This window comes from Schistocerca nitens, chromosome 7 (genome assembly GCF_023898315.1).
Source record: "Schistocerca nitens isolate TAMUIC-IGC-003100 chromosome 7, iqSchNite1.1, whole genome shotgun sequence".
In the NCBI taxonomy this organism is placed as follows: domain Eukaryota; kingdom Metazoa; phylum Arthropoda; class Insecta; order Orthoptera; family Acrididae; genus Schistocerca; species Schistocerca nitens.
The window spans coordinates 423,161,178-423,233,266 of record NC_064620.1 but is presented as its reverse complement, the minus strand read 5'-3'; the positions used below and the strand labels follow the sequence as shown (position 1 = coordinate 423,233,266).

Sequence of the window (72,089 nt, the reverse complement as noted above, 5' to 3'; positions counted from 1 at the left end):
GCACTGATGTGTGTGATGTCCTTAGGTTAGTTAGGTTCAAGTAGTTCTAAGTTCTAGGGGACTGATGACCTCAGATGTTAAGTCTCATTGTTCTCAGAGCCATTTGAACCATTTGAACACTTCCCCACGTAGTATACCGCTCTAAAAGTAGATAACTGGAAGTTAGTACAGAAGAGTAGGGAAAACAAGGCTGACAGTCACGTCGATTAAATATCTAGGCGAAAAGTTGCAAAGCGCTGTGAAACGGAACGAGAACCTTAGGCGGTAGCAGAAAAGGACAAATACCATCTCCATATAGTTAAGTCTAACCGGTCATTGACCTTATTCTTCTGTGCGGATGCACACGCATTATGCGAACTCTTACGGGACAAAGTAAGATTTCTACGCGAATAATGAGTGTAGTGGGCAGGGGCACGACGAATGTAGTGTGTGGACATTAAGTTGGGAATGTAGGTCTCACAGGGAGCGTGCACGCGATAAATCCCTGCAGTCGCGCTATCTTCTATGCTCTCGGTGGCTCAGATGGATAGTGCGTCTGCCATGTAAGCAGGAGATCCCGGGTCCGAGTCCCGGTCGGGACATACATTCTCAACTGTCCCAGTTTATGTATATCAATGGCTGTCGACAGCTTAAGGTATTTATTTAATTATCATTTCAATGATTGTTCCGGTTTATTGGGAAAAATTGGGGAAATGTGGTTCATCTGTGAAGGCGACTGCGTATAGAACACTAGTGCAACCCATTCTTGAGTACTGCGCCAATGTTTGTGATCCCCACTAGGTCGGATTAAAGGAAGATATTGAACAATTCCGAGGCAGGTTGCTGGATTTGTTGGCGGGAGATTCGAACAACAAATGGGTATTACGAAGCTGCTTTGTGAACTCAAACGGCAGTCCCTGGAGGATAGGTGATGTCCTCTTCACGAAACACTGTTCAGGTAATTTAGACAACAGGCATTTGAAGTTGGCTGTAGAACGTTCCCACTGCCGCCAACGTACCTTTCTTGGAAGGCCCAGGAAGATAAGAGATATCAGTGATCGTACGAAAGCGTTTAGAGAGTCGATTCTTTCTCACACTGCGAGTCGAACAGGAAAGGAAATGACTAGTAGTCGTACGGGACTTCCGGAGTATGGATGTAGACGTAATAGAAAATACACACTCCGATTCTGCAGTGATTAACATTTTGAAGTGTGTGCTGTAGAAGTAGAATTGATAGGAAGTTAGTAGTAATAGCCACGGTACACTGGGCTCCATCCGACGATTTTGAGTTATTTATGAAACTAGTATACGCATTATTAAAGTTTTAACTTCTAAACACCATGAAGCACCATAAAATTAAGCGAGCATTTTCATTCAGATCTTCAGGGCAAATATATTACACAGCTGTATTCGAGTCTGTTGTCACTTCACGTAATTTATATCTCTCATACAATTTACAGCAATCCTGCTATTGACAATATTTCTATAGTCCCGGCAAGATTGAAGAAAAAGAAAATAATGTACAACCCACCTGGCGCCAGTAAAACACGTAATGTGTTCTATAAATTTGTTATTTTGTTCTCGGCTGTAATTTTTAGGAGCTGTAGGATATATTTCAGAACAAAATTCAGTCGTCAGCTGCAAATATAACTTTATTTTGCTTTAGCCTGTCATCTTAAGAAGGCTACAAAATTAGAGATATTACAAATCTTTAGATCTTAACTGTACATTTACGTAATGTATAGGAAGTATGTTGCAGAAAATTACGTAGTATTGCATTAACAGACGTTAATATCTCCTTAATTGAAGCATAATGCTATTATATGTACAAAAATGTACACGTTTGTGATTACTGTAAACTCACATTGATTATGTATGGTAACTGAATCACATCTATGTACACGTCAAGCTGACGTGCTAGCAGCAACGAAATACATAAAAGGTTGTAAAAAGTATGTAAAGGTATATAATCAAGTCGTATATAATACATTTGAAAAAAAATTCCGTATGGTTCTAATATGTAAAAGAAATCGACGAATTTTTACATTTTATAAGACGTGCTATGCATTCAAAATAGTGACTATTTTTAAACGCAAACTGCTCATTCAACAGATATTTTGAGTTTGGGTGAATGTTTGTATATTCATAAATGTATAGCCGATATCTAAAGTTTTATAATATGCCTATTTCTGTAGCCTTCTGAAGATGACAAACTAATCTGTTGAAATCGGTGAAGGAAATAAAATTAAATTTGCAACTATCGACAGAATTTTTTTTCTCAAATATTCCGTAAAGTGATCTTCACTTCCGAAGAAATGCGTTTCAAAACAAGTTTAATAAATCGGAATTCCTGTTTTTTAGTTTATTTTTGCAAGCCCCTGCTGCTAAACGTAGCAGCTCTTTTCCTGTGGTAGAACTTTTCGACTCAGTGGCGTTGGTAATGCTGGTTGAGATTACTTGACAAATCGGCAGTGTGTGGCGGGATTGAGGTGAGCGAACGACTGCAGCGATATTTCAAGCGACAGTGATCACTGCCCTAGGTTACTCGTGTTTGGGACCCTTTAAAGGCCGAATTGCAACAAACAATTCGCAACTGACAGGCAGAACCACTTTCGAAGCCATTGTTGTTTGCTTTCGCTCACAGTCAAACAACTATGGAATACAAATAATGCCTTTGGGGTTTCATAAACTTTTTTTTTCATTTATTTATTTTGGCTTTAGGAAATACTGAGCATACATCCAGCAATAGATTCACCTTAAAAGAAAACATAAAACATCCATATCACGTAAACTGACAGAATAAACTCAGCTTTGTAGATTGTATATTATACCATGGTTTCATGTGGAGCATCTTATTTAACATAGTTTGAAACTACATGAAACAATACAATTTTTAATTTAAGAAGTACGCAGAGGTCCTTTGTAAAAAATCAACAGACCGCACTTTATCCATGCATTCTGACCTGGAAAGCCGGCCACTTCTTTTGGAACTGACCGCTACGGTCGCAGGTTCGAATCCTGCCTCGTGCATGGATGTGTGTGATGTCCTTAGGTTAGTTAGATTTAAGTAGTTCTAAGTTCTATGGGGCTGATGACCTTAAAAGTTAAGTCCCATAGTGCTCAGAGCCATTTGAACCATTTTTTTGAACTGAACCTGTTTGTTCACGTATGATTGTGAACCTGGCTCCTGCCCTAAAATGTCCCCCCATATATTGTTATTGATCCACTAACAAGACAATCTGACTATATGGTGAAGTTCCGGAGATTGCAAAAGTTTCGCAAAACGCAACGATAACGGGTGGGGGGGTTACTCGGAAACAACACACATGAAATTTGTATTAGAATATCGTACTGTACTACTTCTAGTGTAACTAGCTTAGCCTAATAGGTTTAGCTTGAGCAGGACAAATATATTTTTTTTTCATTTGTCACCTATAGTGTTTAACAACTTGAAAATTTATGAGGTAATGTGGTGGAAGTAATAAGTTGTGATGGCGCCATCTCCGCCGTCTTGAAGAGCTACATTTGCGTAGTCGTACTTGTGGTGCTGTGAAATTCATACGGAAAATAAATGCAAGTGCTGCGTAGCTTTGTAGATAGTACATTATACCATGGTTTCATGTGGAGCATCTTATTGAAGATAATTTGAAACTACGTATTCCAATACAATTCTTAATTTAAAAAAGAAGCAGAGGTCCTTTGTAAACAAACAACAGCTTGTGTCTTACCCATTTGCCTAGAATTAATGCGCATAAAAGTGAATGGGGCACGTTCTTACGAGGTAGATGTTAAACACTCACTTACAGGGATTCTGGACACACGGTAGAGCTCGAGACAGAAGGAAGGTGTGCAAGATAATAAATTCGCGAAGAGCAAATATATGAAAAATGGAATATGAGGTTGGAAACAGACAACATATGTAAAGTTGTCAGTCATGGATAAATACAATGAATGGGATGAAACCGCTTAAGATCCGCACCGGACATTATAACGCAAAAAATTCAAAATAATACTACAAGCTTCTGAAACATGATTTTACGAGTGAGAGAAGCTGTTTGGAAGTCACTTGAAATTATTGATGGTTAAATTAGAAACGGATACAAATCGCCACATGTTGTGATGAGACAGAAAGAGAGAACAAAGGCACAACCTTCGCCAGGGCAGGTTAAAACGAAAAAAATGCGAAAAACGAATACGACTCTGCATGACCTGAAAACATGCGTAAAATTCCAAGCACGCAAATGCAACCAGAATACTCGTACCTGCTGTGATCTTCCCGTATTGCTGGAAACTGTCGGTTGGATGCACCCATCTCGAAAACACAGTACAAATGTCTGAATCACGTCCATTCGATGTGCTGCAAGGAAGCAGAGTATTTTGTGCTTTGTCGTAATAATGGTTCATTCTGCACTCTCTGCTAAGCCCATCGGCTTCCAGCTTCCAGCGCCCCCTGCCCCCCAACCCCCACCTACCCCTACGTGGCGTCCTATACGAAACATACGCATCCAGTGCTCTGATTGGCCCCAGGACCGGTCAAAATTTCCATTTGGAGATACTGCAAAGACGCACTGCTCCAGCAGACGAAGTAGGGCTAGGGTCGGGCCGACTCTGACTACAATCGCTTTTATTATTCCACTTTCAAAGACGTATTTTGCCTTTAAACCTTTACTCTATTCTCTTCTACACACTACTCCTCTGGATGGTTTTCAGTCCATTGCCAACAATGCAAAGCCACTCATCGGGCTCACTGAATATAATCTGTTTAACATCTCCATATTGAAAAGTTCTGCAGTTATTTCTGTCCTGTTACAGATAGCTTCTTTTTACACTACTGGCCATTAAAATTGCTACACCAAGAGGAAAAAGTATTTATTGGACAAATATATGATACTAGATCTGACATGTGATTACATTTTCACGCAATTTTGGTGCATAGATCCTGAGAAATCAGTACCCAGAACAACCAGCTATGGCCGTAATAACGGCCTTGATACGCCTGGGCATTGAGTCAGAGCTTGGATGGCGTGTACAGATATAGCTGCCCATGCAGATTCAACAAGATACCACAGTTCATCAAGAGTAGTGACTGGAGTATTGTGACGATCCAGTTGCTCAAGAACCATTGACCAGACGTTTTCAGTTGGTGAGAGATCTGGAGAATGTGCTGGCCAGGGCAGCAGTCGAACATTTTTTGTATCCAGCAAGGCCCGTACAGGACCTGCAACATGAGGTCCTGCATTATCCTGCTGAAATGTAGGATTTCGCAGGGATCGTGACACATGTGAAATGTAACGTCCACTGTTCGAAGTGCCGTCAATGCGAGCAAGAGGTGACCGAGACGTGTAACCAATGGCACCCCATACCATCACGCCGGGTGATACGCCAGTATTGCGATGACGAATAGCGCTTCCAATGTGCGTTCACCGCCATGTCGCCAAACACGGATGCGACCATCATGACGCTGTAAACAGAACCTGGATTCATCCGAAAAAATGACGTCTTGTGATTCGTTCACCCAGGTTCTTTGTTGAGTACACCATCGCAGGCTCTCCTGTCTGTGATGCAGCGTCAAGGGTAACCACAGCCATGGTCTCCGAGCTGATAGCCCATGCTGCTGCAAACGTCGTCGAACTGTCCGTGCAGTTGGTTGTTGTCTTGCAAATGTCGCCATCTGTTGACTCAGGGATCGAGACGTGGCTGCACGATCCGTTACAGCCATGCGGATAAGATGCCTGTCATCTCGACTGCTGGTGATACGAGGCAGTTGAGATCCAGCACGGCGTTCCGTATTATCGTCTTGAACCCACCGATTCCATATTCTGCTAACAGTCATTGGATCTCGAACAACGCGAGCAGGAATGTCGCGATACGATAAATCGCAATCGCGATAGGCTACAATCCGACCTTTATCAAAGTCGGAAACGTGATGTTACGCATTTCTCCTCCTTACACGAGGCATCACAACAACGTTTCACCAGGCAACGCCGGTCAACTGCTGTTAGTGTATGAGAAATCGGCTGGAAACTTTCCTCATGTCGGCACGTTGTAGGTGTCGCCACCGGCTCCAACCTTGTGTGAATGCTCTGAAAAGGTTATCATTTGATTATCACAGCATCTTCTTCCTGTCGGTTGAATTTCGCGTCTGTAACACGTCTTCTTCGTGGTGTAGCAATTTTAATGGCCAGTAGTGTAGCTGGGGTGTCTGCCCAATAACTGCTATGTTCAACGTTAAAAACGGATGAGTGTTGTGTAAGAAAAATGTGGTACGGCATTATTGGACAGATCGAAATCAGAAAGCAAACAAAAAAATGTAACTAGACCCAGAATCCAGCTCCTGAACTCTAGTACTCTAGGGCCCATTACGAGTACCCATGGCGCTAACTGTGCAACGCAACCGGACAGTATTGAATCAAGACGCTTGTCATACATATGATTACTGTATTGGCAAATCACCTTTAACTATCGTGCATTTGCTGCCGAAAATATGCAAAGGATGAAGTTTTTGTTTATCCCGTGAAGAGGCGGGGAGGGGAGGAGAGGGACTGGAAGCTGAAAACAGAAGGGCTTAGCATAGTTTGCAGAGTCAATGTTTATTACGACTTCCTAGAAACAAATTACGTGGTGTTGTTAAGTCGAAGTCCAACGTACTTTCATAATTAGTTTCTTAAATTAATTTTATTTAGTTGCTAAACTCGAATCTAGATATGCTACTGCAAGGTTATAAATCGAAGCCGTGACTTCGCCGAATGGAGAGACATGATGTTTTTGACTGGTAGCAACATAGGCGTGGTGAGACTCGCTTCAGATGCTCGACGTCATATTTTCAGAGTGCATTTTCAGCAGATTTCTGCATCGACTCTGCACGTTCTGCTATACACCACTGTTGCCTCGCCTTTACAGCACTGAAGATGAACAATTAAGTCTTCAGATTTCCCAAACGAATACCCTCCTCTTCTCATAAAGCGTACTGTGAATGTAAAGTTAGGTTATCTCCCGCTCACTGTTAATTGAAACATTTCACTTCAATTCTATCGTGACGAATAGTTTATTTTATTTCTGTAGATGGTATACAGTTTGATGCAAACCTTCGCAGTAAAAAATTATGCAGCTAATGAAGGACCCTAAACTAGTAATTTTGAGAAAGGGAATCAACAACAGGAAACTAATATTTAGTTTTTATTTACATAAACAATTTGTTACAGCTTTCACGATAAGCACTGTTGCATTCCGCCATAGATCTTCATTTACACCTTATTTAATTTTATTATCAGGGAGACTTTCGTTGGATACCCTGCAGTATTCCATGATCTGCTGAGAATCGGAGTCGATTTATGTTTCTAAAAACGTAAACGTGATAGACTTTTATCAACGTCCCTTCAATGTGCTGCTTAAGCTGTAACAGAGTTGCGCAATGCTGGGAAAATTTCTGGGCTAAATAAAGGTTTGTTAAGAATGTGTGTTGGCGGTGTTTGAGGAGAGATTGCCAACGGGCTTCACGTCGTTAATCCCCGATGCGCCTTGACCCGCTGGCCTCGACGCCGATGGGAGGCGTCGGGACGCCTCAATGTGACGGCAGCGCACGTGCCGACGCTTGCAAGGCATCAGGCATATATAAGGGGCAGTCGACTCAAATCCAAACACCCGCCACAGCGGGACCATTGAATGTTTCCATTCAAAGGTAACCACCACACTCGTTGCGAAATTCATGCCAATGGAAGACTAGACGATCGATTCCGGTTTCGTTGAACGCGGTCGGCAGATGATGGATCCATAACCGCATCCTCTCTTACACTTCCTCGTCCGACCGAAACCGACGTCCCAACATGTCTTACATCAGGCCGCCAAAGATGGGAAAATCACAGGGCGAAAGGCCCTGGCTATATGTAGGATTCAGCAGTGATTCCCAACCACATCGCTGAAGTGTAGCCTTCTTCCGATTGTCTGTGTGGGCGCGGGCGTTACAGTGCAATAGGATGATTCCGATCGACATCATTACTGGCCGTTTTGACTTTATGGCCGTCGCAGTTTATGAAAAATGTGTTCTTCGGAACGATGCGCATTTGTTGTGTTACCACGCTCGAGGAGCTAGACGAATAGGGGACCCCTGCAGCCGATGAAGGATTTTCACATATTTCGCTGCCTGAAGAAAGACGTCCATGTACATCGGTCTCAGTTGGACGAGCAAGTGATAGAATGGGTGCGGTTGTGGATCCGTCAGCGGCTGATCGCGTTCTACGAAACAGAAATTTATCTCATCGTCTCCAAGTGGGATAAATGTGATGATTACTTTTGAAAGGAGCCGTTCCATGATCACCGTGTGGCGGGTGTTCGGTTTTCATTTGACGTCCCCCCATACTTTACACCTGTTACACAGGGCAGAAGATCAATGCTCCAAAATACCCCACATTATATCCTACAGATAACGTCTCTGGACAACGATATCAACCCTGTAACTAAATGGTTCAAATGGCTCTGAGCACTATGGGACTCAACTGCTGTGGTCATCAATCCCCTAGAACTTAGAACTACTTAAACCTAACTAAGCTAAGGACATCACACACAGCCATGCCCGAGGCAGGATTCGAACCTGCGACCGTAGCAGTCGCACAATCCTGTAACTTTTCTTCATATTTAGTATTTTTTCGAGAACATTGTGAAGCTAGATCAGTAACAGTCATGCTATTACTTTTATGAAATACACTCCTGGACATTGAAATTACTTCACCAGCAAGCGTAGTAAATTAAATTTTACTTAGTATGTGCAGCACCCTAAGTCCTCAGCTTATATTTTGTCACTCAAGTTCGTGTTGGTGGTCAATGAGTTCTTTTGGGGCAAAGCCTAAATCTAAAATGCTAATGTAAAAATTATTGTGCTTCAAAAAAATATTAGGGCATGCAGCATGTATGCTTCATCCGGACAGAAATAGTTTCTTACTAGCAACTTGTACTGAAGTATCGTTTTGATGGATTTTATGTACGAACTACCAACTGAAATATCGTTGGTAGGCGTGTTTCTACATGCGAAAGATAATGACTATTCAAATTTCGCACCAGTCGCATAAGAATGCCACTAATAGCACCACCATGGGGATGCTAATCACGTTTGCTTTAAATACATGTTATAACGGTCGTGAGCGATAGTTTCCTTTGAAATTGGACTTGGTAAGTCGGTGTTAGTCAAGAATGATTTTAAGATGACAAAGACGTCATTATCAACACCTCACTGAGTTCGAACGAGGTCGTGTAATAGGGTACCGAGACTATGGATGTTGCTTCTGCCGTACTGCAGGAAGACTTGGCTGGAGTGTAGCACTGCACATGATTGCGGGCATCTGTGGCTACAAGAATGTATGGTCATTTCAAGACCGGTCTCCGGACGCCCACGTGGCACTACCGGGAGGGAAGACCATCGTTTTCGAGCATGGTTCTGGCGCACTGTACTGCATCCGTTGCAGCAACCTGAGCAGCAGTTGGCATCACATCGAAACAAGTAACTGTTACAAACAGGTTACTTCAAGGAAAGCTCCGTCCTCCGCTTTGGCCAAGCGTTTCTAGGCGCTTCAGTCCTGAACCGCGCTGCTGCTATGGTCGCAGGTTCTATTCCTTCCTCGGGCATGGATGTGTGCGATGTGCTTAGGTTAGTTAAGTTTAAGTAGTTCGAAGTCTAGAGGACTGATGACCTGAGATGTTAAGTCCCATAGTGCTGAGAGCCATTTGAATTTTATAAAGCATGCACACCCACCCACACACATTCTCTCTCTCTCTCTCTCTCTCTCTCTCTCTCTCTCTCTCTCTCTCTCTATATATATATATATATATATATATATATATATATATATATATATATATATAGTTTGCTATAAGGAAAGCTTTGTACTGTGCAGCGCTGTAACAATACACAGGGTGTTGACTATTATACACTATATTGAAGGACAGCTCCGAGCCAGACGCACTGTAGCGTACATTCCACTGACCCCTAACCACTGCCATTTTCGAGTTCAGTGGTGTCAACCGAGAGCTCATTGCAGGACAGGGTGGAGGTCTGTTTTCTGATGAAAGCTGGTTCTGCTCCGTACCAGTGATGAAGAGATCACTTAAAGGCCTGCAAATAACCAAAAAATGGATCAAATGGCTCCGAGCACTATGGGACTTAACTTCTGAGGTCATCAGTCCCCTAGAACTTAGAACTACTTAAAACATAACTAACCTAATGACATCACACACATCCATGCCCGAGGCAGGATTAGAACCTGCGACCGTAGCGGTCTCGAGGTTCCAGACTGTAGCGCCTAGAACCGCACGGCCACTCCGGCCGGCGCAAATAACTCGTCTGTGTGCTAGATACACTGGACCTACACCTCGGGTTATGGTCTGGGAGCACTCTCGTGGTTATCCCACGCATCCTGACTGCAAATCTGTACGTCAATCTGGTGATTCGAACTTTCGTGCTGCCTTTCATGAACAGCATTCCAGTCCGCAGCTCGTGGTCGTGCGGTAGCGTTCTCGCTTCTCACGCCCGGGGTTCCGGGTTCGATTCCCGGACGGGTCAGGGATTTTCTCTGCCTCGTGATGACTGGGTGTTGTATGCTGTCCTTAGGTTAGGTTTAAGTAGTTCTAAGTTCTAGGGGACTGATGACCATAGATGTTAAGTCCCATAGTGCTCAGAGCCGTTTGAATCATTTGAACAGCATTCCAGGTGGTGTTTTCCAACAGGATAACGTCCGACCAGATACTTCGGTCCCAACATGCTCTACAGAGTATCGACACGTTGCCTTGACCTGCTCGACCACCAGATCTGTCTCCAATCATGATCATATGTGACATCATCGGACGACTACTCCAGCGTCATCGACAACTAGCATTAACCGCCCGTGTGTTGTTTGACCAAGGGCAACAGACACGGAATTCCATCCAACAAAATGACATCCGCTACCTGTTCAACACAATGCATGCACGTTTGCATGTTTTAATTCAGCATTATGGCGGTGAAACCGGATATTAATGCACCAGTATTTCACGTTTGCAATGGTCTTTCTCGTGCTTCCATTAACATTTGACCTCGCAATATTAATCACTTACATATTTTACCTAGACAAATGTATTCCCGAAAATTCATTGCTCTACATTACTCATTTTGTTGTTGTTACGTATTCTTTTTGTCAGTGTATATCTATGTAAGTATCTCAACATGTTATTTTCTTTTGACATGTGAAAATACATCTGAAAATACCGAGTCTCGCTCCGACACACAGTTTTAATCTGCCAGGAAGCTTCAGTTCCTTTTGCTATTTTTTCATCTTGTGCAGTGCACCAATGCGAAAATCTTAGATTGAGGAAACTCGCATCTGGAGCAACTTTTTTGGATTTCATTCACCATCTCAGGTAGGTCAATGGTATATGACATCTTTGCTGGTGGTAATGGCACATGCTTTGCTAGTGTAAGGCGATCCTTCGTTGGAAAAGCATGATCTTTCTCATGACTCTTTCTTCTTTACTCCCTTTTTCCTTTTGCATTCTCTTTTTTGAATGTGAAAATATAGGTCGTCACTGAATTTACACTCAGTACTACGTCGAATATGGCCGTATCTTTTGAAGGAAGTAAACAGTTGATTTATCAGTAGGGTACTGCACCGTATTCTATACAGATTCTAGTTCAAAATTTCTAAAAACAAGCAGAAATTACGTGAATATTGAGATTCAAGCGAGGAATGAAAGTTTTTATCAATGCTGGGATTTGAACTCGGATATCTTGCTTACTAGGCAGATGCGCTAACCTCGACGCCACACTTGCGCACTGGCATTACATAACTGCATCGACTACCTTAGCACGCCTCTCTCCTCAATCTAAATCCCCAAATCACCCAACATCTCGCTTAGTATTCCCCCTAACTCAGACAGCACTACAGAGGCTGTCCAACTGTACTGGAACAGCATCTCAGCGTCGAACGAAACGGCTCCTGATTGAAACCCAGGCATAGGTGCTTAATCAAATGGAACCACACGGCTCGAGACACTTTTTCAAGTCTCAGACACATGTGATGTATACACCCAGATGAATGAAATTTGTGCCAAGACAGGTATTCGAATCCGGCTCTCCTGCTCACTAGACGGATGCGCTAAACTAAGCAACCCTGGCGCAGCAGGTTTGCGCAACTGCACGGAGTACCCTGGTCGTGATAGTCCGTGCAGTTCTACACTCAGTAGCAACTGGCGTACATGCGCCTCAATTTATTGGGTTGTTGTGCATTGTCAACTTCTCGCGGGGTAATGAATAGTCCATTAAATTTCGGGCATGCAGCCGCACAAATAAAATTTCCTCCACTGATATTTCGGCCGCATATCATCCGGCCGGACGATACGCGGCCGAAATATCAGTGGAGGAAATTTTATTTGCGCGGTTGCATGCCCGAAATTTAATGGGCTATTGGGTTGTTTTCCGATGACACATCATATGACGTAACGCAAGAAACCACGTGACGCGATACACCGACCTCTGTCAACGTTTATTGCCTTCCATTGTTCAGATTCTGTCATCCAAACGGCGCATTTCCTGACTGGACCTTATTGGTTCAAATGGCTCTGAGCACTATGGGACTTAACTGCTGTGGTCATCAGTCCCCTAGACCTTAGAACTACTTAAACCTAACTAACCTAAGGACATCACACACATCCATGCCCGAGGCAGGATTCGAACCTGCGACCGTAGCGGTCACGCGGTTCCAGACTGTAGCGCCTAGAACCGCACGGCCACTCCGTACGGCTCGAGCTTATTACCGAGTATTACTGTCCTGAGTTTCCCTCTACAACACTTATAAGTGTGTAATAGGGTTTCTGAGTTACCCAGTATACAGAATGTAGATGGCATTATTCAAACCTACATCGTGTGGTTGAGCTGAAACGTCAATCATTAGAGTATCCAAACAAGTAGTACAGTTATTAATGCCAAATCAAAGTTCGTTGCACGTCGCAGCCGGCCGCTGTGACCGAGCGGTTCTAGGCTCCTCAGTCCGGAACCGCGCTGGTGCTCGGGCGTGTGATGTCATTAGGTTAGTTAGGTTTAAATAGTTCTAAGTCTAGGGGACTCATGACCTAAGACGTTAAGTCCCATAGTGCTTAGAGCCGTTTGAATGATTTTTTTGCATGTCGCAATAATGGTTTTGCACATTTAATGGCCAGCAACGAAAGTCCTAAATTCTCTGTAGTACGCAAACAAGTATAACTTAGAAGACAGAAGCAGTTGGCTTCTGAATCACTGCACTGTTTTTCCCACCTAGCCACATTGAGAATTATTGCTACTGAGAACTCAAATGTTATTAGAAGCAGGTGCCGTGAAATATGTCATGAATGAAATCTGATGTACAGCTAGCACGTACCGATGCTGTCGATGCGGCATCGCGACGCTACAGCCGGCAAAATGAGTGTCAGTGGGGTAGTCCCTTCTCCAAAGAACCTGTAGCTCACAGTGATGGCACAAATATTCCGCGGTAATAGTTCACTTACAGAAAACTACACTGCCTGACGAAAGAAGTGAAACACCCGAAGACAGGATCGGATGTCAACGTATCTTCGTCAATGTAACTTCGTAGGTGTCTTGCAACTTTGACCCGTGGTCTACGCAGCCGCCACGGTAGCTCAGCGTGTTCGGTCAGAGGGTTAGCTGCTCTCTGCAATAAAAAAAAAACTGAGTTAATCGATCAACAACGAACTTAAACGGAAATCTTACGACGTCCGCCCCGAGCAGATGCAACGAACGAAACCGAACAAAATGAGATTAAAAAAAATAAAAATAAAGTAAAATTAAAAAAAAAAGAAAAAAAGGTAGCGTCTTTGATTCATAATCAAAACGTCTTCGGTCCCGGATTCGATCCCCGCCACTGCCTAAATTTTGATAAATAATCAGCATTGGTGGCCGAAAACTTCCGGCATAAGAAGTCAGCCTCATTCTGCCAACGGCCTTGTCAAAGAGGGTGGAGGAGCGGATAGAGGTTCAGGGCACTCTCTTGTCCTAGGGGTGGGAAATTGCCCCTAAAGGCGGAAGAATCAGCAATGATCAACGACATGAGGATGCAGAAGGCAGTGGAAACCACTGCATTAAAGACACGTAACGTGTATCCACAGGACATGTGGCCTGTAATTGAAGAAGTGTCATGATGATCTCTCCATTGGCAAAAGATTCCGGAATAGTCCCCCATTCGGATCTCCGGCAGGGGACTGCCAAGGGGGAGGTTACCGTGAGAAAAAGATTGAATAATCAACGAAAGGATAACGTTCTACGAGTCGGGACGTGGAATGTCAGAAGCTTGAACGTGGTAGGGAGACTAGAAAATCTGAAAAGGGAAATGCAAAGGCTCAATCTAGATATAGTAGGGGTCAGTGAAGTGAAGTGGAAGGAAGACAAGGATTTCTGGTCAGATGAGTACCGGGTAATATCAACAGCATCAGAAAATGGTATAACAGATGTAGGATTCGTTATGAATAGGAAGGTAGGGCAGAGGGTGTGTTACTGTGAACAGTTCAGTGACTGGGTTGTTCTAATCAGAATCGACAGCAGACCGACACCGACAACGATAGTTCAGGTATACATGCCGCCGTCGCAAGCTGAAAATGAACAGATAGAGAAAGTGTACGAGGATATTGAAAGGGTAATGCAGTATGTAAAGGGGGACGAAAATCATAGTCACGCGCGACTGGAATGCAGTTGTAGGGGAAGGAGTAGAAGAAAAAGTTACAGGAGAATATGGGCTTGGGACAAGGAATGAAAGAGGAGAAACATTAATTGAGTTCTGTAACAAGTTTCAGCTAGTAATAGCGAATACCCTGTTCAAGAATCACAAGAGGAGGAGGTATACTTGGAAAAGGCCGGGAAATACGGGAAGATTTCAATTAGATTACATCATGGTCAGAGAGAGATTCCGAAATCAGATACTGGATTGTAAGGCGTACCCAGGAGCAGATATAGACTCAGATCACAATATAGTAGTGATGAAGAGTAGGCTGAAGTTCAAGACATTTGTCAGGAAGAATCAATACGCAAAGAAGTGGGATACGGAGGTACTAAGGAATGACGAGATACGTTTGAAGTTCTCTAACGCTTTAGATACAGCAATAAGGAATAGCGCAGTAGGCAGTACAGTTGAAGAGGAATGGACATCTCTAAAAAGGGCCATCACAGAAGTTGCGAAGGAAAACATAGGTACAAAGAAGGTAGCTGCGAAGAAACCATGGGTAACAGAAGAAATACTTCAGTTGATTGATGAAAGGAGGAAGTACAAACATGTTCCGGGAAAATGAGGAATACAGAAATACAAGTCGCTGAGGAATGAAATAAATAGGAAGTGCAGGGAAGCTAAAACGAAATGGCTGCAGGAAAAATGTGAAGACATCGAAAAAGATATGATTGTCGGAAGGACAGACTCAGCATACAGGAAAGTCAAACCAACCTTTGGTGACATTAAAAGCAACGGTGGTAACATTAAGAGTGCAACGGGAATTCCACTGTTAAATGCAGAGGAGAGAGCAGATAGGTGGAAAGAATACATTGAAAGCCTCTATGAGGGTGAAGATTTGTCTGATGTGATAGAAGAAGAAACAAGAGTCGATGTAGAAGAGATAGGAGATCCAGTATTAGAATCGGAATTTAAAAGAGCTTTGGAGGACTTACGGTCAAATAAGGCAGTAGGGATCGATAACATTCCATCAGAATTTCTAAAATCATTGGGGGAAGTGGCAACAAAACGACTTTTCACGTTGGTGTGTAGAATATATGAGTCTGGCGACATACCATCTGACTTTCGGAATAGCATCATCCACACAATTCCGAAGACGGCAAGAGCTGACAAGTGCGAGAATTATCGCACAATCAGCTTAACAGCTCATGCATCGAAGCTGCTTACAAGAATAATATACAGAAGAATGGAAAAGAAAGTTGAGAATGCGCTAGGTGACGATCAGTTTGACTTTAGGAAAAGTAAAGGGACGAGAGAGGCAATTCTGACGTTACGGCTAATAATGGAAGCAAGGCTAAAGAAAAATCAAGACACTTTCATAGGATTTGTCGACCTGGAAAAATCGTTCGACAATATAAAATGCTGCAAGCTGTTCGAGATTCTGAAAAAAGTAGGGGTAAGCTATAGGGAGAGACGGGTCATATACAATATGTACAACAACCAAGAGGGAATAATAAGACTGGACGATCAAGAACGAAGTGTTCGTATTAAGAAGGGTGTAAGACAAGGCTGTAGCCTTTCGCCCCTACTCTTCAATCTGTACATCGAGGAAGCAATGATAGAAATAAAAGAAAGGTTCAGGAGTGGAATTAAAATACAAGGTGAAAGGATATCAATGATACGATTCGCTGATGACATTGCTATCCTGAGTGAAAGTGAAGGAGAATTAAATGATCTGCTGAACGGAATGAACAGTCTAATGAGTACACAGTATGGTTTGAGAGTAAATCGGAGAAAGACGAAGGTAATGAGAAGTAGTAGAAATGAGATCAGCGAGAAACTTAACATCAGGATTGATGGTCACGAAGTCAATGAAGTTAAGGAATTCTGCTACCTAGGCAGTAAAATAACCAATGACGGACGGAGCAAGGAGGACATCAAAAGCAGACTCGCTATGGCAAAAAAGGCATTTCTGGCCAAGAGAAGTCTACTAATATCAAATACCGGCCTTAATTTGAGGAAGAAATTTCTGAGGATGTACGTCTGGAGTACAGCATTGTACGGTAGTGAAACATTGACTGTGGGAAAACCGGAACAGAAGAGAATCGAAGCATTTGAGATGTGGTGCTATAGACGAATGTTGAAAATTAGGTGGACTGATAAGGTAAGGAATGAGGAGGTTATACGCAGAATCGGAGAGGAAAGGAATATGTGGAAAACACTGATAAGGAGAAGGGACAGGATGACAGGACATCTGCTAAGACATGAGGGAATGACTTCCATGGTACTAGAGGGAGCTGTAGAGGGCAAAAACTGTAGAGGAAGACAGAGATTGGAATACTTCAAGCAAATAATTGAGGACGTAGGTTGCAAGTGCTACTCTGAGATGAAGAGGTTAGCACAGGAAAGGAATCGTGGCGGGCCGCATCAAACCAGTCAGTAGACTGACGACAAAAAAAAAAAAAAAAAAAAAAAGTGTCTTGTCAGGTTAGTATAAGATTGGAGTTCCTTGAAGGAAGCGGATGCCACGAGCGCGTGTGAGAGAGCGTTATCATCATCTGACAGACACTGAAAGGGCATTGTTTGTCCGGTTTGTCGAATCGCACAGTATCCAGATTTGTGGAAAATACAGATGTGACGGTGTCCCAGGTTGGACGGCGTGGGAATGTGAGAACGGGAATACTCTGAGTCATGGATCTATTCGATCATGTCTGACAAGGGAAGACCGCCGCGTTGTGCACCAGGCATATCGTAAGCCCTTCACATCTGAGCCTACCATCCGAGAGCGAGTAATTGACTCCCTGCAATATCTTCTGTCATCTTGTGAAAGAAATCAATGTCCTTAATAGGCTGTGTAGTTCCTACGTACTGTATATAGCATCTGAAACGACGAATATTCAATTCTTTGTTAATTTTAAATTTACTATGATTGTCCAAGTTGCACCGATCGGATAAATTAAATATAAACAGTGGAGAGGCGTATCTGTGCATGCTATACAAATCCACGTCAGCACATTCATGAAATAATGATATGTATAAACGTTTTATGCATCCAGCATGTAGACAAGTGTAGAATATGTATCATGTATACATAGGAAAGATCTTGGAAGCTTATACACGTTACGTAAATGTATAATCTGCATGCCTTCACGAATTGTTTCCAAATCGTTGGATTGTATGCAGAGGACCTGCAGCTTGGCCAGCCTGTTCCCCGTATTCGATGTTTGTAAACTTTTTTCTGTGGAGAAAGTTGGAAGATGCTAGCACATGTGCAGCAGTCCTTCCATACCAGACTGGAAGCGCGTATTCCCGCTGCCAGTGGTCATTTTGAACACAATTGTGATGGTCAGTTGTCTTGTTGTTAAAATCCACATAACGATAGTATGCATTTGAGTTGTTTTTTGTTGTGGTACCACTGGTATTGTTCAAGTGTCAGTGTGGAAACTTTACAAAATATGATATCTTGTAAACGACTCGCACTAGAATCCTTCAAAAAACACCACTGGCATTCTAATTTACCCTAATTTTCGTTTGTTAATGCCAATACGCCCTGCTGCCTTTAAAAAAGTGAACGTCTGCACAGGAATTACACTTTCTAAGTGTTACAACAATCTGTTGAATACGTTCCGCAAAAACCACACATCAGCAGCATTTCCTATTTCCACAGTATTGAGGTGCAAGTTTTAGGGGATTTAGGGGATTTAGTATAATGAAAAAAGACACTAATGTATTGCTCCATGTGTTCTGAGGTTACAGTGTTGTTGTGCTGACACTGTGCTACTGCATAGTTGACCAATGGTTGTAGCTGTGGGATAAACAACATCTGTGCGTCCTTCTCTGCAATAATGACAGAGCCGTAAGTATAAAGATAAACACACGCACGCACACAATAATAATAATAAGCCTCTGGAATTACGGAACTGTTAAAATAACTGTTTCGTATAGCGCTTGAAACCAGCTTGAATCATATTCGGGCCTATAGGTCGCATTGTCTACATCGATATCCTTTCACTACATTTAGCCTCGGCAGATTTTATAGTCACATGCCCAACACTATGGTTTAGTACAATGAAAAAAGACACTAATGTATTGCTCCATGTGTTCTGAGGTTACAGTGTTGTTGTGCTGACACCGAACAATTTCATAGTACACTGCCATTACATATGGATGACAGTGGCACAATCTACCAGTGCAGTTGATAATGCACAATACAGGTCTTTCAGTTTAGCTATAAGTGAATGTTTTAGATATGTATTTGAATTGTTACAGTTAATTCTAGCATTTCCTCAACAAGCACATATACCATAAACACTTTATGAGTAAACATGTGAATGTCAGTAGGAATATGACATGGGTCATACTTCTCACTCACCTTCCTCTCTGTATTTTCCATCATACTGCACAGATAGTCCCATACATGCCACGCATACCACTATTTAGCACCAACACATTGTGAATTTTCTACTTCTATAGCTACTTCAGAGTCATTGTCAGACATCAGACCTACATCCACATTTTAAAGCCACAGCCGGCCGGAGTGGCCGAGCGGTTCTAGGCGCTACAGTCTGGAACCGCGCGACCCCTACGGTCGCAAGTTCGAATCCTGCCTCGGGCATGGATGTGTGTGATGTCCTTAGGTTAGCTAGGTTAAAGTAGTTCTAAGTTCTAGGGGACTGATGACCTGAGAACTTAAGTCCCCATTTAAAGCCACTGGCAGTCGCATTGTACGTATTGGTAACAGTAAGCTTCTGGGACTTAGCCGTTGTTTTTGTTGTGCTACTGCTTAATCGAACTACACCAGATCCAAAATATTGGGAAGACATACTGACTTCTCAGATGATCGTTGATGCCACTATTGCCGGTAGCACTTCATGCTGGGCAGCAAATAATGACGCACATACAATCAAATTATTATAAAAAACGATGTACAGAGCGTGATGAGCTCAATTTTTACGCCACTGGCTGAGCAGGAATGTGGGAGGCGGGGGCAGTGACAGGGGATGGAGGGGGGGACGTCTTGGGGACACAGGGGATGGTCATGCGATTGTGTAGACGTGGGTGTGGCGGACGAGGGTGTCAGGAGTTGCCTTGTTGATAAAGAAACTGCACATTCTTATGTCAGGATACCCATGACAGCCCTGGTGTATGTGGCGGGATGCAATGATGACAGAAATCTGGGAATGGACTTGATAATAAGAAAGTCCTGATGTTTATATCTGCGCATTTTCTGCCAGAACAGGCAGTGATCCACTACTGATAATATCAAGCATGAGCATGCAAAAAGAGTGCTCATAAGAGAGTACAGCCACAGGGTCATAACATTTTTGAAAAACAAACTGTGTTGGCAACAGGATGAAGGTCATAAATATCTGTGACACATTGCAGTGTAAATGCCTTTCTGGGGATATAATAATCAAATGAAAGTAAATTAAAGTAAAAGCCTTTATGAATGTTAATGTTGAAGCTGAACAGTTGCAACGCAGACTGTTCAAAAAAGTAAATCATACTTAACCCTTTCGTGAGCCGTGGGAAACATGTTTCCCACTACAATGAACTCGCTCCTAGTCCCGTGGGATTCACAGTTCCCACCTCTGTACAGTGTTACCACCTAGTGAACAGTATAGGGTACTACTTCCAATCGGAAGTTTCCCCCGTTTTTGCTGTACCTTCGCGCAGAGGCATTGTATAGCTGAGTGTTGCTCTGTAGAGGAGCGTTTCAGTGCTGTTTGCGTGAAATTTTGTGATTTTTTCCTCAAAGCTATAGTATAAGGTAAATACTTTTGATTTATACAAATTTATGAAGGAGCACGTAAAATTGGAACGAGGAAAATTCCAGTTTGAAACAAAAGGAGCCATTTCTGCAGTAAAATGGATAGATAACCATCCAGTCACTTTCCTGTCCTCAATTGATGACCCATGAGAAACAGCCACAGTGAAAAGGAAAAACAAGGATGGTACTTGTACAGAGATTTCTTGTCCTGAAGTTGTGGCAGAATACAACAAAATAATGGGTGGTGTCGATAAGTTTGATCAATTACGAGAAAGGTATGCTATTGGCAGACGTTGCGTAAAATGGTGGCACAGAATATTTTATTTCCTGGTGGATGTTGCTGTAGTGAACAGTTTTATCCTGTGGAAAATTGGTAAAAGAGAAAGTGGACAGCGTGATCAGCTCACATACAGGATCCATCTAGCCAGACAATTGATCGCTGGTTTCTCATCCCCAAAAAGGTGCGGACAAAAACCTGTCTTTCTGGCAAAAAGGGGTAAAGTACCTGAAGATTTTCGTCATGTGGCTGTAGGGGAGCATCAACCCATTTTAGGAGAAACCTACTGGATGTGCCGTCATTGTAGTACCAAAGCTGCGGAAAAGAGCACTCGCTGTGTTTGTACATATTGTCAAATACCACTTTGCATAGACCCATGTTTCAGAAAATTTCATGGCAACTAATTGTGAACAGTCATTGTAACAAGAGAAGTAAATTTGTCAAATAAACATGACATATATTGAAAAAGTTATTTTTGTCATTTAACTCCAAGGAAGGGCAGTGGGAAGAATACTTCCTACCTTGTTGTGTGACCTCACTCTCACAGTTGGAGCAAATTTTATATTCTGTATGATAAATATACCTATCTCTTAACTACTATCTGATCACCATTCATTAAAAAAAGCTGCTCAATAATTTTGCCCACGAAAGGGTTAAATCTAAGTAAACCGTACTTAGAGCTAAGTAAAATTTCTTTGTGTTGACACAATAATGCTGCTGTATACTTCGTATGTCCTGCAGTACTTTGCATCTAAATCGTTTGCTAATGTTATCTACTATTAAATTTCATGAGACTGACTTTAAATGTAGTCAGCCTCGCCACATTTAATGGTAGATAACATTACCAAAAGATGTAGATGCAAAACATTGCAGGACATATGAAATATGTTTATGTTTTTCGATGGTTAGATGACAAGTAAAAGCTCAGACTTCAAACTGAAAACTGGAAGTAAACCTATCTTTGTGTCCATTCCTCAAAACATATTTTAAATAGCATATATCTGTATACAAAATGTGCCTGAAATGAGTGTAGAAAATGAGAGGGCTGGTGTAGCGGATCATTACAAATAGCAACCCATGTCCACATCCCTTAACGTACGGCTCTAGGCATCGTTGAACAGCATCACTCACAATCAAGAGGTAGGCACACAACATATCATCCGAGCTGTCATGGTAGCAGGTCTGCAGGGCAACGTTTTGAATGCATTTGTGGCATCAAGGTAAATGAGAATGTGAACTTTTATAACCTGTATTTCAAAATAGCTTCAAGAAGTGATGGAAATTGCAACAAATTTCAAGTGGCGTCAGAAGAAAAAAAATCAATGGGTGTCAAGTGTCAAGTCGGGGAAACGCCATGCCATCGGCCCGCCGCGGCCTATCCAGTTCTCACCAAACGTTTCATTCAAATACATTTGCATTGCATGTGAGAAGTGCGCAGGTGAACTATTGTGTTGGTACCACAGTCTCTGTCGTACGTTGAGTGGAACATCTTACAAGAACTCTTCTCGCAAAAAGGTTAAGTATCTATCTGCGTTCAGTCACCGGGGGAACATGTATGCACCGACTAGATTATGTCCTACCAAGCTGGCCCAAATGTTGACAGCGAAGTAATCTTTCCGACCACGAACAAAGACGGCGAGAGGATTTTCCCTTGCCCTCACGTGTTGATTAAGGCTGTTGAATATATTCTCGTGTAAAGGATGCCTTATCCGTGAAAAGTACACGGTTTGGGAAGTCCGGTTGAATGGCACACCTTTACAAAAACCACTGGCAGAACTCAATTTGGCATGGAAAATCGTCTGGGTTAAGAGTACGAACCTTCTGAAGGCGGTAGGGGTGCAAATCATCTTCAACACAACAACAAAAACCAAATTGCGGTGCCGGCCGAAGTGGCCGTGCGGTTAAAGGCGCTGCAGTCTGGAACCGCAAGACCGCTACGGTCGCAGGTTCGAATCCTGCCTCGGGCATGGATGTTTGTGATGTCCTTAGGTTAGTTAGGTTTAACTAGTTCTAAGTTCTAGGGGACTAATAACCTCAGCAGTTGAGTCCCATAGTGCTCAGAGCCATTTGAACCATTGAACCAAATTGCGGAATGGCTTACACCTATTTACGTGCAACAAGCCGCGAACTTGCGAAGAGTGTGTATCCTGCAGTGCTAACGTCTTATCTTCAAGCCCTGGTGTATGCATTGTCGTTGAAGACCGCATCCGTCAGGCCATCACACTAATGAATAGCCGGCCGAAGTGGCCGTGCGGTTAAAGGCGCTGCAGTCTGGAACCGCAGGACCGCTAGGGTCGCAGGTTCGAATCCTGCCTCGGGCATGGATGTTTGTGATGTTCTTAGGTTAGTTAGGTTTAACTAGTTCTAAGTTCTAGGGGACTAATGACCTCAGCAGTTGAGTCCCATAGTGCTCAGAGCCATTTGAACCATTTGAACTAATGAATACAACAGGTTTCGAAGTAGGTCTTAAACGCACAGATACCATTACGAAAACGTGCCATTGTAAAACGTACCTTAAGTGAACGTCTCTCTCGTAGCGACCTGTGGATGGCAATAAATGTGGATGGGTCTGACACTCCGTGACTCGAAAACCACCAAACGTACAAACGTTGGGTAGCGTGAGCGTTGAAATCCGCCGCTCCTTAAGCACAGTGCATGTCTGCCCTTTGCTCCCAAGAATAGCGCTCCATTTCTTGTCCGCGCCACACAGTAACAAACACAACAGTGTCCCCATTCAATGACAAACTGACGCATGGCGAATCAGACACTGCAATATGCACAGGTGTTGCCCTCTATACAACACCTATCAAACAGGCATTTGCAATGTCAGAAGCAACGCGTTCAGATGCTGTTAAGAGGCGGAAAACCAGTAGTGTTGTCCCACCTGGAATACCTGCAACTATGTCGACTATACTGTTTGCATGTGAAGGTCATAAAACTTCCACCGGCGTCTTTTTTTTCTGGATGTCACAAGTACATTGAAATTGCCCTGCAAACTGCTACCGGTACGGCTCTGATGACATGTTGTGTGCCGACCGTCCAGGCAGCCCGCGACGCTATTCAACGACGCCATGTGCTAAGGAATGCGGACATGGGTTGCTATAGAAACATGTTTGTTATGACCCACTCTAACAGCCCTCTCATTTTCTACATTCATTTCAGATTCACCATGTATAGTATATATGTCATCAGATCAGTTTCTTTGTCTGATAATGATGATATTTGGTTTGTGGGGCACTCAACGGTTTGGTTATCAGTGCCTGTACAAATTCCCATACTTTACACTGTCCAGTCTCGCCACTTTCAGGGATGACGATGAAATGTTGAGGACAACACAAACACCCAGAAAATGCCTGACCAGGCCAGGGACCCTGTGATCCAGAGGCAGCAACGCAAGCCACTAGACAATGAGCTGCGAACTCAGTTTCTTTGTATAATTCCAGCTGTGCTGCGCTCCTAAGCCCCAAGTTTCCAAGACTTTGGAGAGATAAGTCTGTACGTAGCCCTATTTGGATGTGGATTTTTCTAAAATTTTGAAAGTTCCAATGTATGTCAAAAAACTTTCTTAATCTCACTGTTTATAAATTTTGGCTTGGCGTAGCTCTTAATTACACTACCGGCATTTAAAATTGCTACATCACGAAGATGACGAGCTACAGATGCGAAATTTAACCGACAGGAAGTAGATGTTATGATATGCAAATGATTAACTTTTCAGAGCATTCACACAAGGTTCGTACCGGTGGCGACACCTACAACGTGCTGGCATGGGGAATATTTCTAATCTATTTCTCATGCACAAACAGCAGTTGACCGGCGCTGACTGGTGAAACGTTGTTGTGATGCCTCGTGTAAGAAGGAGAAATGCGTACCATCACGTTTTCGACTTTGATAAAGGTCGAATTGTAGCCTATCGCGATTGCGGTTTATCGTATCGCGAGATTGTTGCTCGCGTTGGTCGAGATCCAATGACTGTTAGCAAAATATGGACTCAGTGAGTTCAGGAGGGTAATACGGAACGCCGTGCTGGTTCCCAACAGCCCCGAATCACTAGCAGTCGAGATGACAGGCATCTTATTCGCATGGCTGTAACGGATCGTGCAGCCACGTCTCGATCCTTGAGTCAACAGATGGGGACGTTTGCAAGACAACAACCATCTGCACGAACAATTCGACGAAGTTTGCAGCAGCATAGACTATCAGCTCGGACCATGGCTGCCGTTACCCTTGACGCTGCATCGCAGACAGGAGCGCCTGCGATGGTGTACTCAACGACGAACTTGGGTGCACGAATCGCAAAACGTAATTTTTTCGGATGAATCCAGGTTCTGTTTAGAGGATCATGATGGTCGCGTCCGTGTTTGGCGACATTGCGGTGAACGCACATTGGAAACGTGTACTCGTCATCACCATACTGGCGTATGACCCGGCGTGATGGTATGGGGTGCCATTGGTTACACGTCTCGGTCACCTCTTGTTCGCATTGACGGCACTTTTAACAGTGGACGTTATATTTCAGATGTGTTACGGCCCGTGGCTCTACTCTTCATTCGATCCCTACGAAACTCTACATTTCAGCAGGATAATGCACGACCGCATGTTGCAGGTCCTGTACAGGCTTTTCTGGATACAGAAAATGTTCGACTGCTGCCCTGTCCAGCACATTCTCCACATCTCTCACCAACTGAAAACATCTGGTCAATGGGGGCCGAGCAACTGGCTCTTACAATACACCAGTCACTACTCTTGATGAACTGTGGTATTGTGTTGAAGCTGCATAGGCAGCTCTACCTGTACACGCCATCCAAGCTCTGTTTGACTCATTGCCCAGGTGTATTAAGGCCGTTATTCTGGCCAGATCTGGTTGTTCTGGGTACTGATTCCTCAGGATCTATGCACCAAAATTGCGTGAAAATGTAATCACATGTCAGTTCTAGTATAATATAGTTGTCCACTGAATACCCGATTATCATCTGCATTTCTTCTTGGTGTAGCAATTTTAATGGCCAGTTGCAACAAAGGGTCTCCACTTTTGAATTCTGTAGGATTCACTCTGCTGTTATGTCTCTGTTTTATTTTACTATAGCGTTGTTTCATGGTCTTCCTATGTCTCGTGTCTCAGCTGCAAAATTACTCTTACATGTTGTAAAGTCAATTAATTCATTGATGAGGTAGGTAGGTTTCTTATAATATAAAATTTAATATAGAGAAAAAACAGTTGTGGTGTGCTTAGTTCGTTGTCAAGTCATCCTATGTAATGTATCCAGTTTGAGTGATCTTATAGTCAGTTTTGTCACAGACGACCTGTGTTCTTCATATGTCTCTCAGTAGGATTATAAGATTGTGAGTAAACAGAAATAAGTCTATGTTTTTGTATTATAATCATCACTTAAATCCTTTCGTTCTTTTGTTGTAAATTGACTCCCATTGTCAGAAAAAATAGCACCGGGGATACTCCCAGTGCGAAAATAATCTTGTGTGATTTTGGTTATAATATATCTACTAGCAGCTATCTTCAAAAGATAATGTTTAACGAATTTATAAAATAAGTCTACTATAAGAAACATATAACAGTATTCTACTTTTGCTTTAGGCAATTTGTCAAATAGATCAATACCAACTAGATCCATCTTTTAGGAATTATGATTTTCAAGTAACCTTTATATGTTTGGTTGTTGACTTTGACTCTCTGACATTGTCACATGTGGCAACGCATTTCCTGACTCTCCTAGAAATATTATGGAAGTAAATATTTTCTTGAATTTTCTGTATGCATTTCAGTGAACCACAGTAACCAAATCTTTCCTGTCTGCACACAATGAGTATGTCAGTGTACTGCTCAGGCCGACAAACTTTTCATCTGTCACTATCTGGGCAATATCTATGAAGCAGATAATATAGTTATACTTTCTCATAATCTTTCTTCCCCAAGTAACTTTTAAGTAATTTCCATTGATCATCACGATTTTAGTTTCTCCTGAAATGATTGCAAATTCTCCTAATATATTTCTCATCTTTTACTCCCTTCATATACATAATTTGTGAAATTTCTCTCTTGGTTTGTATTTCAATATTCAACATCACCTTCAACTGATAAATTAGAAAGAATATCGGTAATAACATTCTCATTTTCTTTAATGTACTCTGCTGTGTAATCAAATTGTTGTAAGTAAACAGGCCATCTGGTGATCGTTCCATGATACAATCTGCATTCATTAAAATAATGTAGCGCTTTATGATCTGAGTAAACTTCAACTTAATGAGCAAGAAAATAATTCCTGATTTTCTTAAAACTATTGTTAAAAGCTCATTTTATGTGATGCTGTAATTCTTCCCATGTTTCTGCGAAGTTGTGCTTGTGAATGCAGCTGAATGGGATGCAGTAGCTCCATCTAATATCTTTTTCTGAAACAAGTGAACACCAAAGCCTGTACTGCTGCTATGAGTCATTAAACAGAATGGCAAATAAGGATCTGATCTGTGTACAACTTCACTTTTACTAATTTGTTCTTTTATCTCATGAAAGGTAATTTGACACACCTCATTCCACTCCCGTATACTGTTCTTTTTCAACATATTGTTTAAGCAAGGTACATTTAAAGCTTTTTTCTGACATACTACAGAAACCTACAAGACTGGAGAATGATATTAGCTCCTTCTTAGACATAGGCTTACGAAATTTTGCAGTGGCTTGGATTTTCTCATTATCAGGCAAAATATCGTCCTCCATTATTTTGTGGCCAAGAAAACTGTTTCAAAGAAAATCTGTATTTCCCTAATTTCAAAGTCCCACCGTTCTGTCTCAGTTTTCCTAAATTTCCCTCAAAGTACGCTTATGAGCTTTCCTTGTCATAGTGGATAATAGAATGTCATCTACCTAAATAGTTGATCTGGCTAAAAGTTCCTTCCACAGTAAAAAATCCAACACCCTAATAAATTCAGCTATAGAAACATTCAACCCATGTGGAACCACACAATACTGAAAATACTAATCATTATATAAAAGTGCAGAATACTTTCTAGACTCATGTTCTAGTTAATTTTGATGAAAAGCAGAAGTTAAGTCATGGCTAGTCATGTATTTTATATAATCAGATTTCTTTTGGAACTCATCTGTGTTTTCTGGGTGATCAGTCTCTCTCTCCAAATACTTTTTCAAATGTCTACAGTCCAGAACTAGACCTATCCCACCCCCTCATCAACAAACGACCACCAAAGGATTTTTATATTGCCTGCAACATATTTCCATCATCCTCCACTATAGCATTTTCTGTAACTGCTTTTCTCTTGCGTATTGATGCACCATAGGGCTCAATAAAAACTTTGTCAGAGGTTTCATCTTTAACTTACATTGATAATACTTCGCTCTGTTTGGTGTCTCCTTAAAAATATCATAATATTTTCATAATATTTTCTACTTCCTCTTTATCTTTTGTATTCAAAACTTCAGATTCTCCTACCGTTTTCGCTCAAGTTCACTCTAAGAACCATTAGTTACTTCCCCATTCCAAAATCCTTCTTTGTCCTCATAACATCCTGCATCATAAAATTCTTATACCCTCAGATTTGATTGCTATTGCTTCTATTTGCCCTCACAAAGTCTGTCTCCCCAGAAATTTCCCTTTTAGAATCAGCAAACGATAATTTCATCTCATTCCAGTTAAAAGCATTATTAAAATTCCATTCCAATCCTCAGTCACTAAACATCTCTGCACAGAACAAACATTATTTATCTTGACAAACAACAGAACATCCCTGGTATTCCCTTTACTATTGTTCGAGAGGCACGTTTAATCTGGACTCCAGCTGCAGAAAAGTGAGTAAAATCCTCCCTATCCTTTATTCTGTCTGTAAGCTCTTTTAGAGATCTACAAGTAGGACTTCTAGTATCGACCAGGCAATTATAGCTTGAATTATACATACTACAAATATACATACTACTTTGTGTATCACAACGATCAGTGTTTTCATCTTCTTATTTTACTCATATGGGTTCACTGTGTCGTACATGTCTTCCAAGAGCGCTGTGTATTATGCTATGAGACCAAGATGTTTCTGTGTTAGATTATATCACTTATTACAATAAGACTATTTCGGCGGGACTGCCATTTTCACATTGGAAAGAGCATAGTTTGATAATTTAATGTATTATAGACTTATGATTTATTATGTACATCAGGTGGGCTTGCTACCAAATGACATCGATGTCTCAGTTGCTGTCACACTGCTATATAAGTTTGCTCCTTTGATGTTGAAGGATCTATAACATGTGTTAAACTTTTGCTAGAACATATATTTGTGAAACTGTAGAATTGTGAGAATTTATTTCATAACGACATTAATTGACGGTTATATTGACAACTGAGTCAGTGATGTTAAATGGATTACAGGCTGTTTGCTTCTATGGTGTTCTGAAGATCGGACGATATAGAATACACTGTAAAAACATATCAGATATCATGTTACGAAGTTAGAAATAAACACTGGAAAGCATAGTTTAAGTATAAAACAACATCGGAACATTATCGTAAACCATGCGCACTGTATCGATATCTGGCATAAGCAGACCAAAAAAAAAAAAAAAATTACACATGAGCACAGAACCACATAAACACGAATCTTATAAAATACATAATATAGCTGGTAAGAACAAAGATATGACCTACAGAAAACCATAGAAACAAACAGCTTGTACCATACAACGTCACCGACTCAACTGTCAATGCATCCATCAAGTAAAATTGTTATGAAATAAACTTGCAGACCATCTAATGTACATAGCATATCATAATTCTATAAAACATTACATTATCAACTTCAAAATTCGAAATATTCTACCAGACAATGTACTTTCCACAGACAACGTGAAAACGGCAATGGAAAACACCTAAATAGGCCTTTTGTAATAAACGATATAATCGAACACAGCAGTGCCTTGGTCCCATAGTTTAATGTATATGTTTTCAGCTTCACGCAACAAATCCTCTTCTATCTCTCTGAAACCCATACCTTTCTCCTTCTCTGAAGTTTCTCCACTTTCCACAGGCTGTGAGCTTCCCAGAATTACACTGTTGTTTACTGGCTCTTCATGAAGCTCAACATTCACCTGCACATATCCTGAAATAAACCCTTCAAAGCATCATGTATTTCACTACCGTTACTAGAATTATCAAAATAATCACAAGTAACGTTCAAAATATCATTACTATCACCATCGCATTGCTTGCTAGCATCGGAACAAGTGGCCACTATTTCACTTAAGTGATATAAGCAGATCAACATGTATGTCCCTGTTCTTCACTAAATCTTCACAACGCTCCTCTCGGGGGTCACAGCACCAAGTTACGACACCTGAAGATGGGCTTATAAGAGCCCGAAACCGGTCGTGTGATAATAAAAGAACTTTACGACTGTAGCGGGATTTTCAACCTCTGGTATAATGCTGATTACATTTTTGTTAACTGCACTGAACTACATTATCTCAAGTATTCCTACAATGTTTCCTACTTCAAATATTACTACATTAATTTGTGGTCAAGACGGGATTTCAGTATGTAATCGAGTAGCCTATGAAAACAGTTCGTTTACATTTTCAGTTAATTTTGTATTGTGAATTACAGTAATTACAAAGTAATTGTGTGCCATTACGATAAACAATAGTACAACAAGTTGTCAGTATGATAAACAGAGTTGTTACAGGTTTCCATTGTAAAATGCAGTATATTTTGTGTTTTTTTTATTCAATTGTTTGTAAATGAAACGTCCCAACTGCAAACTAAATGAATCGGCGATACATATTCCTATCAATAAATGGACGTAATACTAGCCAGTCCTTTGGAATGAAGCTAAAAAGGTGAAATTACATATATAGTTCCCACCTAATGATTTAACAATTAATCAAGTGATCGAAATTAACATTGAAACCATATGAAAAAAATCTGTTGTTACTTTCTGTATCAGATATATTATAGGCATAGTGAAATGGACACAAGTAAAGCTGAATAATGTGCCAGAATGAGAATTTCACTCTGCAGCGGAGTGTGCGCTGATATGAAACTTCCTGGCAGATTAAAACTGTGTGCCCGACCAAGACTCGAACTCGGGACCTTTGCCTTTCGCGGGCAAGTGCTCTACCAACTGAGCTACCGAAGCACGACCCACGGCCGGTACTCACAGCTTTACTTCTGCCAGTACCTCGTCTCCTACCTTCCAAGCTTTACAGAAGCTCTCCTGCGAACCTTGCAGAACTAGCACTCCTGAAAGAAAGGATATTGCGGAGACATGGCTTAGCCACAGCCTGGGGGATGTTTCCAGAATGAGAATTTCACTCTGCAGCGGAGTGTGCGCTGATATGAAACTTCCTGGCAGATTAAAACTGTGTGCCCGACCGAGACTGGAACTGGGGAGTTCGAGTCTCGGTCGGGCACACAGTTTTAATCTGCCAGGAAGTTTCTGAATAATGTGGACTGGAAAACACGAAAACTCTTGTGACAACTCAACATACTACTCTCAAAAACCAGGTTCGCCAAGACCGCTTGTCAATTTTTCTACTGATTACCGGTTTCATCGAATCTTGTAACATATCGCCGGAAGTTACAAGATACAGCATATACATGTTGAAATCGGTAAAATAATTTACAAGCGATCTTGGCAAACCTGGTTTTTAAGAATAATATAACAATTCAGATCCCCCGCAACAGCTGACACAATGTCAGACACATGAAGTTCAATATACAGTTCATCCTCGCAGAGACATCGACAAGCTTCAGTAGCCCATAAAGGCAAGTGTGAGGTGGACGGTGGAAGAAGAGAAGCACGCACTGACAGACAGCCAAGAATCATCTCTGTTTGAAGTTCACAACAAAAAGCTTCTCAAAGTACTGCAGATAAAGACTCAATAACTGAATTTTATACACCGATGCAGTTCCATTTACTAAATGCAACTGTAATGAAATGTGCTGCTCTTGTTCGAATTTTTACATTGTCTTCTATCGATCTTGTCCTGCGCAGTTTCCAGAAATGATTAGCAGTTTTTCAGTATTGATCTAAGGAGTGTTTCGCGCGGTACTTCCTTTTTGGATGGACTACACTTCCTGAGGATTCTCGCCAGGAATCTCAGTCTACCATCTGCGTTACCTAATATAATTTTGATATGATCGTTCCACTTTAGATCGGTCCATACGCTTATTCCTGTTTATTTTGTGGATATGACTGCTTCTGGTGATTACTCTGAAATGGTGTAATCATACAATAATGGGTCTTTCCGCTTATTTATGTGTAATTACTTCGTCAATTGTCAATTTGTCGATGCTCTCGAGATCTTCGTGCATTTCGTTACTATGTCCCAGCGTTGCGACTCATTTGTATCCAAAAGCATCATTTGCGAAATGCCTCCTGGGATTTTCACCGTAATCCACCAGGTTATTTAAATGTAATGTAAAATGTAATGGTCCTATAATACCACCCTGAAGTACCCCCAAGTTACTATTACGTCCGTAGATTTCTCTCCGTTGATACTTGTTCTGTTTTTAGAAACTCTTCAATGTAATCACACAGCTGTTTTGATACTGCGTTCGCTTTTATTTTCTTCATTATCCGGCAGTACTGCTAACTACATTAATAGGCTTCGTAACCTTATCAGTAAGTATAGGCAGCACTTTTGCACACTGTGGGGTCAAGAGACGGCGAAAAACGTTTCTGACGCAATCTCACATGACATTCGCCATTGTCGGGTGTCGTGACCTTGGAGAAACTAAACGATAATTACACCGAATAAATAGTGGAGACCCAGCGACTCGTCCTAGCGCCACAGACGCAGCTACTGATCGTCAACGACTGTCTGCAGTCCCGCTCTTCAGCAACATGGCCACCGCAGTGCCCCTGGTGAGTACACAGCGCGTTTACTGAGCACCGGAGCTCTCACGGCCAGATGTGGGATACAATACACAGTCCGCCATCCGGGCATTCGCGTGGGTTTCAACTCGACAACTCAGGTCCCTTCTTGGACGGTATCTTCAAAAAGACCGTACGCTATTGTTGTCCCAGCAATGACCAGTGTATGCTTGTGCTTCGTAGCTAATGACTTTGCCATCGACAAAACATACAATCACTCATCTTGTTTCCTCCCTTTTCAGAAATTTATTAAAACGGCTCAGTAGCAGCAAATCTTATAAATGATTCCATATTTCCCATGGTCGATCTATTGCGTTAATTTACTGGCTTGACAATAGTCTTTATAGATGTATAGCTGTCTGTTAAATTATTTTGCAGTATCTAGTTTAACACACGAAAGAGCTGGAGGAGCAAGAATTCTCCTCAATAATTTTTAACGACATATTGTTACAATTCTGAAGCAGAAATTTTCAAGATTCCGTCGCATTTACGTCTTGAGTGGAGTTACTTTAGTGAAGATATTGTTGTAGGCCTTTCAAATCTTAATGCTGTTTAACTGTACTATATTCGGAAGCTATGAACCTAACAATCGAATCTTGATGTTTGCACCAGTGGTAACGATGGTAGATACTAAAGGTCGTCGTCGATGGGAGAAGCGAGAGGGTAAGGTGAAATTCCACGCTCAGTAAAAGTGCTAGGTAGTAGAATAACAGTATTGTAATTCAAGAAATCATGTGAAATGAGTTCCGCAAATGACTAATAGTGACATAATAAGATAACTAAACTCTATGGACGAAGTTACCCAATACGACTCTCGTTCTGTATTCGAGGAACAACCAGGATCCAAAGTGATTCACCTACTCAATAACTTACTCTAGCAACGCTTGACCTTGTGTAAGACTCAATGCTTAACAACACATAAAAAATTGTAAAAACTGCGAGCTAAATATAGACTCTACCTTTTCGTGTCGCCAGCCTATAAACAACTGCAGCTATTGTGGAACACAGAAAATATAAAATGATAAGATACATATTAAAACCTGTACCCTAAACATCAGTTACGAAAGCAGGAAGAAAACTGAGGCATTGATGTTAGCATCTCTATATATCGTGAAGATATACTTACTAACAGCTTATAAAATAATTTTTTCAATAGTGTAACTAAACTTTCTCCCCTCCCCCTTCCGCCAAAAAAATATGTTACGGGACACACTTGATTCGGTTTAGTTGAATCAGGGATTAGAAGATTATCTGCTTGCGCAATCCAATTGGTCAGACAAATACTAACGTGTAAAGTAGCAAGGAACGACATGTGTATTTCATTCTGCAGGTTTACGACTCAAACACCGTTCTTAAATATACCAAACATTTAGGAATTAGTAAGTGGGGTTCATCTTCAACGCTTATGAGGTGATATGTACATGAAAACTGAGTAGGAAGAAACAATTTTTTTATTCGTTTAACGTCATTTGGATGATAACTGGACATAAATGATAAATAACTTAATTTGAAGAGAAGGATGTCATCACAAGAATATGTCATTCTCAATCATGCTCGTCCGAGACAGCGTGGCACTTGTATATAAATTTCTGAAGAGACAGGAACGCTTAATTGAAGATGCATGATATGTAAATTCTTCAACGAATTTATTTGCTAACCGTTTGCCATCGTTGAAAAGAAATGATAGCTGCGATGCAAGACAGGATCAATTACATTCACCACTTTTTTGAAAAGTTCACTTAACCTAACAATAAAGATGATTTTTTATTTTGCCAAATATTATTGATACCCGCTGTATCTTAACTTTGATAGAAAACTGAAAATGTTGTATAGCCACATTACGTTCAAGTATAAAGATGAATTATGTTGATAACGTAAAGTGAATGGTTCCAGATTATTCATGTTTGTCAAAGCAACTAATTAAGGAATCTGATAATTCTTTTTTATAATATAAAAATGGACTTTTTGGTAGTTAGATGGGCCTGGTAGTATCGATAACTAATAACAACAGCAAATAAGTTTCCAACTTTTCTACTGATGATCATTTCTGAAGAAGATCTCTGCTGAATATCCGTTTAATGTAATAAATTGAATTTCTGTGCAGAAATTAGCTTGTAGTACCTGGCTGGTTTACCTCATATATCAACATATTATCATCTACTGAAATGATGGACAGATTTACTTTCTTGTACAATCATTTTCTGTTCCTCCACCTCGACAGGTGTGTGCCGTTCGCAGTTATGATAGAAATACACTTCCTTCGCCTTCATAAGCAAATTCCTCTTGCTGCCCATACAATCACTTTTCACATATTTTCATTCTTACCCTAGTTATTTTCTCATCATCTGTTAACTGTTCGTACCTCCGACTGAACTCGCAAAATGTATAATCGTCACATATTTTCATTCTTACCCTAGTTATTTTCTCATCATCTGTTAACTGTTCGTACCTCCGACTGAACTCGCAAAATGTATAATCGCATTGTACACAGCGCAGTTTGTTAATTCGTTATTTCATGTCTCAATATGTTTACAAGTACGTATTTTATACACTTCTAGAATCTGCGTAGACGATCAGCTAGTCCCTGAAAATCTCAAGCTGATTCCATCTTTGCAGATTTTCAGGGGCTTTTGGTACGTCCCTCATAAGAGAGTGGTAATCGAATAGTGGGCTGTCGCTTCAGTTGCGCGACTGGATTCCTGATATCCTGTCAGAAAGCTCACAGTTCGAAGTAGATGACGGGAAGTCTTCCAGTAAACAGAAGTGATATCTGGGGTTCCCCTAAAAATCAGCACAGGTCCTTTGTTGTTCCTGATCTATAAACGATTCATGTGACAGTTAAATTTCAGTTACACAATAAATGACAAAAATTTAATACTTTTCAGCTACATACATGTTGTTTACAATTACGAACAATGAACCTGTAATCATCACATAGAAAACAAAGTGGGAAAGAAGACCCAAAAATAACGTTTTGTTCCCAAGGCTCTTGAAATATACAACAAATTTACGGAAGAGACAGGCTACAGTACAGTTGTCAGTCCTCTTCTGGAGTCCTGCTGGGCGGAACGGTATCGTTAACAGAGGAGGTTGACGGAGGACACCCAAAAAGTTCAAAGAAGGACAGGTCGTTTTGTATTGCCACGAACTAGGGGAGAGAGTGTCACGAGTATGACACTCTAGTCGGGGTGGCAGTTATTACAGCAAAGGCAGTTTTCTTTGGGGCGAGCTCTTTTCACACAGTTTCAGTCAACAAGATTCTCCTCTAGATGCGAAAATGTTTTTTTGACCCTTACCAACACAGGTAGAAATGACCATCGTAATAAAATAATGGAATTCAGAGCTCTCACGTACTTCATTTTTCTCAAGAATTACTCGAAAGTGGCCTTTTTCTTCCACGTTTTTATTCGGTCGCTTTCCTGTCTGTCTGTTCGCTAAAAATTTTTCAGCTGATTTTAATCTGTCTTCTTAGAGGAAGACTTTAAATTTTAAGCTAAGAACTGGATACAGTACCAACTCGCATTCTTGTCCGTCTGTGGGTAGCGTCAGGAGTGGCGGTGAGAAAGGTTGGTGACGCCTGACGTCTCAGCTGACATGCGTGTTGTGCGGGTACATCTACATCTACAGCTACGTACGTACTCCGCAAGCCACCGTCTGGTGCATGGCGGATGATACCTTGTACCGATACCAAACTTTTCCTTTTCTGCTCCAGTCGCAAATGGCGCGAGGGAAAGACGTCATGCCTCCGTAAAAGCCCTAATTCCTCTTATTTTTGAGGTCCTAACGCGAAATGTACGTTAGCGGGAGTAGAATTGTCCTGAAGTTAGTTTCAAATGTCGATTCTCAAAATTTTATTAATAGCGTTTTGCGAAAATCTCCCCAGTCATTCCCAGTTGAGTTCACAAATCATCTGCTTAGTATAGTACTTCCATGTTGATCGAACATACCAGAAACAAATCTAGCAGCACACCTCTGAATGCAGCGATATCTCTCTTCAATGAGACCTCGTTGGTATCCCGAATCCTCGAGCAGTACGCAGTGTGTCGAACTAATGTTCTATACGAGGTTTCTTTTATAGGTGAGCCGCACTTTCCAAAAAATCTCTCAGTAAACTGGACAACGATCCGTCTTCCCTACTACCGTCCTTCCGTTTCATATCGCTTCGTATTATGTAGAGATATTTAACCGATGTGTATCTAGCAGCACACTACTAATGCTGTACTCGTATATTAATTCCGCATTAGAAGAATCGGAAAGCTTTGGAGGCGGCATGCTAGTGTAGGGACACGGATCACCGGTTTAGACGGCTGGCTCTGAGCACTATGGGACGTAACATCCATGGTCATCAGTCCCCTAGAACTTAGAACTACTTAAACCTAACTAACCTAAGGACATCACACAACACCCAGTACCGGAAAGAGGGGAGGGTGGCAAGAAGAGATATTGTTTTCTTATCTGTCTGTCTATTCGGTAAAAATTTTGCAGCTGGTTTTAAACTACTTTCTCCGAGAGACAGTCGCTTGAAATTTTAAACAAAACTCAGATCTGAATGACAATGCAATATTGACTCGCTTTTTGAGTGTTGTCCCAATCGCAAATGATATGTGAGAAGAACGTTTGCGGTAAACCTCTGTGTGAGCTCTAATCCAGTTTTTTATTCAGGGTCTTTTCACCAGATATACAATTGAAATAAATCTGAAATGTATCAAAAGTCTCTGTTGTACTCTAATCAAAATTTTAGATATCTATTGAAAAATTTCAGATAAACAAGACCAAAAAGCAGAAAATAATTATTTAACTAAAATGAATTTTTAACATATCACGTTTTGAAATCGGACTACAGGAATAAAATGTTCCTCCCAGCCACATACAGATTTCTAACCTCATACAAACGATCCGGAAAACTTGTATGCATTTGTAATAACGTCCGCCCCCGGTAGCTGAGTGGTCATTGCGACAGAATGTCAATCCTAAGGACCCGCGTTCGTTTCCCGGCTGGGTCGGGGATTTTCTCCGCTCAGGGACTGGGTGTTGTCTTGTCCTAATAATCATCATTTCATCTCAGTAGCGCAAATCGAAAGACTTACACCAACCGAAAGGTGTACCCGACGTGAGGCCCTAATCACACATTTCATTTTCATTTGTAATAGCTATAAAAACGAAAAGAAAAAGCGTGTGGTGCATATAGTACCTAAATGATGCATGAATAGTTCATCTCATTACTGTTATGTACTTATGCGCCCCGCGTTTTTCTTTTAAATCTTGTAAGTACACTCAAAGATAAAAAAAGACGCTACACGAACGAACTATCCGAATGGGAAGAGATATCCGTAGACGGGATGTACATGTACAGACAAAGAAACGATTACAATTTCAGAAAAATTGAATGCTTTCTTCAAGAGGAAAAGTTTCACAAATCCAGGAAGTCAATGAAACGTTGCTCTACCTCTGGCTATTATGCAAGAAGTTGTTCGGCTTGGCGATATTGATAGAATTGTTGGATGTCCTCCAGACGGTTATCGTGCCAAATTCTGTCCAATTGGCACTTCAAAATCCCGAGCTGATTAGAGGGCTTCGCCCATAATGCTCCAAACTTTCTCAATTGGGAAGTGAGCGAGCGACCTTTCTGCCCAAGGTAGGATTCGGCAAGCACAAAGAGAAGCAGTAGAAACTCTCGCAGTGTGTTTGTGTGGGCATTATCTTGCTGAAATGTAAGCCCAGAAAGGCTTACCATGAAGAGCAACAAAACGGGACGTAGATAACGTCGACGTAACACTGTCCTACAAAGGTGACACGGACGACAACTAAAGGGGTCCTGCTATGCAAAGAATTGACATTCCAGACCATCACTCGTGGCTGTCACATCATATGGTGGGTAACAGTGGGTAACAGTGACTATCCGCGGCGCCTGCAGATAACTCTTTCCTTTGAAAAAATCATCCATTTTTTCTGAAATTGTAGTGACTTGTGGATCTGCATATGTACATCAGATCTACAGATTTGCGTCCCATTCGGTTCTTGGTGCGCCGTTTCCGCTTTTCTTCACAGGGTGTATTTTCATGGCTATTAAAAACTCACAATAAAAATTTTTTCGGGCCATCTGTGCGGGGATAGGAATCTACAGGGTGGTCCATTGATCGTGACCGGACCAAATATCTCACGAAATAAGCATCAAACGAAAAAACTACAAAGAACGAAACTCGTCTAGCTTCAAGGGAGAAACCAGATGGCGCTATGGTTCGCCCGTTAGATGGCGCTGCCATAGGTCAAACGGATATCAACTGCGTTATTTTAAATATGAACCCCCATTTTTTATTACATATTCGTGTAGTACCTAAGGAAATAGGAATGTTTTCGTTGGACCCCTTTTTTCGCTTTGTGATAGATGGCGCTGTAATAGTCACAAACACATGACTCACAATTTTAGACGAACAGTTGGTAACAGGTAGGTATTTAAGTTAAAATACAGAACGTAGGTACGTTTGAATATTTTATTTCGGTTGTTCCAATGTGATACATGTACCTTTGTGAATTTATCATTTCTGGGAACGCATGCTGTTACAGCTTGATTACCTGTAAATACCACATTAATGCAATAAATGCTCAAAATGATGTCCGTCAACCTCAATGCATTTGGCAACACATGTAACGACATTCCTTTCAACAGCGAGTAGTTCGCCTTCAGTAGTGTTCGCACATTCATTGACAATGTGCTGACGCATGTTGTCAGGAGTTGTCGGTGGATCACGATAGCAAATATCCTTCAACTTTCCCCACAGAAAGAAATCCGGGGATGTCAGATCCGGTGAACGTGCGGGCCATGGTATGGTGTTTCGACGATCAATCCACCTGTCATGAAATGTGCTATTCAATACCGCTTCAACCGCACGCGAGTTCTGTGCCGGACATCCATCATGTTGGAAGCACATCGCCATTCTGTTATGCAGTGAAACATTTTCTAGTAACATTGGTAGAACATTACATAGGAAATTATCATACGGTACATTGCACCATTTAGATTGCCATCGATAAAATGGGGGCCAATTATCCTTCCTCCCATAATGCCGCACCATACATTAGCACGCCAAGGTCGCTGATGTTCCACTTGTCGCAGCCACCGTGGATTTTCCGTTGCCCAATAGTGCATATTAAGCCGGTTTTCGTTACCGCTGTTGGTGAATGACGTTTCGTCGCTAAATAGAACGCGTGCAAAAAATCTGTGGTCGTCCCGCAATTTCTCTTGTGCCCAGTGGCTGAACTGTACACGACGTTAAAAGTCGTCACCATGCAATTCCTTGTGCATAGAAACATGGTACGGGTGCAATCGATGTTGATGTAGCATTCTCAACACCGACGTTTTTGAGATTCCCGATTCTCGCGCAATCTGTCTGCTACTGATGTGCGGATTAGCCGCGACAGCAGCTAAAACAGCTACTTGGGCATCATCATTTGTTGCAGGTCGTGGTTGACGTTTCACATGTGGCTGAACACTTCCTGTTTCCTTAAATAACGTAACTATCTCGCGAACGGTCCGGACACTTTGATGATGTCGTCCAGGATACCGAGCAGCATACACAGTGCATGGGGGCTTAATTAAAATATTAATGCAAATAATTTTAATTTTTTTTTTGCTTTAGTAGCTGTCTGTCCGATTACGAAGTCTCGTAACGGTTGGCCCTGACTGTTATTATTACGCAATCTGACTGCTTAGAACAATAACAAAGAATGAAATGGAAATTTTCATTAACACAGTTAATTAATTAAGCCCCCAGCAACTATAAAACCAACGCAACAACAAGCACAAGAGTAACTGTTCTGTGTGTGGGAGTGTGACTCAACGTACGCATCTGGCACGGTTCTTCTTCAACAACACAACAATTTTTAAATAACATTATACTGAATTAATTAAAGAAAATACAAATACCATAATTACTCAAGAGAACCACAATTACACTCTAATCCAAGAACCCAAGCCAGATGCTTTGTTGACTGAACCTGTAATGACACATTATTTAAAACATGGAAATAATGAAAAATAAATCAAGTTTCGTTACCTTCATATATTGACCAAAATCACTCTCATAATTACAATATATCTCCACACCGCCTCGCTATTACCACATCTGAACAAGAACCTTTCAGTATCACATCTCAGCAAGCACTCCCTACTAGCACATCTGAACACCAACTGACTACTACGAGTCCTGGACAAGCACTGCCCACTACGACATCTCAATAATCACTTCCTGTGGAGGCGGCGGAACAATGCTCTCTAGCGATCTCTGGCGCTGTGGCTCAGTGTAGCCACCTTTCATATGCCCTTCCTCCACGGCTAGAATTTGATGGTATTTTTGCCAGCATTGGTGGTGAAAATACCACCAAATTCGTCAAAAAAATACAGACAAAAATAAAAAATAATATTAATACGTAAATATCATATAACTAGATAAAATTTTGGCTTTGCACTGACCTTTCAATAACCTAATATATAAAATACAGTAAGCAATACAAATTTTTTCATACATGTGACTTTACATAACAGTTTACACAAGTATTATGTGGTTAAACAGTTCAATCAATAGCGTCAGCAATGACGAATATGTGCAGGTAAGAGTCTCATATCTTTTCACAAACAGTAATACACAAAAAATCTGTTTATACAAATATTCACATAAACGCTTTCCATAGCTCAAGAATAAGCAGTTGACAGTTCCAGCAGTAGCACCCAGCAATGGTCAACAGGTGCTGACACCAACAAGTGACATCATCTCAGTAGAAGCAGTCCATCAGTGGCACCCAGTAATGTTGAGCAGGTGCAGACACCAACAAGTAACATCATTTCAGTAGAATCAGTCCATTAGTGGCACCAGCAATGTTGATCAGGTGCACACAGCAACAGGTGACTTCATTTCAGTAGAAGCAATCCATCAGTGGCACCCAGCAATGTTGAGTAGGTGCAGACACCAACAAGTAACACCATTTCAGTAGAAGCAGTCCATTAGTGGCACCAGCAATGTTGATCAGGTGCACACAGCAACAGGTGACTTCATTTCAGTAGAAGCAATCCATCAGTGGCACCCAGCAATGTTGAGCAGGTGCACACAGCAACAGGTGACTTCATTTCAGTAGAAGCAATCCATCAGTGGCACCCAGCAATGTTGAGCAGGTGCAGACATCAACAGGTGACATCTTTTCAGTAGAAGCAGTCCATCAGTGGCACCCAGCAATGTTGAGCAGGTGCAGACACCAACAAGTAACACCATTTCAGTAGAAGCAGTCCATTAGTGGCACCCAGCAATGTTGATCAGGTGCACACAGCAACAGGTGACTTCATTTCAGTAGAAGCAGTCCATCAGTGGCACCCAGAAATGTTGAGTAGGTACAGACACCAACAAGTAACACCATTTCAGTAGAAGCAGTCCATTAGTGGCACCAGCAATGTTGATCAGGTGCACATAGCAACAGGTGACTCCATTTCAGTAGAAGCAATCCATCAGTGGCACCCAGCAATGTTGAGTAGGTACACACAGCAACAAGTCACATTTCTCAGCAGAAGCAGTTCCATAAAATCTAGTATCACTGATCACACTGTTCATCAGAGTTTATAAGCAGAAATTAAACATGTCCTAGTGGCACCAATCATGTAGAAAAGGTACAAGTAACAGTCCATAATTTTTTACAATCACTGATCACACAGTTCATCAGCAGAAATTAAACATGTCCTTGTGGCACCAATCATGTAGAAAAAGTGCAAGTAACAGTCCATACTATTCACCATAACTACTGAGACAGTTCAGTCATGAACAATAGTTTGAATGCTCATACAATTTCTTTAACAAATTATTATCAATGCTCTTACACTAAACATACAAATCATAATAAACACACAAATGATATCAGGTAATTGTCACATTAACTATTACAGTACACAATAACAGTTAACCTATAATATTTATGGGTGTCAGTGCAAGCCACAACAAACAAGTGAAATAATATTTAGGAGATAGGTTGGGATCACTTCTCTGGGATTATAAAAGGAAAACACACAAAACACACTCACTCATCTTTCATCCACATTAGTGCTACTGTGTAATTGAATAGTGTTAACTGTGTAAATGCAATTCTGTCGAAATTTTATGTTCATTATGTGTATCAAGTAGTAGTGGCAGCAATGTATAACAGTCAATAATAGTTAGTCAACGTCATAGTCATCATGTCAAGACCAATGTTTGCCAAGCCAGATCAAATTGTACTGTTGCTGAACAACTGTCAGTGAGCCAAGATATGCAAATACTTCCTCTCTTCAAAAAAAATGTATACTGCTTATTGATTTAACAAAGTGTGTGTGTAGGCAATCTTCTTTCTACTTGAGTGTTCTAGTCTGCCATCTTCATCCTCCTTGTTCCATATGGACCAACAAAAAAAAAATATGCTCCTCACTTACTTTACCTCTTATCCACCAAACTCCAATAATCATCACTTAATCTTAATACTTCAATAATACGTCGATACATATAAACCTCAGCACCAATATCATTTCACTTCCATAACAACTCTTTCCTCTAGTCAGTCTCCTCGAACAAGTACAGATAAAATCCTAGTGCAACTTCAATTCATCATCCCATACAATCCGAAGACACAGTGTCCACACACAACCTCTGTGTAATCCATCTGACCCAAATTTTCTACTCATTATAAATTATAAGATACATTTTGGTTCCTTGTCCATCATTAAATAAAAGAAATGCATACATGACCTCTAACAGACCTTAGTTCGAATAACTCTCAGTGATTAAGTACGATTACGGAGTGTGAATGATCATAATATTTCACAGTGTGTACACCACTTCAAGAATCATAGCAGAAGCAAACATGTGGAGTATTTTTTGTGTCAAGTGTCACTTCCTATTTCAATTGCTCACGAAAATGCAGTGTAATACTGTCAATGGTCTAAACCTAGTTTTGGTATGTCATGTCGTTAGCTTCCTTCCTATTAGCATAAATTTATACAGATTCCATAAAACGTCCAACTCATGTGACTTCCATGAAGTTTTTTTTGTACTAATGTCGTTCGTCGAATTACTGCAGTTCATTTTCTTATCTTAAAAATATAAGGCACTGAGCGTAAGCAAAACATGCAATAGCGAGTAAATATACCAGTAGAGAACAGAATGTCAACAAGTGGATGCAGCACAATCCCTATAACGAGGCTCTGCCAAGCGAACAATCTATAATTAATACAATAGTGTGACCTAAACTCTATGTACGTACACAGTATATCAGCATTTCTATATTCTAAATTGAAGAGTAGTTATGACAACAAAACAGAAACGTGTAAATATGCAATCCATACGCACAGCAGCAAACATGCCTTACACAATAAACAGGTCATTAGCATCACATCGACATAAGCAAATAAATGTTCATATGTAATCTTAATAAGTAAACATGAAGGCGCAAGCAGATAAATCACAAAGTGTAACTTACATATCTAACCACATCAGCACAATTAATCAGGTGACAATTATAATTTAAATAAATAAGCACAGCTGGCACATAATAAAAAAAATATGACGTCAGTGAAAAAGCATAGCAGCCAAGCGATGCATAATATACGCAAGTAATAACACTGTTCATTAATCAATAATTGTCAAAATCAGTAAATGTACACAAGCACGTCGCTTTACAAGTAAATTCATAGAACATAAAATTTAGCACAAAGTATGAATCACGTAATCGCGAGCAGCAAATTACATCTAAAGTACGTACCTAAGTGAAATTATGTTACCTGAAAAATAAACTCAATTAATCATTGCCTTTTTAGTTTGAAATTACATTCTTCCTGAAATTTTCTCTATAGCAAGTCGTCTTAACGTCGGACACGCACAGAATTTACCTGAAGGTCTTAAATATTTTACACAACCGTATCCTGAAAAATACTGAATGTTAATAACATAATTTATAAAGTCACCACAGCTTTATACAGAATTTATTCGGAGAAATTAGACTGTGTATTTGTTTACGTCTGTCAGTGCATTCGCACTGAGTGCTCGATCAGCTGTAGGCGCGTGACGTAGGAAGTGATTGTTTGCGGTCAACGACTGCCTTGTGCGGCGCGCAGACTGACTGTTGCTTTGAGTATGTGCCGCCGCCAAAACACAGCGCGGTACTCTTGCATTCTCCGCATGTTTACGTAGCTGTTAGTTTCTCTAAAGTATGTCATTCTACAAAAATTTTTACGTTCGATATATGATGTATTCCCTTAGAGCGCCGAGATTTAAGAGTTTCTACTTCAACAGTGTTATCATGAATAATTTTGCGAACTCTATACGGACCGTTATAAAGCAGAAAAAATTTGCGACATAAGCCTTTTCCTTTATGAGATAAACGATGAGACTTAATTAACACCTTTTGACCAACTGACAAGATTTTTAAACGACCAGGACGTTTAGCTGATTTCTCTCTTCTTGCAGCCGCAGACCCAATATTTCGTAGAGCCAGGTTGACAACTTCAGAATGCCGCAGTTTCCGTGAAGGCGGAAAAGGAACGATTTCAGAAATGCGATTTGTTGGTACTTTATTTTTTAATATCAATAGAGGCGGTAAAGAAGTTGAATCATTAGGAAGTTCATTCAGAATGTTTTGAAAAATATGAAGATACTGATCCCAAGTTCTGTGATTCTGATGACAATAAAGACGGCACAATTTATTGATTTCCTTCATCCATCTCTCTGAAGCGTTAGATTGAGGGTGAAAAAGTGAAATAAAAATTGGTTTAATCTTACGACGCCGTAGAGTACGAAGCCAAATTTTAGAGCGAAACTGTGATCCATTATCTGATATAACCTTATCAACATGACCAACTTCTTTAAGAAAATGTTTGATGAAAGCATTAGATACTGAACGAGCTGTTGCTTTGCGTAAAGGTGTAAAACACACATATTTTGATGTCAATTCCACTGCTACGAAAATGTACGCAAAACCATTAGTAGAACGGACCACTGGACCGAACAAATCGACTGCAGCCATCTCCTTTAATTTCGCTGGAATGATAGGAAACAACGGTGCTCTGTGAGAAACAGTTGACGGCTTAGCCTTTTGACATAATTTGCATTTGGCAAGAACAGATCGAATACGTTTTTCCATATTATTGAAGTAGCAATTTTCTCGCAATTTATGAAAGCATTTTCTGGGACCAAAGTGCGCATAACTGAAATGTGTAAACGAGGTGTGGCCAAATCATCCAATCTAACAAAGCGTCTAAGAAAATTACAGACACCCAGTAAACTACGAACATCACGTTTTGTGGTAGGAACAGCATAATTACAAATAGCGTCTAGTTTCTCTGTATCAGGAAGAATACCTTCTGTAGGAATAATGTGACCGAGAAATTTCACCTGAGAACGACCAAATTCAGATTTTTCCAAGTTCACTGTAATGCCAACTCTTGCAAAAATACGTAATAATGAATCCAAAATTTTGTTGTACTCACTCCAAGAACGTTTAGCAATAAGAATATCGTCAACATATAAAGTAATATTGTCACGAAGATAAGCAGGTAAAATTTCATTTAAGCTACGAATGAATGCTGCAGAAAATATAGTAAATCCAAACGGTAATTTCCAAAGTCACTTTCGGGTAAAATAGTCAAATCCGGTTATTGTTTACCTACTGTCTAGGTAGATGGATAGTAGAAGAGTTGTTTTTATAGATACAAAGAATAGTGAAAGAGTAGGCAGCGGTGCAGAAAACTAAAAGGGAAATAACACCACTACAGCTCGGGGCCTTGTGATCGCTACGGCACATATTCACTTAGTGTAGTGAATCCCCTGAGGACTTTAATTGCTGCACATAAATTTCAGTTTGTGACTTAATGGCAAATTTGGCGGAAGTGCGCACGTAAATCGATCCAACCATGAACATGGATGTATGTCATTTTTAGAATTGCGGAAGATCTTAAATTTCCGAACAGTCAAAAAGTGTTTATAGTCAAAGTTTTCGCCTCGTGGCGACAAAGACCTACCGCGTCTGTCCCAGTTTGAATGTCGATTATTGTCAAGTTCGCGCGCCTGGCGCTCTCTTGTTACATCCCGTAAATGAAACAAATTACTTTCTTCAAAGCCCTCTGCTATCTGTGATACTAAATTTCGTCTGCTGTCTTTTCCTGCGATTTCGCTTTCAATATATTTGTCTTGCTTTTGTAATGCCTCAGATTCCCTTTTGACGCGTTCATTAACTTTTCCCTGATTTTCAACATGCTTATTTATGTCCTGGTACTCTTCGGTTTCTGCAAATGGTAATGGAGCTGTATCATCTGAATCTCTGTCCCCATGTAAACTAAGATTTGTCAATTTATCTGAAATCTCCTCAACTCTTTCCGATAAGTCACCTATTTTTTCTTTCTGTTTACTTACGTCTTCCGTAAGTGTCGCGACTCGGGTTTCAGTATTGTCACATTTAGTAGTTAACTGTTCACACTGTTGCATTAAGTTATTTATTCTGTCATTTGGAACGGATTCCTCGATTCTCTCAAATATTTCTTCCTTATCGTGTGCACGTTGTAAATTTAACTCTGAAAATTTTTGTACTATCACGCGATCTCTTTCTTCCTGTTCTCTATCCTGTTCCCTTTGTCTAATTTCTACTACAATTAATCTATTATTGTGAGCATTCAAAATCGGTTGTACTTCCTCTCTAATCTCTTTCTTTAATTCATCCTTCATGTTTTTGAAACATGTCCCTATTCGTGAGTCTAACCGTGTTTCCATTGTTTCCATCTCTGCTTTAATTGTTCCTATTTGTGATCCCAACTGTGATCCCAGTGAGTCTAACCGTGTTTCCATTGTTTCCCTATCTGTTTTTAATTCAGATCGTAACTGTGATCCCATTGTTTCCCTATCTGTTTTCAATTCAGATCGTAACTGTGATCCCCATGTTTCCCTATCTGTTTTCAATTCAGATCGTAACTGTGATCCCAAATTTAATATTGCACCCAACAACTGCTCCATAATAGCCGGTTCGAAATTCTTTTCGCCCCTAACATTTCCCGCGAAACCAACTTCTTTCGTCATGGCTGTAAAGCTATCTGTGTTCGATACTATTTCAGAATCTTCTATCGTTAATCTCGTATTCTGTGAATTTTCTGATTGAGAAAAATTTTGAAATGGTTCCGGACTATTTTTCCGACTTATTAAATTGTTTTCCACTTCATTATTCATGATACTGTTTTCCTCTGTTGGCGAGTTCGCCATGTTAAAAATTTCGTCATTCTCACTATCCATCATTTTTGCCTTTATCATCGATCGCGTAATCATTTACAAAATATACAAAACTCGTCACTATATGAAAATTGCACACAATGACACTTTATCTCCAACAATCATTCACTCGAAATGTTTCCCTCAAACACGATTAACGAACAATTGAAATAATTGCACTAAATCGTCAAACGCGTATACAAGGCAATAAAAATTAAATTTTGAAAAATACCATTAGAAGAATGCTAATTACCAAATCTACACATGCAATATAGACTACAATTACTGAACTACAAATTACTACAACAATACTACTGTCTACACAATCAGAAGAATTCCAAGGGACGATCCGAAGCAGTGGACGCCACGTGCATGGGGGCTTAATTAAAAATGTAATGAAAATGATTTTGATTTCTTGCTTTATCAGCTGTCTGTCCGATTACGAAGTCTCGTAAACGGTTGGCCCTGACTCGTATTATTACGCAATCTGACTGCTTAGAACAATAACAAAGAATGAAATGGAAATTTTCATTAACACAGTTAATTAATTAAGCCCCCAGCAACTATAAAACCAACGCAACAACAAGCACAAGAGTAACTGTTCTGTGTGTGGGAGTGTGACTCAACGTACGCATCTGGCACGGTTCTTCTTCAACAACACAACAATTTTTAAATAACATTATACTGAATTAATTAAAGAAAATACAAATACCATAATTACTCAAGAGAACCACAATTACACTCTAATCCAAGAACCCAAGCCAGATGCTTTGTTGACTGAACCTGTAATGACACATTATTTAAAACATGGAAATAATGAAAAATAAATCAAGTTTCGTTACCTTCATATATTGACCAAAATCACTCTCATAATTACAATATATCTCCACACCGCCTCGCTATTACCACATCTGAACAAGAACCTTTCAGTATCACATCTCAGCAAGCACTCCCTACTAGCACATCTGAACACCAACTGACTACTACGAGTCCTGGACAAGCACTGCCCACTACGACATCTCAATAATCACTTCCTGTGGAGGCGGCGGAACAATGCTCTCTAGCGATCTCTGGCGCTGTGGCTCAGTGTAGCCACCTTTCAACAGCACACTCCCGTTAGGCGTTTTGATCACAATAGCCATATATCAACACGATATCGACCTTTTCCGCCATTGGTAAACGGTCCATTTTAACAGGGTAATGTATCACGAAGCAAATACCGTCCGCACTGGCGGAATGTTACGTGATACCACGTACTTATACGTTTGTGACTATTACAGCGCCATCCATCACAAAGAGAAAAATGTGGCCCAACTAAAATATTCACATTTCTTTACTTACTACACGAATATGTAATAAAAATGGAGGTCCCTATTTAAAAAAACGCAGTTGATATCCGTTTGACCTATGGCAGCACCATCTAGCGGTCCAACCAATAGCGCCATCTGGTTTCCCCCTTCGAGCTAGACAAGTTTCGTTGTTTGTAGTTTTTTCGTTTGATGCTTATTTCGTGAGATATTTGGCGCGGTCACTATCAATGGACCACCCTGTATATGGGGCTTGAAGGAATTATTTTACACTTTTTCCTCCGATTTAAAAACATGGTAAATTAAAGGTCATGTTGATTAAATTATTGTTTTAATTTAATCTTATGTATTTGCTGTACGTGCGTCGTATCTTGCACTCAGTGCATAAGAGGATCAAGTGCTCCTCAAGAACCGGCCGAAGTGTCCGAGCGGTTCTAGGCGCTACAGTCTGGAAGCGCGCGACCGCTACGGTCGCAGGTTCGAATCCTGCCTTGGGCATGGATGTGTGTGATGTCCTTAGGTTAGTTCGGTTTAAGTAGTTCTAAGTTCTAGGGGACTGATGACCACAGATGTTAAGTCCCATAGTGCTCAGATCCATTTGAACCATTTGCTCCCCAAGAAGTAATCGCCAGGTAATGTATGTGTTGTGTTGTTGCTGCTACGCTAACCCTTGTTTTCGTTTGCCCACAGCCGCAGCCTCTGCTCGACCCTTCGGAATTACTGAGGCCGGAGCCCCTATACGCAGGGAAGCCGGTCTCGCAGTTCCGCGACTACACCATCGACGAGAATGACCCCGTCAAGGAGCGCGTGCGCAAGCTCTACCTCGCCATGCACACGCACCAGACCGTGGACTTCGTCAAGAGTAAGTACCCGAGCGTCTCTCACAACACAAGTACCTAAAAACGGGTGGTACAAAATAGGGGCTATAAAAGTCTTGTGGACTACAAAACATTATGGGGTTGACAGAATAATATACTATAGTAGACAAACTGAAATTTAATACAGAAGGTTTCTAAGTGCTTTCCTTCTGCAGTATTATATGTATAGAGTCCTGAACTGAATTTGGAAAACCTTTATTTTAGACTGCACAGATCTCTCTGGAAATTGCAATACCAACGCTCTGGAATGTTGTAAATGTATCTTTGAAATAATCGGGACCATAAGGAGACCATTCCACATGATTTCCAGTGAATTGTAAAGTGGCCGGTACGACGATCGGATCTCTGAAGGTCTCCTGAAAGAAATCGAGGCCGTTGTACGGTGTGGACAAGCTCCATCCTGCTTGAACCAGAAGTTTCGGGCCATTCGGCCGCCTCGTGCAGCCGGTACAAATCCGCGTTCCAGTACCTGTTCTATTTCTCCGCAGGGACAGCTCTCCCCATAAAAATGGGCACTTAATGGCTTGAGCACTAATTGCGCCCCACACATTTACTTTTTGGTGTTGAGATGGAGCAGCAGCTTGAGCGTTAGAGACACAGTAGCCCCATGGAGTCAGTTCTGTATTTTGGCATACATATGGAGATGGAAGTGTGCGCCGGCCGGAGTGGCCGTGCGGTTCTAGGCGCTACAGTCTGGAACCGTGAGACCGCTGCGGTCGCAGGTTCGAATCCTCCTTCGGGCATGGATGTCACTCAGTGATGTCCTTAGGTTAGTTAGGTTTAAGTAGTTCTAAGTTCTAGATGACTGATGACTTCTGAAGTTGAGTCCTATAGTGCTCAGAGCCATTTGAACTATTTTGGAAGTGTGCCTCATCACCAATCAGATCCGATCCGAATCGACTGTTCTATTTTCAAAGGCCTCAATCATCCCATCTACAAAATAATATCGTCGCTCCACATACGTAACCTTGAAAGGTTGGCACCATTGAATTTTGTGAGGGGGGAAAAGGTTACGTTTCTCTTTCATTATACTCTGGAGAGACCGCCGTGACATCCTGAATCTCTGTGCAGAGTTTCTTGTTGTGTAGTGCGCTCGTCGTTGTACAAGGTTCGCACCTGTTCCATATTCTCCAGTGTTACAACTGAGGCTGGTCGTCCTGCTGACTGTCCCTTCATATTCGTATCTGGTCAGAACATCACACAGACTCTGTACGAGAGGATGCTTGAATTTTAACTTCAGTTCTGTACTGTAACTTCACCGAGAAGTAATCACTCCGCGATGGTACTGTTCTTGGACGAGTGTGGTGTTCAATGCGTGTCTCACCGGCAACGGTATGTCCAGAATTTTGTACGATCAACAAATGATGTTGCAATGTTAGTGCCTCTCTTCTGATACGTGAAATGTCGTTGAGTTAGCTATACAGCTCCCAGAGTACAACACAATAGTACCACAATGGAACCGTTTCGGCATATACTTAAACCACAGTATGAAATTGCTCTTCAACACCTATTTTGCGTCACCCTGTGCTTCGTCGTACTAAAGCGGTTACTATGCTTTGCTAGGGGACAATGGCACGTTATATCTACCTCTTATAGCCTCAATAACTTCATTCACTTGTAAGTTCCAGCGAATTTTTGACGTAACGTATTAGCACTAGGGACACCCCATGTTGGCAAATCTCATGGTAAGGTTATAAGGTAATTGTACTTATTTCTTCGTTATTGTGTATCCTTGCTCGCTTATTTTAAGTTGCATTAGAAGAGAGACTTTATCAGAGCTACAGATCTCCATCTGAGGGTAAAAACTGCACGAGGTAAAGGGGACAGCCGAACTTAGCCCCTTTTTATTCTCAGGTCGGCACGAGAAGTGGCGCAAGTTCGACAAGTTCCGTGCTCCCGTGCTGGAAGCCCTCGACACGCTGAACAAGCTGGTGGACGAGAGTGACCCTGACGTCGACGTGCCCAACATCGTGCACGCCTACCAGACAGCCGAACGCATCCGCGAGGACTTCCCGGACTGCGAGTGGCTGCAGCTCACTGGACTCATACACGACCTGGGCAAGGTGTGTCTAGCTCGCTTACTTGTGTTTTGTACGAAATCACATGAGACTCTGTAATGTCGGCTAGCACTTCACATGTTTAAACTGCGACCCTATGTGTCACAAAAACTGCCTTTTGCTTCAGGTGCCAACGATTTTTCGGCTGTCGACCTTCGTTTTAGTTATGGTATTCAGTCACATTCAGTATTACATAACGTAGTATACTCATAACTAGGGCAATCCCTCAGATCAATTTCTTCGAGAATTCCAAATATTGTTAGTGTCGCCGGCCGCTGTGGCCGAGCGGTTCTAGGCACTTCAGTCCGGAACCGCGCTGCTGCTACGGTCGCAGTGCCGAATCCCGCCTCGGGCATGGATGTATGTGGTGTCCTTAGGTTAGTTAGGTTTAAGTAGTTTTAAGTATAGGGGACTGATGACCTCAGATGTTAAGTCCCATAGTGCTTAGAGCCATTTGAACCAATTTTGTTCGTGTCAAATAAGCAACCAAGCTACCTCGCTCTGAGACGCAATGTCTTCTTTGTTATGAGGACGTACTGCAAAGTAGTGCCTCCGAATTTTGTATGTGAATATTCTTAAAGCTTTAAAAAACAAACGTCATTAACATTCTACTTCTTTATTCTTCATTTCTCTACATAGTCACCCTGGCGATGAACACATTTCTCCCAACGATAGCGGCCGGCCGGCGTGGCCGTGCGGTTATAGGCGCTTCAGTCTGGAACCGCGTGACCGCTACGGTCGCAGGTTCGAATCCTGCCTCGGGCATGGATGTGTGTGATATCCTTAGGTTAGTTAGGCTTAAGTAGCTCTAAGTTCTAGGGGACTGATGACCACAGATGTTAAGTCCCATAGTGCTCAGAGCCATTTGAACAATTTTGAACCCAACGATAGATCCTTTTGTGGATACCGTTACTGTGAATGTCTCACTTTGTTGACGGAGGCACAACCTGGTCTCTGATTGCACCGCTTCATCACTATCAATGTGTAGCTCTTGAAGGTATTCTTCAAGATTCGGGAACAGATGAAAATCGGATGTGGCGAAATAGGGACTGTATGGAGGATAGTCGGCGACATTGAACCCAAAGCGTGGGATTCTTGCAGATGCTGCGGCACTCTTGTGGGCCTAGCATTGTCATGCTGAAGGAGAGAATGCTCCATGTGTGGGCGAACTCTTCCAGTCCTCAACTCCATACTCGCACGCTATTTCTCACGTGCCGACATAGTTACGTTACACATCGCCGTGTTACACGCTTCAGTTTTGACTGTTCTAGCAGCAGAGGGCTGCTAATATGTAGACTTGAAGAACAAAGGTGCAGAATGTTAATATCGTTTCTTTTATTTAAAAAGTTCGGAGGGATTAATTTTGAGCACGCCCTCGTACGTACTTTTTCGTGTTGAATTGTTGAATCCTCACTCATTCAATCCATCAGTCTCCTGTAACACAAATTTCAAGATCTTTTGATTACTTCATTTGAGTCTTAACCATTGTCAACATTCTGCACCCATGGCTATTCATGAATACTATTTCTTTTGCCTTAAGATCTACATTTTTTCGATATTTTCAGCTGCCTACTTTTTGCTACCTATTCGCAGTACGTACAAATACGTATCCTCAGATAGGTCCTCAATAAACGCATTCTTCTTTATAAACTTGAGACCCACAAATTGATATTATAAAACGACTAGAACATACTGTAGGATATGCATAACTTACTTTGTGCAACGAAAGAGTAGTGGGTATCAATGAACATTTGAATAAATTCTATGAAGCCACTAACTTGTGATAAGTTCATTATCCAGTTTCTCGAGCGTGTAAGCAGCCGACTTTGTAGGAAAGTCACGTTCAGTGATTATGCATGGCTCAGTCTGTTAATACAACCTTCTGAATTTTCAAATCTGAATTGTAAGTACACACAGCAATCACGTTGTACATGAAGTGTAGTACACCAGCTCTCTCTGAATCTCTAGATAGAGACTTACGTTCTAACCTGAAAGGCATGCGAAGAAAGGGCCGAAGCGTACTGTGTATTTCGATTTCGGTGTGTACTGATTATAATAGCGGCTCTCTAAAACGGGAATAGCTGCCGAAGGCAGAAAGTCTGTGAAGTTGCATGTGGTAACTGGATGCAGGCTGCAAAGTGCACACACTATCGTGAAAATGATCGAATGTTTAAACAGTAACCCGGAATTTGGAATAAATCTCATACATTTGGATTCAAGTATTTATTATTTCACCTAAAGCATAGTCAGAGCTACAACGAAGCACACAACCCCGAGTGCGTGAAAAATACGATATAAGAGATCAACATAAGAGAAAGAAATGAACAACAAGAATTCTATATTAAACTTCCTGGAAGGCTGAAACTGCGTTTCGGACGGAGACTCGAAATCGGGACTTTTGCCTTTCGCGAGGAAGTGCTCTCCTGACTGAGCTACCTAGGCACGACTCACGACCCATCCTCTCAGCTTTACTTCTGCCAGTACCTCGTCTTCTATTTTCCCAACTTTAAGGTAAATCTCCTGCACATTCATTAGAAAATAATGAAAACATTTCATTAGACGTGGGTGCGATGAATTCACAGTGCTATTATTTGGGTGAATTAACGTAAACCCGGTTTTTTGCCATGCCTCGAAAACTGATCGTTTCACCTAACAACGAATGGTTATTTTGAATACAGGGAAATGAACGTTAAAAATCTGGAAATGCTGGAGTTTATGTAATGCCAAGCTGCGCGATGCGAGTCAGATTCTCAACAAACATTTATAAAACGAAATCTGTGAATAATCAGCAGACACTGTCTTCAAAGCGACTTAATACATTACTCAATCATAGCAGCGCTTCTGACCCGAAACGCAGCCACACGAAGGCGTAAACAGATTAAACTTCTCCTATGCCGTTTCATAAGGCCAGTTCCCAGCGATATAGTGGACCCGCTGTCCTTTCATTGGAGTTTTTTGGATAAAATCATACACGCGACCTGGGTTCTGTACTTATTTCTGCCTCTGAACTTTACGTCAGTATGCTATGAATAGGTTGTTGCGGGAGCAGAATGGCAAAGTGTTCTCATTTTACGTTCTAGTAACATTTCGTGGCGGTCATGTAATTAAGTAAGGAAGGAAATCGGGATTCTTCGGTCGGCACCTTCAGACAGCTGGAGTTCGATATCCTGATAGTACAGAGATCACTGATTGCTTGCCACAGAAATTTTTCAGTATGTCTGCTATCTAGAAAAATCTGTTTCTGAAAGTTAGTACTGTGAGAGTCTACATTCAATGTTAAAAGCACTTTTCTATAGTGTCCTGTCCAAGATTAACATTTAACCATCTATCATGTCTATCTGCTGCAGAGACAGTCAAATATTTTAATTTACGTTTTCTTTATGTGCGTTTGTAGCTAACAGCCAGCTCACATCCGGTTTCTTTAAGTTCCCGAACCAGTTCCTAATCGCTTTCAGTAACCACGTCTATGGAGTCATCCAACCGTATCACTCCCATTTCCTGAAAAAAACTTCACGCATGGAGATAATCTTTCGCGTCTTATATTGGATCTTCAGTATACAAACTAGTATGAATGGTGACGATGAGCAACGTATTTGCTGATTTTAAACTCTTTCACCAGTCTATCAGTGTTAATTATTCCAGCCTGCTTCGTATGGGTATAATGGATTTCCTTTCAACCCTTGCAGTCGATACTACTGTGTCTTAGAACAGCTAACATCCTGTTCCATTAAAGATTAGCGAAAGCCTTGTCTTTTTAGCCTTATCATATAAATAACATACAATGCCATTCTTAGAGGAGGGAACACAGTTTATAAAGATGTCATCAGCCATCACAAGAATTACGTTACATAAATCCACCAGTGATGCTGGATCGAATCGGAGAGAAAAGAAATCTATGCCACCACTTGACTAAAAGAAGGAACTGATAGATGACACACTTCCAGAGATTTGACAAAGTACTGAGTTTGATGATGGAGGCGTCTGAGGTCTGTAAAAACTGTATACTGAGACCAAGGCTTCACTGTAGTAAGCAGATTGAAATGAATGTCGGTTAGTATCACTATGCAGAGATGAGGTGGCTTGTACAGATTATACTAGCAAGGAAGGCTGAATCGAAACAGTCAGGGCTGAAGACGACCACTGTCATAACAACAACAACAACGGATCCTTCATAGTAAATCGAATAAGTGTATAAAGAAAGATATCTTTCATTAAACATGAAGGGTCTTTCATTTACGAACTGACCTGTGGAACGGCTTTTCATTAAGTTACTGACTGCTATGGGTAATACATTATCTAGGCATTAGTTAATTGTGTAGGGGGAGGGATAAGGGAGAACAAAGAAGAGAGAAAAGGGAAGAGATATGGGAGAAAACAGGAGAGAAACTGGATTAAAAGAAAATGCTTGAAGAAAATTGGACTCGAAGGCTACGGTAGGTCAGTCTGTACTGAGAATGCTGAGGAAAACAGTCTCGTAAAAACTGTAAAGGAAAAAAAATCTTGTTAATACCGATTACTTAGTGCATTACCAATTTGCAGAATACTATGTGGATCAACAAATCTGAATGGTGTGTTCAGACTAAGATCAAGCATTGGAAAATTTGTTATACAGGATCCTCTTCGTTAAACAGAGTTTTTATACTTTGATGATTATGATCTCCGCAGTGCCACATGCCATGAAAAGGCTGATACAAGTGTTCCACCTCGCCTGCCCCAAATTATCGTTGTCGCATTTGCCTCACAGCCAGACTGGAGGTAATTTTTGTTGTGGACTGGCAAGACAGCCAATCCACAATGACGGGAAGCCGAAAGGCACGCGTTAAAGCTCACGCAGGATGGCGTGAGGTCTGGAACAGGACAATGTCTTGAGACTAGCAAAAAAGGTACGTAGAATCTGGAATACTTAACTTTAATCCATAATTGGTGAACATCGTTCTGACGGTACATGCATCACAAGATAAATAGCAAATGATAATGGCGCCTTGCTAGGTCGTAGCAAATGACGTAGCTGAAGGCTATGCTAACTATTGTCTCGGCAAATGAGAGCGTATTTTGTCAGTGAACTATCGCTAGCAAAGTCGGCTGTACAACTGGGGCGAGTGCTAGGACGTCTCTCTAGACCTGCCGTGTGGCGGCGCTCGGTCTGCAATCACTGATAGTGGCGACACGCGGGTCCGACGTATACTACCGGACCGCGGCCGATTTAAAGGCTACCACCTAGCAAGGGTGGTGTCTGGCGGTGACACCACAATTTTTTAATCTGGCAACTGACAGAGAGCCATCGTTATATTTTTCTCAAAAGATGTCCGATTAAAAATTGTGAGATACGATGTTAATTTTTTTTTACTGTGGTCTGAGGGCTTTAGAGCAGGACTGGTTAACACGGAGGTCTGGGAGCTTTGAAGTAGGATTAGTTAACACTACATTGAGCCTCGCTTGAGCAGGACCTCGGTAACTAGCATTTACCGTTCGTCTTCCGGAAAAGTAGAATGTTTCTTCCGTTTCAGTTCATGGCGTTCTACGATGAGCCTCAGTGGGCCGTCGTAGGCGATACTTTCCCAGTGGGCTGCGCCTGGGCCGACTCCATCGTCTACAGGGACACCAGCTTCGTCGACAACCCGGACGGCAAGGACCCACGATACAAGTATGTCGTTCACATTAATGACTTTCTTCTACTTTTTTTAGCCAAATTGCTTTCAAAATACCTCGCAACGACCAAATGCTACATGCTGGTCTTCAGAAATTGGCAATAATGGTAATACAAAGTATTCTGACTGGCGCTCACAGTTAGAATCCCATCCTAGAAGCCGGCCGCGGTGGCGGTGCGGTTCTAGGCGCTCCAGTGCGGAGCCGCGCTGCTGCTACGGTCGCAGGTTCGAATCCTGCCTCGGGCATGGATGTGTGTGATGTCCTTAGGTTAGTTAGGTTTAATCAGTTCTAAGTTCTAGGGGACTGATGACCACAGCAGTTGAGTCCCATAGTGCTCAGAGCCCTTTGAACCATTTGAGCCATCCAAGAATTGCGTATACATTTAGACGCGTGCGCGGAGACAGGTTGACACTTGGATATCCCGTTAGTAGTATTTTCTACAACCTACAATATTTTGCATAAATATCCCGTCTGTTATTTTCTCTGATTATTGTATTTGACTACTATGTTGCGTTTTAAATGAATGTATGCATGTTAATTGGTGACTACTTAACTAATATCTGTAGGTACAAATTGAATGCAATGTAGATGTCACATGTGTGCATCATGCTGACTAGGTACCTGTAGATGAAACAAAGTTGTCTCGAGATAGATTGTACATCACAATAAAATAAAAATACAGCTGCAAGGAAATCGAATTTCCTCGGAATAAATAAATAACAGGTAAAAGCCCTATGTATTTCGGCACGTAACAAACTCTACAAAAATTGTTTTTGGTTAGTTAGATTGAGAAGGTGATAAGTTGGAAGTATCAGTGGTGCAACAAATGTATCCCATGACGATCAACTATTTTTTTGGGCTTCATTTCTGATTTCAAAATATTTTTCTTTAGCTTTCTCAGTCTGTTTATGTTATAACTGACTGTATGCTTTAAATGACTTGTCCTAATTCTCCGTTCCAATCTTAAGTCCCCTTTTTCGATTCGTTTTCAATTTTTCACCAAATTTCTTTTTTAGCGATCCGTATTATGGTTCGCTTGAAAATTTTTTTTGGAGGGTTGTTTAGCCTGCACTTATATATATATATATATATATATATATATATATATATATATATATATATATATATATATATATATTCCTTAAACTCTTTTCTTGGTGTAGATGTTCTTTAAAAGTTTGGGTCCCTTTCATTTTTCCTCTTGTTCTGTATCTTTCACCTTCCCCATACCTGGTTCGTTGATTTAACAAGATACTGGTCAATATCTCACTATTATCACCCTGAAAATGTGTGTGCTCATCACCCTTGTAGCTGGATTTTTATCTGCTATTATGTAATTAATAAGAGATCTGTGGGTTCATGTAGACCGTTTGTATTTATAGATGTTTCTTTCAAAAATATATTGGTTACTTTCGGTACATTACAGACGACAAATTCTCTCAGTTTTATTCCATTGTTGTTAATGGCATCTTTTCCATTGCTGCCGATCAACTGGTGTTTGGGTTCTTTACATAATATTGCACTCAGGGCTCCCACCAAGATGACATGACAATGGTTGTTTATTTTACGGATATGTTACTGCAAGTCTTCATAGTACAGATCTGTTTCTTCCTTCTGTCGTTCTTCTGGAGCGTAGATCCGTATAACTCTTAGATGTTCTATACCAAATTTCAGTCTTACTAGTGCAAAGAGCACATTTATCTTCCCCTTTTTTGTCTATCAAAACAGCCACTTCACTACATACTCAGATGACGCTCCACTATATAACATCAGGCAAACTTCTAGGCTTTTCGTTCCTTTCAAATTCTTTTTGGTTTCTGTAATGACTGCTACAGGGTAGCACGTGTTTGTTAGGTGACAATACGGTGTATTGTGTAAAAGTGTTTCAAGTGAAATGATGAAATACAATTATTCTATTCGCCAGAGAGTATTCGAGTATGACACACACACACACACACACACACACACACACACACACACAGAAGCGCGCGCGTGCGCACGTATACAATCTGCGCGTGCCTTAAGAATATTATTTGAAAAGGAATTTCCTGATCTTAAAGTTTCTAACCGGAGTATGATTAATCGAGCGATGAAAAAATTTCGTGAAACGTAAAGTTTTCTTGACGGGAAGCATGGACAGTGACGTAAAGTACAAACAGAAGAAACTCTGGATAACATTTGGCATGCTTTGGAAAGGTCTCCTAGGAAATCAGTTCAAAAGGCTAAAGCCATGTAAAAGAGCTGCAGTGCAAGAACTTAAACTTGGTGATCCTGCAAAAAAGGTTGCGATTTTGTGAATGTATTTTGAATGGGTTCATGACGGGGAAATTGATCCTCGCTAAAGCTTTCTTCCCCCATGAACAATGGACCTTGCCGTTGGTGGGGAGGCTTGCGTGCCTCAGCGATACAGATGGCCGTACCGTAGGTGCAACCACAACGGAGGGGTATCTGTTGAGAGGCCAGACAAACATGTGGTTCCTGAAGAGTGGCAGCAGCCTTTTCAGTAGTTGCAGGGGCAACAGTCTGGATGATTGACTGATCTGGCCTTGTAACATTAACCAAAACGGCCTTGCTGTGCTGGTACTGCGAACGGCTGAAAGCAAGGGGAAACTACAGCCGTAAATTTTCCCGAGGACATGCAGCTTTACTGTATGATTAAATGATGATGGCGTCCTCTTGGGTAAAATATTCCAGAGGTAAAATAGTCCCCCATTCGGATCTCCGGGCGGGGACTACTCAAGAGGATGTCGTTATCAGGAGAAAGAAAACTGGCGTTCTACGGATCGGAGCGTTGAATGTCAGATCCCTTATCGGGCAGGTAGGTTAGAAAATTTAAAAAGGGAAATGGATAGGTTAAAGTTAGATATAGTGGGAATTAGTGAAGTTCGGTGGCAGGAGGAACAAGACTTTTGGTCAGGTGATTACAGGGTTATAAATACAAAATCAAATAGGCGTAATGCAGGAGTAGGTTTAATAATGAATGAAAAAATAGGAGTGCGGGTTAGCTACTACAAACAGCATAGTGAACGCATTATTGTGGCCAAGATAGACACAAAGCCCATGCCTACTACAGTAGTACAAGTTTATATGCCAACTAGCTCTGCAGATGATGAAGAAATTGATGAAATGTATGACGAGATAAAAGAAATTATTCAGGTAGTGAAGGGAGACGAAAATTTAATAGTCATGGGTGACTGGAATTCGTCAGTAGGAAAAGGGAGAGAAGGAAACATAGTAGGTGAATATGGATTGGGGGGAAGAAATGAAAGACGAAGCCGCCTTGTAGAATTTTGCACAGAGCATAACTTAATCATAGCTAACACTTGGTTCAAGAATCATAAAAGAAGGTTGTATACCTGGAAGAATCCTTGAGATACTAAAAGGTATCAGATAGATTATATAATGGTAAGACAGAGATTTAGGAACCAGGTTTTAAATTGTAAGACATTTCGAGGGGCAGATGTGGATTCTGACCACAATCTATTGGTTATGAACTGCAGATTGAAACTGAAGAAACTGCAAAAAGGTGGGAATTTAAGGAGATGGGACCTGGATAAACTGAAAGAACCAGAGGTTGTAGAGAGTTTCAGGGAGAGCATAAGGGAACAATTGACAGAAATGGGGGAAAGAAATACAGTAGAAGAAGAATGGGTAGCTCTGAGGGATGAAGTAGTGAAGGCAGCAGAGGATAAAGTAGGTAAAAAGACGAGGGCTAATAGAAATCCTTGGGTAACAGAAGAAATATTTAATTTAATTGATGAAAGGAGAAAATATAAAAATGCAGTAAACGAAGCAGGCAAAAAGGAATACAAACGTCTCAAAAATGAGATCGACAGGAAGTGCAAACTGGCTAAGCAGGGATGGCTAGAGGACAAATGTAAGGATGTAGAGGCTTATCTCACTTGGGGTAAGATAGATACTGCCTACAGGAAAATTAAAGAGACCTTTGGAGAGAAGAGAACCACTTGTATGAATATCAAGAGCTCAGATGGCAACCCAGTTCTAAGCAAAGAAGGGAAGGCAGAAAGGTGGAAGGAGTATATAGAGGGTTTATACAAGGACGATGTACTTGAGTACAATATTATGGAAATGGAAGAGGATGTAGATGAAGATGAAATGGGAGATAAGATACTGCGTGAAGAGTTTGACAGAGCACTGAAAGACCTGAGTCGAAACAAGGCCCCGGGAGTAGACAACATTCCATTGGAACTACTGATGGCCTTGGGAGAGCCAGTCATAACAAAACTCTACCATCTGGTGAGCAAGATGTATGAGACAGGCGAAATACCCACAGACTTCAGGAAGAAAATAATAATTTCAATCCCAAACAAAGCAGGTGTTGACAGATGTGAAAATTACCAAACTATCAGTTTAATAAGTCACAGCTGCAAAATACTAACGCGAATTCTTTACACACGAATGGAAAAACTGGTAGAAGCGGACGTCGGGGAAGATCAGTTTGGATTCCGTAGAAATGTTGGAACACGTGAGGCAATACTAACCTTACGACTTATCTTAGAAGAACGATTAAGAAAAGACAAACCTGCGTTTCTAGCATTTGTAGACTTAGAGAAAGCTTTTGACAACGTTAACTGGAATACTCTCTTTCAAATTCTGAAGGTGGCAGGGGTAAAATACAAGGAGCGAAAGGCTATTTACAATTTGTACAGAAACCAGATGGCAGTTATAAGGGTCGAGGGACATGAAAGGGAAGCAGTGGTTGGGAAGGGAGTAAGACAGGGTTGTAGCCTCTCCCAGATGTTATTCAATCTTTGTATTGAGCAAGCAGTAAAGGAAACAAAAGAAAAATTCGGAGTAGGTATTAAAATTCATGGAGAAGAAATAAAAACTTTGAGGTTCGCCGATGACATTGTAATTCTGTCAGAGACAGCAAAGGACTTGGAAGAGCAGTTGAACGGAATGGACAGTGTCTTGAAAGGAGAATATAAGATGAACATCAACAAAAGCAAAACGAGGATAATGGAATGTAGTCAAATTAAATCGGGTGATGCTGAGGGGATTAGATTAGGAAATGACACACTTAAAGTAGTAAAGGAGTTTTGCTATTTAGGGAGTAAAGTAACTGATAATGGTCGAAGTAGAGAGGATATAAAATGTAGACTGGCAATGGCAAGGAAAGCGTTTCTGAAGAAGAGAAATTTGTTAACATCGAGTATAGATTTAAGTGTCAGGAAGTCGTTTCTGAAAGTATTTGTATGGAGTGTAGCCATGTATGGAAGTGAAACATGGACGATAACCAGTTTGGACAAGAAGAGAATAGAAGCTTTCGAAATGTGGTGCTACAGAAGAATGCTGAAGATAAGGTGGGTAGATCACGTAACTAATGAGGAGGTATTGAATAGGATTGGGGAGAAGAGAAGTTTGTGGCACAACGTGACTAGAAGAAGGGATCGGTTGGTAGGACATGTTTTGAGGCATCCAGGGATCACAAATTTAGCATTGGAGGGCAGCGTGGAGGGTAAAAATCGTAGAGGGAGACCAAGAGATGAATACACTAAGCAGATTCAGAAGGATGTAGGTTGCAGTAGGTACTGGGAGATGAAGAAGCTTGCACAGGATAGAGTAGCATGGAGAGCTGCATCAAACCAGTCTCAGGACTGAGGACCACAACAACAACAACAACAAAGTTTCTTTTACGGAATAATTTCTTTTCGGATGAGTTTCTTTTCGGACGAATTTCTTTTCGGGCGTATCAAGGTTCCATGTAAGTGGGTACGTTAATTCGTAGAACAACCGTTATTGGGTTGCCCTCGGAACCTTATACCGTCGGGTTCGAAAGGAAACATGGACTGACCAAGAGAGTCCGAAAGAACAGAAAACAGAGTAAATTTGACCCATGTAAGTGGAAGCAGTGTTAGATTTGGCTAAAGGCCCATCTGGTCGCCGCCCATTTTCTCCCAAAAAAGGAAGCGTCCTCTTTGTCTGATCGACTGATCAGTCTGGCATGGTTTACCCTACCAGGAGCATAGCTCCGCACACTGGATCATTGAAACGCACAGACCTCCATGCCAAAGTTAAGTTTTCGTTCATGGGGCGGAAGTATTTAAAAAATGGTTCAAATGGCTCTGAGCACTATGGGACTCAACTGCTGTGGTCATCAGTCCCCTAGAACTTAGAACTACTTAAACCTAACTAACCTAAGGACATCACACACATCCATGTCCGAGGCAGGATTCGAACCTGCGACCGTAGCGGAAGTATTTAAAACAGTACAACACCTCTCCATTACAAAACATTCACGAACTCTAATATTGCGTTTCTGTTAATAATTATTTTGCGTCATATTCCTAGTGGATAGACTCTTCCTGCTATGATTTGATGCATTTCATTAGTAGGTGATGAATGTCGCTTTGAAAAGTTTGTGAAATGTGGTAGTCATGCTGCGTATTTGAGATTACAGCATCTGAAAATGGCTGATGCAGCCTATGTGTAGGTTTACAGCAGAACTTGGAGTTTCTCATACCAGTTGTAGTAACAACGATGCCGTACAGCAGAAATAGATCGGTATGTCTTCTCTCCGCTGGCGGTCTGCAAAATTTCACTATAGGACCACATTTACTTTTGATTAGATAGCTTGAAGTTTTTAGCCCATTGGTCTAATAGTCTGCAATTTTCGTCGGTCTTGAATATCGCCAAAAACGAGTGAATGCCAAAAATGTTCCGGCTATAAGCATTCCAAAATAACATTTATATTTCTGACGGCTTTCAGAACCCACACACTCATAAAATTTTGTGAGCCATAGAGCTGTTAAGGTTAATGGCCTCCTCGATATACAAGTATGTACTACACCTACCGCTCGCTACAACAGTGTTCACGGATTTTCTCGGGGTGTCATTATTTCACGAGACGTGCGCTTTTCCCGTCTTCACAGCCTCCTGTTGTAAAGAGGCATTGGAACCTACGAGAAATATTCCCACAAAATGAATATGAAGGCTCTCACTAGCAATGTACACATCGGTGTAAATATGTGCATTAAACATTTCTGTATGTATGTGTACTAACTTGAATATCACAAATAACGAAAAAATGTTCGTGTGAACACTGAAATGAGTGTCATGAGTATCGCAAGTAGGATACACCCTTCACTATATAAAGTGTGATTCGGCTGGCCCTAACTATGGGTTTTATGCAACCAGCAACGCCTTCAAAAACCACGCACAAGGTTTTCATATTGTCTCGCTCGCTACACACAAACTATTAACTTTATGGAAAAACTGAACAGGACGTTTTGGTAGGACATTTATTGTAGTTGGGGGGAGCTGAATCATCCTGTTTGTGTGTGATTACATTACTGATATTACAACACAAGTGCACGTCTCATATCTGTGTAAGAACAGAAATTAGAAATGGAATCATCCGGATTACAAAATAATAATTTCGTTGCAATGAAAGGTTTCTATTCCAAAGCAAGTGAAAAATATGTTTCATTGGTCTCACCATCTGCTGAAGTAGATTAGCTTGCAAACTAGACTGTTGTCCGAATATAAAGCACAATCAGGTAAAGTATTGTATACTGAGACCTGTGTGGCGCATATTGGTGAAGCTTCTACAGGAGTGGGTACTGTGCATCAGTGAAATGTGACCTATTCGTAGCAGACGTTTCTTATCTACATTTCCAGAATTCGTTTTGATGAAGGTCCATGCTACGTATCGGACTGACAAGTGCTCCTCAAACATTTGTCATTGAGAAATATATGCTGAATTTTCTACAATTATTCATCTGCTAGGTACATAATCTGAATAACATGGTCTCATGAATAGCGAAAACATTCATGTGTTTCATCGTTCACTGCAGTGTAAAACTGTGTAACCTCAATGTTGAGTCATTTTATGTTCATAGTTACCGAGTAATTTAAGAAATGTAGTTTTTTTGTTTCCAGAGAAACCTAACAAAAACCTTAAAATCTTCAGTGAACTTGTCTTTTGAGCACAATCTGATCTGCTTATCATTTGTTGTCTTTTACAGCACCAAGTACGGCATGTACAAACCGCACTGTGGACTGAACAATGTGCTGATGTCGTGGGGCCATGACGAGTACATGTACCATGCTCTCAGGCATAACGGCTCCAAGCTGCCAGAAATAGCGCACAGAATCATCCGCTTCCACTCCTTCTACCCGTGGTACACCAACGGGGAATACATGCACCTCTGCAACGAGGAGGATATGGAAACCCTCAAGTGGGTTAAGGTGTTCAAGTAAGTAGCATATGTCTGCTCTTGCTCTGATAAGAATCCTTTCACAACTGCAAATTATTGCTTGAGATAACAATTTTCGACTGATTAATGTGATGTCACGTACTAAATTTTATATTACTTCGCTTCCTGACCTGCACGTAATGCATTCGTCATACTGTGTTCTGTGCACTGAAGTAGCATTATCTTGAGTAAGTTATTCTATAGATACATTAATGAATTTCGCAACAACATCTCCCTTCTCCCAATAAGGTGTCCTCAGTGTGCTATTCGTCAAGCACTTCGTCTAACAAAGAGGACAATCTGTCCTACTTTAAACATCACATTTATTAACAATAATTGAGGTGGACAGGGCCCACTGTTAAACTAGGAAAAGGAATTTAATTTATTCATTCTTCACACTCAGTGAAACATATAACACAGCTACATCAATGCTACAGTTCATTCCGCTTTCACTAGAAGCATTCAAAGGAATTACCTTAAATGAAAATGTATTGCTTCCTAGTCTAGTATTTTGCACTGGAAAAAGATTAAGAAATTTGCTTGCGTTATACAGGATTGTAAATGTAATACTTAGTTCAAAGGAAAAAACAACTCATTTCCACCATCACTTGATTTAGGTTTCTTCGGATGACACTGGCAGGGGGGGGGGGGGGGGGGGGAGGGGGAATGTGATGTTAAATGACGTGTTATTTGTGTGAAAAATTTTTTCGAATGAGCCCTGTCCACCTCAATTATTGTTAATAAATGTGATGTTTAAAGTAGGACGGATTGTCCTCTTTGTATTAACATTTCATTTCGAAACTGAAGCAGATATCGAGACAGATTTAATGAGAAAAAAACCTCTTCAGTGTTCCATCCAAGAAAGTAATACTTAAATTTAAGCATAATAATTCTTGCCATATTTGCATGAATGACTACATGTCACCTGAATGACCGGTACTATGTGGTAGGTATTGCTCCGTGTTCACTAAGCAACTTTTCTTTGTCGTCTGTTGCAGCAAGTACGATCTGTACACGAAGAGCGACGAAACGCCAGATATAGACGCCCTCAAGCCGTACTACCAGAGCCTCGTAGACAAGTACCTGCCTGGAACGCTCAGCTGGTAGTGTTCCATGTGTCCGACGGGTCTGCGGTTGTTTCCATCGTCTAAATAAGTGTTTGAAAATATTATCATAGCAAACGCTGAAGGGTTGATCAAAAGCTTGCTGTGCATTATGTTGTGTGTTTAATCACTAATAAACTGAATAACTTTTTCTGTAAGTTTTTTAATATACACAATTTCATTATATAAATAAATGTTTTTATTCGATGAGACTTTGTATTCCTTTTTTGAATAAAAGTTTTATATGTAAATGTATTTAGTTGTCCTACTATCCTACTCTTTGCGGTGACCCCTCAGAGTAAATGAGTACCGACGAAGCGCAATGATAATGATGTTACCTATTACGTGGTCACACTAAAACATTGTCCTCATATTACAATCAAGCAGATATCTAATCTTAACCTTTCTTTTATTTCCCTAGATCACGGTGAATAATAGCGGTGTGTGTATTTGGCAAGGGGGCATGGTTCACAAACATAGGGGGAAATCTTGAAAATGACAGATTCGTGAAGCAAATGAGAACCTTGAAACATTTGTCAGTTTCCTAAGTAATGGAGATCAAAGAATATGAGTTGCTAGCCCATGCAATTCTTACCATCATTTAAAATATCTTTTGAGAACAATTTGCTGTAAGAACCACAGCTTTTGGTCTTATACTTTTTTCTGTATTGTGTGCTGTGTTATAAGTGAAATAAAGCAAGTTAACTATTTATGTTCTGCATAGGTACACATTTCTCGAAATAAAAACAGAATAGAAGCTTCATTTCTTTCTGGAAGTTCTTTACAGTGTTGCATTTAAAATAGACTTTTAAAAAGATTCTGCTGTCATAAATTATGGCTGAAATTTTTTTAAGAAATGTGTACCAAAGTCTCAGTAATTAACTCATAGTTTTTCTTTAAAAAAAGTGTCTAAGTCATAAGAATATTCCTCCTTTAGTTAAGAATGTTTTAAGACAGTATAAAAACTTTCAGTCCTCTACCTTTAGTAGTTTTTAACCAGTGTGTACCAGAACACCAAGAAAGTAAACTTCCAGGAAATTCTAGTTAAAGTTAAAGCTTGTTTTTTTACCTAACATACGTAACACTAATGTATCCCAGGTCCACATTCATATTGGTCCTGTTGTCGTTCTCCTTCTCTTATCTTTTCAGACTTCTCCTCATTTTTGCTTCTTTGGTAGCTTCCAACACTGATATCTATGCATCGAAGAATCTGCTGTGGTTAGTGGCAATAGTTCTTTGCATATTTGATCATATAGTCCCCAGGGACTCTCATCAATTCCTTAACCTTAAAAACTTGAACTTGTACTATCAATGAAAAATTGCGAAGTATCCCGCACATCTGTGTTCAAAATATATAGAACAGATTTTGGTATCCATTCCACTATGCTGTCGTTAAAACCCTCATTTGGGTTTTAACTTCTGCCGTGTGATTACTTCTCTAATAATCTTGCGTCACTGAGACTTCAGAAACTAAAAAGTTAAAAAAACAAACGAGTGAGAACAAAATTCTGTTTTTAACAGATCTGTCTTCGTAACATGGGGACGTCACGATGTCTGCAGATACTTCTAAATTCCTCTAATTTTTGGACTTTCTTCGGTACAATTTAGTCAAACTAATCTTTTTCTTGTTCAGAACTCTATGGACAGTTTTTAAGACAAAAATTTAAAAAATCCATTTTTTGCCACTTAGTCACGTACTAGTCACCTCTAGATAATGTATGATCTGTACGAAACTAGATGGCAATCTCACATTCATCCTTAACTAATTACATACAGAAACGCAATATCACCCAAACAACAATCAGCACTATATATTTTTGTAGTGGTCTGACAAGGCAGCCAGTCCACACAGACGGGTAGCCGAAAGGGCACATGTACACACACGCCGACTGGCGCGAAGTCTGGAACAGGATTCGTAATGAATGTGATAAAGAAAAGAACGTAGCTACTAGAACACTTAACTTTTATATCGTCCTTTGGTATACAGCATGCTTGATGATACAAGTGAGACTATCTTGAGATACATGCAATGGTACAAATGGCGCCTTGCTAGGTCGTAGCCATGGACTTAGCTGAAGGCTATTCTAACTGTCTCTCGGCAATTGAGAGAAAGGCTTCGTACGTGTAGTCGCTAGCAATGTCGTCCGTACAACTGGGGCGAGTGCTAGTACGTCTCTCGAGACCTGCCTTGTGGTGGCGCTCGGTCTGCGATCCTGACAGTGGCGACACGCGGGTCCGACATGTACTAATGGACCGCGGCCAATTTAAGCTACCACCTAGCAAGTGTGGTGTCTGGCGGTGATACCACATTTTCTTGATAACATTTTAGTATGTTAGAAGTTTGTTCATCTTCAGATCACTGTACAATGGGGTGGCGACAGGCTGGGCCTCTAGCTGCGATCTGCAGTTAACATTGCCGAATCGAGAATAACTTGACGCTCCCGTGATTACCTCGAATAAGGCCAGGAAAAAGGAGACAGAAGGATAATATGTGGTGTTGAAATTATAGTATACTTAAACACTCTTGTCGCTTTTCACTTTTAATTATGAGACACCATGCATATTGTTTGTAATAGTTTTTTATGTATTCATACAAACAGACTGTAACGCTAAAACAAATACTACACCATTCTAATGACTCTCATTAACAGTCGTTCCACACTGTACACACTACACACACTCGATACAGCAGCACGTACACAAGCGTAGATAGCATCACGAGCACATTGATATCCTAGACTTTCCAGTACATCCTCCTTGTTCATCCGTTTTTCTAAAAATCTGAATCATTGTCCTTCCATGACGAAGGAAACGTTAACACTAGGAAAGTGAAATGAAGTTCGTATTACTTAACAAAGGCCTTGGGAGTCCAATTATACAGTTAAACTATACATTGACAAAAAGCTTTCAATTGATAATTTATGTGGCAGCTTTACAAACTCCTGCTTTGCGGTTATTTAAAAAGTCGTCAACTGCACTACTGGCCATTAAAATTGCTACACCACGAAGTTGACGTGCTACAGACGCGAAATTTAACCGACAGCAAGAAGATGCTGTGATATGCAAATTATTAGCTTTTCAGAGCATTCACACAAGGTTGGCGCCGGTGGCGACACCTACAACGTGCTGACATAAGGAAAGTTTCCAACCGATCTCTCATACACAAACAGCAGTTGACCAGCGTTGCCTGGTGAAACGTTGTTGTGATGGCCCGTGTAAGGATGAGAAAGGCGTACCATCACGTTTCCGACATTGATAAGGGTCGGATTGTAGCCTATCGCCATTGTGGTTTATCGTATCGCGACATTGTTGCTCGCGTTGCTCGAGATCCAATGACTGTTAGCAGAATATGGAATCGGTGGGTTCAGGAGGGTAATAAGAAGCGCCGTGCTGGATCCCAACGGCCTCGTATCACAACATCTTATCCGTATGGCTGTAACGGATCGTGCAGCCACGTCTCGAACCCTGAGTCAACATATGAGGACCTTTGCCAGACAACAACCATCTGCACGAACACTTCGAGGACGTTTGCAGCAGCATGGACTATCAGCTCGGAGACCATGGTTGCGGTTACCCTTAACGCTGCATCACAGACACGAATGGCAAAACGTCATTTTTTCGGATGAATCCAGGTTCTGTTTACAGCTTCATGATGGTCGCATCCGCGTTTGGCGACATCACAGGGAACGCACATTGGAAGCGTTTTTTTGTGTGTTTCTTTTATGTTGTGTCCGTACCACAACACACTTTGTCGGGTTTGTGTGCGGTTTCTGTACCACAACAAATCGTGCATGTAATTACAGCGTTGGAACGACGTTGTTGAAATTTTATGTTTATGTGTAAAAATATTGGGAGTAGATTATTTTTATTGTGCATTTTTAGATGAATTTGTTTTTCATGAATGATCACGAGAAGTAAGGCACGACTATTATCGAGCGAAGCTAAAACAAAAGAGGATAGAATAATGGATAAGGGGCAGGTTACTGATGTGGATAGGTTCGGAGATGAGATGGGCACATTTTTAGCAGGACAGGAAGACAGCGTCATTGATGAGGAAGGTTATTTGGACGCGATCTTAGAGCAACGTCGCGACCATGATTATGATAGTGAGGAGAGGATGAAACAGAGACAGGCACACAGGTCGATACGGTAGCAGAAGTTTATAGTCAAACGAACGAGAGCCAACTCGGTCACGTCAGAGCTCCAGCGCCCGGATGTCCAGAGTTACATCGCCCATGTGTGACGAGGCTCAAAAAGATGATATTAACCCAATACTGAGCTTCCTACGATCAATGAAAGAAGAAGCTGACGAACAACGTAAGAAGGAGAAGGAAGAAGCTGATGAACAGCGTAAGAAGGACACTCAGGCAATAATTTCGCATATAGGGGAAATTCGTGGGGAATTACTAACAAAAAGAAAGAATGTGGAGAAGCAAAACAAATGTCAATGGCTGCACAAAAAGTAGCAGGCCTGGCCAAAGCAATAGGGGCAATGAAAGTCGCGGAAGCAACTTCTAAACTCGCAGGGTGCTTGCGACGTACAACACAAGCCCACTCAAAATCCCTAGCATTCTTAAAAACGCAAGGTAATATCGCGGTTGCGAACACCACGAAACGAATGGAAGAAGTAGAGAGTCGGATAGCAAAACTAGAGCAAAACGGGCACACGAGCACTGCGCGTTCGGATACCAATGATGGAGTACACAGAACTGTGTCTCCGAGGGAAAGCTCGCCGTGCTCTAGCCCAATGACCGAGTGCGGAACTAACAATGCACACGCAGAAACAGCGAGTAATAGCTCCAATAATTGTAGCCCACTTAGGAGAGTGAATTCTGAGTGCCACTTCCACTGTGATACAGAGGTAGCACATCACAGTTATCAGCAAGATAGATCAGGACACTCAGCAGACGTGCAAGTATCGGAAACGAGTGACAACACCAGTGCGAGGATCAGACAGGATTTTGATCACAATAACTTCCTGTCGATACAAAAATTCCAGAAATTCAAAGAAAATGGAGGGTCGATGCATCCGAAG

The 72,089-nt window shown here is 41.1% G+C and overlaps 1 protein-coding gene across 1 annotated transcript; it reads left to right on the top strand.

Annotated features, from left to right (window-relative positions):
* The first annotated feature begins 32,441 nt into the window (after nt 1–32,441).
* Nucleotides 32,442–67,309, top strand: LOC126195388 (inositol oxygenase-like). The gene is made up of 6 exons (XM_049933979.1): nt 32,442–32,575; nt 49,839–50,010; nt 51,881–52,089; nt 57,591–57,727; nt 65,721–65,951; nt 66,950–67,309. The coding sequence occupies exons 1-6, from the start codon at nt 32,555–32,557 to the stop codon at nt 67,056–67,058; spliced, it is 879 nt and encodes a 292-aa protein (XP_049789936.1). The 5' UTR covers nt 32,442–32,554; the 3' UTR covers nt 67,059–67,309.
* The last annotated feature ends 4,780 nt before the right edge of the window (nt 67,310–72,089 follow it).

Excerpts from the sequence above, each read along its gene's own strand:
- LOC126195388 (XM_049933979.1), top strand. The coding sequence starts at position 32,555 with ATGGCCACCGCAGTGCCCCTG. Across the intron at positions 50,011-51,880 it reads GACCGTGGACTTCGTCAAGA|GTCGGCACGAGAAGTGGCGC; the intron begins GTAAGTACCCGA and ends TTTTATTCTCAG. Across the intron at positions 57,728-65,720 it reads GGCAAGGACCCACGATACAA|CACCAAGTACGGCATGTACA; the intron begins GTATGTCGTTCA and ends TGTCTTTTACAG.